General features: G+C 42.4%; 3 protein-coding genes and 1 non-coding gene across 4 annotated transcripts; 2 read left to right on the plus strand and 2 right to left on the minus strand.

Annotated features, from left to right (window-relative positions):
* Positions 1-5409: 5409 nt before the first annotated feature.
* Positions 5410-5771, plus strand: LOC130038057 (60S acidic ribosomal protein P2-like). The gene has a single exon (XM_056129987.1). It carries the CDS (start codon positions 5410-5412, stop codon positions 5749-5751), a length of 342 nt encoding a protein of 113 aa, XP_055985962.1. The 3' UTR covers positions 5752-5771.
* Positions 5772-11561: 5790 nt separating this feature from the next.
* GNL3L (G protein nucleolar 3 like) lies at positions 11562-51206 on the minus strand. Its single transcript, XM_056129981.1, has 16 exons — positions 51185-51206; positions 48851-48932; positions 31533-31573; positions 30233-30340; positions 29300-29416; positions 27548-27631; positions 26909-27044; positions 25663-25766; positions 22781-22925; positions 20596-20683; positions 19923-20097; positions 19107-19249; positions 18325-18461; positions 16561-16679; positions 14847-15063; positions 11562-11894 (listed from the first exon to the last, which is right to left on the minus strand). The coding sequence occupies exons 2-16, from the start codon at positions 48867-48869 to the stop codon at positions 11812-11814; spliced, it is 1716 nt and encodes a 571-aa protein (XP_055985956.1). The 5' UTR covers positions 48870-48932; positions 51185-51206; the 3' UTR covers positions 11562-11811.
* A 9723-nt stretch (positions 51207-60929) lies between these two features.
* LOC130038058 (60S acidic ribosomal protein P2-like) lies at positions 60930-61291 on the plus strand. Its single transcript, XM_056129988.1, has one exon. The coding sequence runs from the start codon at positions 60930-60932 to the stop codon at positions 61269-61271; it is 342 nt and encodes a 113-aa protein (XP_055985963.1). The 3' UTR covers positions 61272-61291.
* Positions 61292-68898: 7607 nt separating this feature from the next.
* Positions 68899-69005, minus strand: LOC130038254 (U6 spliceosomal RNA). Its single transcript, XR_008794633.1, has one exon. It is a non-coding gene; the product is annotated as a U6 spliceosomal RNA (small nuclear RNA).
* Between the last annotated feature and the right edge of the window lie 3084 nt (positions 69006-72089).

Here is a 72089-nt window from a genome sequence, read left to right on the forward strand (position 1 = left end):
ATACCCATAAGTAGACAAGGAGGGCAATTGTCTACCATAGAAGCAAGGGGAGGGTTGGAAGGTGGGGGAAAGATTCCGAGGACATCGGTGGTGGAAAATGTACACTGGTGTAGGGATGGTTGTTCAATCATTGTATGACTGAAACTCAAACATGAAATCTTTTATAACTGTAGCACATGGTGATTCAATTTAAAAAAAACATTTTCCAAAGGGGGTAGGAAGTATGTCTGTTTTCTGCATTTTATGAAATTATTGAATAAGAATAATATATATTCATATAATAATATGAATTATGAAATGAATAAGGAGAAAATGTTTTATGAGTGATTATATCTTTTCGATTTGTTGAATGTGAGTTGTCTTTGAGGACTGGTTGAAAAAGCAACTTTTCAGTATACTTGTTTATACATACCCATGCTTCATTTGAAGTACAAAGAAAACTTTTGAACTGGTGATACAAATAGGATGTACATTTGTGTCATAATATGATCATGGATATCTCATCACCAATGCCCCAGTTCCCTCCCACCCTGCAGCCTGCCTCTATGACAAGCACATTTAAAAGTTTGATTGTTACAGTTTGGAACGTATGCTTTCAGATTTGTTGATTTTGTGGTTAATAGTTATATAATACATCTATAACACCTATGTGCCCTTGGCCCCTGCCCTGTTATCTCCTGTCTGCCTCCTTTTAGGTTCTTCCTTTCTCTTCCTCAATTCTACAATACAGACACCAGGTTAGTTTAGGTATCCCCTCTCTGATACCTTGCATTCGCTTGCTGATAATGTGTTTTAGGACTTTTGATCGTTTTTTACTCTTGGAGGCTTGATAATTACTTATTAATTTTATATGCACTTTAAATGCTTTAATAGTTATATTTAGATCAAATTATTTTTTACTATTTTGCTATTTAACTTTAATTATATTTTAACATATGTACTTTGAAAGCACTTATTCAAAAGGATGTTTGTATCATATCAACATTATTCACTGTAGCCAGAACATGGAACTGACATAAATGTTGATCAACAAATGACTAAATAAAGAAATGGTAGTATACAATCTCAATGGAATATTACTCTGACATTATAAATACGGATTCAGGCAGGAGTGACAGTACAGAGGGTAGGGCATTTTGCCTTGATGCATCAAACTGGGTTTTAATTCCTGGCACCACATATGGCCTCCTGAGTCCCTCCAGAAGTGATCTCTGAACTCAGCCAGCAGAAGTCCTAAGGACCACCAGGCATAGCCCTCCCCCCCCAAAAAAAAAGGAGTCATGCCCTTCATGGCAAAAAGGATATATCCTGAGGTGGTAGTTACACTGAATGGTGGGTGCTTAGTCATATACAGAGAGGAATAATAGCCTTGAAATTCTATATTATTAACAACTGATAATTTAAAAAAGGAAACAAAAAACAAAAATCTACACATTAGAGATAACAATCAACAGAATGAAAAGGCAACCGCAGAGAGAAAAGAAGTGCACATCATTTATCTCATAAAAGTTTAATGCCCAGAATATATTAAAATAAACTTTTACAATTCAACAAAATAACTTTTGTGTTTTTGGGTAGGGATGGGAGTAGGAGTTAGGGCCATACCTGTGGTGTTCAGGGGCTATTCCTAGCTCTGTTCAGGAATGACCTCTGGTGGTGCTCAGTACTATATGTGGTGCTGGGTATCTTAAACCTTTGGCAGCATTGCAGGGCAAGCAACTTAATCTCTGTACTATCTTACTGGACTTAACAGAGAAATTTTTTGTTTTTAGGCCAAAGCCAGCAGTGTTTGGGGCTTACTCCTGGTTCTCAGCTCAGGGAACACTCCTGGTGGGGCTTGGGGGACTATGAGGCATGCTGAGGTACAAACCCAGGTTGTCCGTGTGCAAGACAGGCACCCTACCTACTGTACAAAATAACTGTAAATGGGCAAAGAAGACATTACTCAAGATATACAGATGGTCAATAATGGATGGCTATTATAAAATAAGAAAGAAGAAAAAGAACAAGTGTTGGCAAAGATATGGAGAAATAGGAAACAGAGTGCACCATTGGTGGAAACATAAAATGTTACATTTACTATGGTCAACAGTATTGTGATTCTGAAAAGTTAATAATGGGAGCTAAGGAGATAGATTTTGGGATAACATTGGTTTGCCCTTCCTCCCGGGCCACAGGGAGCTTGGGTTTGTTGACTAGCTCCCACATCCTGTCAATTACTTTTGTCTCCTGATCAGACTCTGCTGACTTGTAAATATTGTTTTTCTCTTCTCCTTAATGTCCTCGGCATTGTTAGTTACTTCAGAGCAATTACTTTTTGTATGGACATAGAAAGACAGTTAAAAAGACATGCTTTGGTAACTTGGGAGTTAACTGACTCCAGATAATATTGCCTCCCGGACATCTTCTCTCTTGACTTAAGCCTCAGTTGCCCTTACTTCCTAGATCCCCAAAAGCAGGGTCCCTACGAGGGACTGGATGGACCTAGGACAAGCTGTGAGCTACCCTGGCATCAAAATGGGCCAGGCCAAAGTGCCATAACACTGAAATATAAGTTAAGAGCATGGTCATGGACAAATTCTCTCATTATCCAAAAAGTAATAACTAGATTTGGACCCTGCTAGGGTTATAGGAATGAATAATCCGGCCTGAGCACTGTAGTCTGAATCTGTGGCAAGATGTCCCCAGGAGAGTCACCTTACAAGCCTAAAAGTGTCTATTACTGTATCCATACAGAATGACAAATATTAGGAAGTAGAATTAAGATGTTAATTGGCCTAAGGAGAGGAGAAGTACACCGTGAGTGCTGTTTTGACCTCATGGGCTGCAGGTGGTCAGGAAGGCTTGAAAAACATGTTGATTGCCCTTCTGGGAAGGGGGAGGCGTGGTCTGGGAGGCATGGTTAGAAAGTTGCTGCGAGGTGGTTGAGGTGGTTAAGGTGGTTAAGGTGGTTAAGGTAGTGGTTGCGGAGAGTTGAGGAGTAGAGGCAGAGAGAGACAGAGTTGGTGAGAAAGAGAGTTGAAGAGTGAGAGACAGTTGCTGCAGAGTTGGGGAGACCTGAGAGGGAGAGCGTTGTGGAGCGAGTTAGAGAGAGGGTTGGAGAGAGCTTGGAGAGAGTTGGGGAGAGTTTGGGAGAGACAAGGGATGGGATAAATGGTAACTGATCATCAACCAGCTTGGCCCTTGTTCCTCCTTTGTTGGCCCATGGCAACAGACGTCCTGGGTGGGGAGCGGTTCGAGAGCCATGCGGAGAGCCCACGAACATCCGAACATCCGTTACTGTGTGATCATAGTGTCACCCGAGCTAAAGGTGTTTACACAATAGATCAAAGGGCTGGACTGGGCTAGGCCTCAAGTTCAATCCCCTGTAACACATAACACTTCCAGGTATAGCTCTGGTGGACACCATCACTTATGCATCAGAAATGTAGTTTAGCAGCAGAAATGCATCAGAAATGTAGTTTAGCCTATTTTTTTGCATGTAGCCGTCCAGTGATGCCAACACAATTTATTAAAGAGGCTTTCCTTACTCCACTTCACATTACTTGCACCTTTATCAAAGATTAGATGAGCATATGATTGAGGAGAGATGTCAGTGTATTCAACCCTGTTCCATTGGTCTGCAGTTCTGCCTTTGTTCCAGTACCATGCTGTTTTAATTATTACTGCTTTGTAGTACAGTTTGAAGTTCGGGAGGTTGATTCCTCCCATTTTCTTTTTCCCAAGAATTGCTTTAGCTATTCGTGGGGGCTTATTGTTCCATATAAATTTCAAGAGTGTTTGCTCCATTTCTTTGAAGAATGTCATGGGTATCCTTATAGGGATTGCATTGAATTTATACAATGCTTTCGGTAGTATTGCCATTTTGACAATGTTAAGTCTCCCGACCCATGAGCAGGGGATATCTTTCCATTTCCTCATGTCCTCTTTTATTTCCTGAAGTAGCGTTTTGTAGTTTTTTTTGTACAGGTCCTTTACTTCCTTAGTTAAGCTGATTCCTAGGTACTTGATTTTCTGGGGCACAATTGTGAATGGGATTGTTTTTTTCATGTTGCTTTCTTCTCTCTCACTGTTTGCGTATAGGAAAGCCATGGACTTTTGGGTATTGATTTTATAACCTGCAACTTTACTATACGAGTCTATTGCTAAAATTAATAAGTTGAAATAAGCGATAGCACAGCAGTAGGGCGTTTGCCTTGCACACAGCCATCATGGCTGACCCGAGTTCAATTCCTCTGCCCCTCTCGGAGAGCCCAGCAAGCTACCAAGAGTATCTCTCCTGCACGGCAGAGCCCGGCAAGCTACCGAGAGTATTCGATATGCCAAACACAGTAACAACAAAATCTCCAATGGAGATGTTACTAGGCCCGCTCGAGCAAATCGATGAACAATGGGAGGACAGTGACAATAATGTCTAATGTGATGGTATTTTTAGGCAGAGCTTTGGGAGATGTTTTCGTCATAGGAATAGAGCCCCCAGAATGGAACTTCAGAGAACACCCTAGCTCATTCATGCACATGTGAAGTCATAGCTAAAAGGACATCTATGAACCAGCAAATGGGTGGTTGCTAAACACAAATCTGCCAGAGCTTTGATCTTGAATTTCCTCAGCTCTCAAACTGTGAAAAATAAGTATATGTTGCTTAAAAGCTAGCCAATCTATAAATATTCTGTCATAGCAGCCCCAGTGTACTCAGACAATATTGTATCATATTTACTGATCCCGACTCTGTGCTCAGGGATCACTCCTAGCAGAGCTCATGGTATCATATGTGTTGATGGGGATCGAACCCAGGTTTGTTGCATACAAGACAAGGACTCTAATCATTGTATTATAGCTCTGTCCCCAGAACCCTTCAGATATTTTCTAACTAAATGGTTTCATATCCAACTGCCTTACTGAGTTCATTTGTGTATAACAGTTTGTGTTGATTTCCTTAGGGTTATTTTTTTCTCAGTTACACATTGAGGAGGATAGCATGGGTCACATCCTTCAGTGCTCACATCTATTCTTTGCTCTGTGCTCAAAGGACCATATGTGGTGACTGGGATCCAGATGGCAGCACTGCAAGCAAAGTAAGTGCCTTACCTCCTGTATTCTATCTCTGGCCCTACTTATACATTCTTATCTATTAATAAGTATAGGCTTTTTGTTTTGTTTTGTTTTGTTTTGTTTGGGGGCCATGCCCGCCAATGTGCAAGGGTTACTCCTTGCTCTACACTCAGGAATTATACCTGGAAGTGCAGGGCACCATATGGGATGCCAGGGATGGACCTTGGGTTGGCCATGTGCAAGGCAAGCACCCTACCTCCTGTACTATCTCTCTAGACCAAATAATTACAGATTTAAGCTTCCTGTCACCGCCGCCACAGAGGTTGTAAGCACCAGGCTGCTTGGCTGTCTCAAGATGTGCTACATTGCCTCCTACCTGCTGGCCGCCCTGGGGTACAATGCATCCCCCAGCGCCAAGGACATCAAGAAGATCCTGGGACGATGGCGGACGAAGGTGGACGATGACTGGCTCAACAAGGTCATCAGTGAATTGAGCGGGAAAAACATTGAGGATGTGATCACTCAGGGCATCGGCAAGCTGGCCAGTGTTCCTGCCGGAGGGGCTGTGGACGTGTTGGCCGCCCCCGGAACCACAGCACCTGCAGCTGGCTCTGCCCCCTCATCAGAGGATAAAAAAGACGAGAAGGAGGAGTCTGAGGAGTCAGATAACGACATGGGATTTGGCTTGTTCGATTAGTCACTACCCCAATAAAACCCTTTTCTAGGCCTGAATAACAACAATAATAATAATAATATTTAAAGATTTTAGCTTCTCCATTCCAATTATGTTATTTATTTCTCTTTTCTAATTACAATGCTTGCTACTTCTAATAGAGTAATAAATTGTAATGGAGAGAGTAGACTCCCCTACCTGATTTTATCATATAAGTATCACTAATATCTCCTGATTAGAAGGGCTATTTGATCTGGATATATGTATATGCATAAATATATCAAGAAATAAAAGTTATAGTCTTCTTATATTGAACTTTTATAAATAATAGTTGTTGTAGTAGTCTGAAGAAATAGTACAGTGAGTAAGGTACTTGCCTTGCACGTACCTGATTCAGGTTCAATCCCCAGCATCCCATATGGACCCCAGAGTACCTACAGGAGTAATTCCTTAGTGTCTAACCAGGCATAGTCCTTGACAAATGCTAGATGTGACCAAACACTTAAAGAAAACTAAAACAGGCAGCATACAGCCGGAAGAGAAGGGCCACATGGAGGGCGGGACCCACAGCTCCCGGAGAAAAAGAAAAAAACAGGTTCCAAAAAGAGCCGAGATCATCGGGAAGTCCCAGATGGGGTAGATACCGCATCCCGCCTCCCCCAGATGGAACCCCGGTGACCAGAAGCCTCTACAAGCACAGCTCGAGTATGCGGGAACTAGGACTTTTTCTCAAATCTGCCGGGACTACAGCTCCCAGGTAACCTCTGATTCCGGAAGTCACGCCCACAGCCCGCCCCCCAGCGCCATCTTTACAGCATACAGTCGGAAGAGAAGGGCCACATGGAGGGCGGGACCCACAGCTCCCGGAGAAAAAGAAAAAGGTTCCAAAAAGAGCCTAGATCATCGGGAAGTCCCAGATGGGGTAGGTACCGCATCCCGGCTACCCCAGATGGAACCCCGGTGACCAGAAGCCTCTACAAGCACAGCTCGAGTATGCGGGAACTAGGACTTTTCCTTAAAACAGCACGGCTGCTTACACGGCCGCGCGACATCTCTCTATATACAAAGTGATCAATGGGAAGTAAACTACCTAACGTTTCTCCCTGAAAATCAGAGTTAAGTTTGGAGCACGGCCACAGCCCCAGAAACACAAGGACTTAATGCAGAACCCAGCAGCTTGGAGCAGAAAAGTGAAAGGACTATGCGTTAATCCAGGCCATCATGTCTGCCCGGAGGGAAAAGGGTGTTGCCCCATTCGCCCTCTCTTCTCTGGAAAGAAGGATGGCGGCCGCATGGGAGCCTTGTGGACAGCAGGTATGAGCCGGGGGTGTGGGGGCGACTAAAACCTCATGGGAAGGGGGGCGTTCCGGTCCGTCCTTCACGCCCTACCGAGGTCACCAGTTGCCCCCCACGAGCGGCTCTCCAGCACGGCCACAGCCCCAGAAGCACAAGGGCTTAATGCAGAACCCAGCAGCTTGGAGCAGAAAAGTGAACGGACTATGCATTGATCCAGGCCATCAAGTCTGCCGGAGGGGAAAGGGTGTTGCCCCATTCGCCCTCTCCTCTCTGGAAAGAAAGATGGCGGCCACATGGGAGCCTTGTGGACAGCAGGTATGAGCCGGGAGTGTGGGGGCGACTAAAACCTCATGGAAGGGGGGCGTTTCGGTCCGCCCTTCATGCCCTACCAAGGCCACCAGTTGCCCCCACGAGCGGCTCTCCAGCACGGCCACAGCCCCAGAAGCACAATGACCTAATGCAGAACCCAGCAGCTTGGAGCAGAAAAGTGAAAGGACTATGCGTTAATCCAGGCAATCATTTCTGCCCAGAGGGGAAAGGGTGTTGCTCCCTTCCGCCCTCCTCCCTCTGGAAAGAAAGATGGCGGCCACATGGGAGCCTTGTGGACAGCAGGTATGAGCCGGGGGTGTGGGGGCGACTAAAACCTCATGGGAAGGGGGGCGTTCTGGTCCGTCCTTCACGCCCTACCGAGGTCACCAGTTGCCCCCCGCGAGCGGCTCTCCAGCACGGCCACGGCCCCAGAAGCACAAGGACTTAATGCAGAACCCAGCAGCTTGGAGCAAAAAAGTGAACGGACTATGCATTGATCCAGGCCATCAAGTCTGCCGGAGGGGAAAGGGTGTTGCCCCATTCGCCCTCTCCTCTCTGGAAAGAAAGATGGCGGCCACATGGGAGCCTTGTGGACAGCAGGTATGAGCCGGGAGTGTGGGGGCGACTAAAGCCTCATGGGAAGGGGGGCGTTCCGGTCCGTCCTTCACGCCCTACCGAGGCCACCGGTTGCCCCCCGCGAGCGGCTCTCCAGCACGGCCAGGACTCCAGAACACAGAAACCAATTTCTTCTATCTGACTTTCAGTAGAAATACTTCCAGGGTCAATAGGTAAAAGAGCAGAAATCCAAAACCAACATTTAATTCTTGAACCCAGCCGTAGAAAGCAAATCACTTCACAATGCTTTTTCAACATGTCTGATTTGGGGGGGGGGGTAAACTCTAAATAATAGTGGTGAATCTTTTATTGAAACAATGAATCTAATCAAAGCAGATAGAGTGTTAACTAGAATTCATCTGCCTCACAGGGACGGGGAGGGGTGGGGGGTGGGGTTTTATTGGGGTTCTTCATGGTAAAAAATAAGTATTGGTAAAGGGAAATGTGTTTGATATTTGCATGACTGAGACATAAACCTGAAAGCTTTGTAACCTTTCCCACAGTGATTCAATAAATAAATTAAAAAAAAAAAAGAAAAGAAAAAAATTAATACCTTATCTGGGGGCTGGAGCAATAGCACAGCAGGTAGGGCGTTTGCCTTGCAAGTGGCCGACCCGGGTTCGATTCCCAGCATCCCATATGGTCCCCTGAGCACCGCCAGGAGTAATTCGTGAGTGCAGAGCTAGGAGCAACCCCTGTGCATGGCCGGGTGTGACCCCCCTAAAAAAATTACCAACTTATCATTGACTTAAAATTTTGTGAAATCTGCTTTCTTCCCTCTGGAAAGAAAGATGGCAGCCGCTTCGGAGCTTTATGGAAAGCCAGGCATGAGCCGGGCATGATGGGGTGACTGAAACCTCATGGGAAGAGGGGTGTTCCCGGCTCGTCCTTCATGCCCTACCGAGGTCAGGAGTTGCCCCCCACGAGCGGCTCTCCAGCACGGCCATGGCTCCAAAACACAGAAACAAATCTCATAATTATCTGACTCTCAGCAGAATTATTTCCAGGCTTAATAAGTAAAATGCCAGAAATCCAAAATCTACTACTGTGGCCGCGCGACATCATTTGATTCTTGTGACCAGCTGTAGAAAACAAATTATTTCACAATGCCTTTTCAGCATGTCTGATTTGGGGGTAAAGGGAAAGGTAAAGGTAAAGGCCCTTCCATTGTTCATCGATTTGCTTGAGTGGGCCCAGTAACGTCTCCATTGGAGATTTTGTTGTTACTGTGTTTGGCATATCGAATACATCACGGGTGGATACTTTCGGTAGCTTGCCGGGCTCTCCGAGAGGGGCGGAGAAATCGAACTTGGGTCAGCCATGTTGGCTGCGTGCAAGGCAAACGCCCTACCGCTGTGCTATCGCTCCAGATATCTGGATTTGGGGGTGTAAACTCTAAATAATAAGGGTGCATCTTTTGTCAAAACAATGAATCTAATCAAAGAAGATAGAGTGTTAACTAGAATTCATCTGCCTCACAGGCATTGGGAGGGTTGGGAGGGGGGGTTTATTGGGGTTCTTCGTGGTGAAAAATAAGTATTGGTAAAGGGAAATGTGTTTGATATTTGCATGACCGAGACTTAAACCTGAAAGCTTTGTAACTTTTCCCACAGTGATTCAATAAATAAATAAAAATAAAATGAAATAAAATTTTGTGAAATCTCAAGAGTTTAGCTTTATTCATCTATAATGTATAGGGTACACCACCTACACATGGAAAAAAAGTCCTAATATGTAGGGTATAAAGAAACATAAGGGGCTAACAAATGGCCAAAGGCATCAGGACTGCAAATTTTGTCCATACAGCTGACATTACCTAGAGGGAAGGAGTTTGGAGGGGCCCTTGAAATGCGGCTGGAGGAAAAAGGGCACTCTGATGATGGGTTTGTTGTTGAAACAATATACTTATGAAGACAAACATAATTGACAGTATTTTAAGTCTGGGTATCATAATAAAACTGGTAAAAAATAAAAAGGTAACATAGTTTTGTTTTGTTGTTTTGGGCCACACCCAGTGGTTCTCAGTCATTATTCCTAACTTTGTGCTCAGGGCTCCTCCTGGCATTGCTCAGAGACCACATGCTAATTCAGTCCTGTTTGGGTAAGAGTATACTCCAAGACTGCTTCTTATTCATTGAGATACTTATTTCTAGTACCTACTTAGTTAACAGTATCTCTTAAGAATCCTAGAAAAATAAATGTGAGATTATGAAATGCATGACTTTTAACTGGCTTACTTAGTTGCCTTGTTAAGTTTTTTTTTAAATTTTTATTAGTGAAACACCATGAGGTACAGTTGTAGACTTACAAATTTTTGTGCTTGGGTTTCAGTTATACAATGATCAAATATCCATCCCTCCACCAGTGCCCATTCTCTACCACCACTGATCCCAGTATCCCTCCCACCCCCCCATACCCCCCTACCTCTCTGGCAGGGCATTCCCTTTTGTTAGCCTTGATAAGTTTTTCATTGTAACAATTATTTTGATTTTGGAGCCACACCTGGTGGCACTCAGAGCTCACTCCTCAAGTTGTTCACGACACTATATGTGGTACCAGGATTCAAACCAAGATCAGCAGCATGTAAGGAAAACACTTTATCCTCTGAACTATCTCTGTGGTCTTCATTCTAACACTATTATATGTAGAGAAAGGAATAAGATAGTGTGAAGTAAATTGGGACCTAATCCAAGGGGGCATGGTGGAATTTTTGCAAGACCCTCTTCTAAACCAAAGAAAGAATATATTAAAAGGCTTGATAACACAGGCTAACATGGTGAGTGCTTAATCAAGTAATCTAATGTCTATTCCCTTCAAATGTATCCAGTCATGGGTAAATTGCCAGGAATGGAAGTCCTGTGTATAACAACAATCCATGGAAAAGTCAGAAGACTGTGCTTCTGCTCTCATCTACTTAAGCATTTTCCTAAGGATCCCAACACTGCTTGGGCCTACTGTCCTTTTCAGATATTAAAGGCTCTCCCAGATAAGATATCTAATTGCATTTTAATAGGGTATGTGGATTATTGATACTATAGAGGAATTGGCATGTATGCTTCTTAATAAAACAGTGATTCATTTAAAAAATTTAAAAAATTACCACAGAAAAAATTTTTTTAAAAATTCAAGGATATTTCTAAAAGAAAAAAAAATCAGTTCTTGAGACACAGTTTGTAAATGTATAAAGCCTTTCTGAATTGTGAAATTCAAATTCTGATACTGAAAGTTACACAAAAGTGGAGCCCATACAGAGCTGTTCAGTTAAAGAATTACCCCAAGTCACGGTTTGGCCCTAATACATCTAACTTCCCACTCCACTTACAGGTGCCTTGTTTACTTAAGTGCAAAATGCCTACACAATGCAGCACCAACCAGGCTTGAGTTCTCTTCTCTGTAAGACCTTTCCAGGACAGAAGAATGATCACATTCCTGACTTATAGCCCTCTACTGGAATGTCTTGCCTCTGGGCTATAATCCATCACCCTCCCATGAATCTCAAGGTCCACCAAGGGCCATGGTACTACATGCATGTTTAGCATTCCAGGAGAGCTTTGTGAGTTATGAAGCATTTCAATCAGCCTAATCCACAGAGTGGAGATAAATCACAAGCAACAGGGATTTACTGATCATTTATTTCTCTGTTAGAGTAGAGCAAGGGTTAAATAAAGGGTTGCCAGTTACTGCAAGTGGAACTTTCTTCTTAGACAATGGAGAGAAGCAGAAGGATAGTTTTCTTTTAATATTTCGCAGGGAAAACAATAAGCAAATAAGTTCCCTCAGGGTGATGCAAACCATTTAATTTCATCTGTATTTCCCCATCCTCTCTGGAACTGGTGCTGAGAGCGGAGACAGTCAATCAGTTGATCAGTCATCAGCACTGTCATCTGCATTGCCAGAGAGGTCGAGAGCAGACATCATGGAATCAGACAGCTTGCTGGCGAGTTTATCTACAGATGGAGAAACAGGTAGTCATCTAGTGGCTGGCTTGTCAACAGAAAGCCTGCAGGAGCTGGCTGACATCACTGGTTCACTCCATACTGACTCATACAAACCCCAACACTAAAAACAACTGATGGGTTATTGGCAGACATTCTCTGTGAAATGATGACTTCAACAGAGTTGATCTCAGTATCAAACTTACTGGGCTCCAAGTATTTTTGTCACTTCCTAGTATTAAAAAATACAATTTTCTTTTACTATATGCAACTTGATAACATTACCCTCAAAGTTTTCATAGCAAAAAGACAGCATAGCCCTAAAGGCTTTGGATCTGGAGGCAGCCACATCCTACCAATTTCAGGACTTCCTTGATACATCGCCTCTTCCAAAAGACTTTCTCTGATCACCCTAACCTCCCTACCATATCCAGGCTTCTCGAGGATTAATGATTGTGCTTTCCATGTCTTCACAGTAATCAGTCTGTATTGCCAATAGCTATTTCTCATTTTTTCCCCACAGGAGTGCAAGGGAAATTCAACCTTGGATTATCAGGACTCAGTATAGGGTCAGAATAAGATAAGTGGCTTTATACACCACCTAATTCAAAGAACAAGTCTTCATGTCAAGTTTTTCATTTGATCTGCATAAAATACTAGTTGTTAGTGTGTTGCAGCATTTCTCAGACTCAGCTGCTTCACTCAACAAATGAAAAAGACTTTTGCAATGAATTAATGAAGACCAGTATACCATGAACACCTAAATAAGCAAAAAATTGTGAGCCAGACAACCATTAACATGAGGAAGTTTTGGGTGCTAGTCTCCTATTTTGTTATTTTATGTTACCCAGATGAATGCAATCTTTCTATAACTGTCCCTCTCTTTCTGACTCATTTCGCTTAGCATGATACTTTCCATGTAGTACCACTTGTATGTAAATTTCATGACTTCATCCTTTCTAACAGTTACATGGTACTCCATTGTGCAGATGTACCAAAGTTTCTTTTTAATTTTTATTAGTGAAACACCATGAGGTACAGTTGTAGACTTACAAATTTTTGTGCTTGGGTTTCAATTATACAATGATCAAGTACCCATTCCTCCACCAGTGCCCATTTTCCACCACCACAGATCCCAGTATCCCTCCCAACCCCCATCCCCCCACCCCACCCTACCTCTGTGGCAGGGCATTCTCTTTTGTTCTCTCTCTCCTTTTGGATGTTGTGGTTTGCAAAAGAGGCATTGAGTGGCAATCATGTTTGGTCTATAGTCTATTTCAGCATGCTTCTCCCATACTGGGAGGATCCTCTCAATGCCCTTTATTTGGTGATCCCTTCTCTATCTGAGCTCCCTTTTCCCCTAGCACGTGTGGCTGGCCTCCAAGCCATGGAGCAAACCTCCTGGTACTAATCTCGGCCACTTTTGGGTATTAGTCTCCCATTTTGTTACTTTATGTTCCCCAGATGAATGCAATCTTTCTATGTCTATCCCTCTCTTTCTGACTCATTTCGCTTAACATGATACTTTCCATGTAGTATCACTTGTATGTAAATTTCATGACTTCATCTTTTCTAACAGCTACATAGTACTCCATTGTGTAGATGTACCAAAGATTCTTTAACCAGTCATCTAATCTCAGGCACTCAGGTTTTTTCCAGATTCTAGCAATTGTAAAGAGTGCTACAATGAACAAATAAGTGCAGATGTCACTTCAACTATACTTTTTTGCCTCTCTGGAATATGTTCCCAGGAGTGGTATTGCTGGTCAAATGGGAGCTCAATTTCTAATTTTTTGAGAATCATCCATATTGTTTTCCAAAAGGGCTGAACCATTCGGCATATAGGAGACTAACACCCAAGAATAGCCGAGATAGGTACCAGGAGGTTTACTCCATGGCTTGGAGGCCAGCCACACACGCTAGGGGAAAAAGTAGCTCAGATAGAGAAGGGAGCACCAAATAAAGGGTGTTGGGAGGATCCGCCCAAGATGGGAGAAGCATGCTGAAAGTAGACTATAGACGGAATATGACTGCCACTCAATGCCTCTTTTGCAAACCACAGCACCCAAAGGAGAAAGAGAACAAAAGGGAATGCCCTGCCACAGAGGCAGGGTGGGATGTGGGGGGATGGGGGTGGGAGGGATACTGGGATCAGTGGTGGTGGAAAATGGGCACTGGTGGAGGTATGGGTACTCGATCACTGTATAACTGAAACCCAAGCACAAAAATTTGTAAGTCTACAACTGTACCTCGTGGTGTTTCACTAATAAAAAATTTTTTAAAACAAGGAAGTTTTACATATATAAGGTCCAGGATTTAATCTTGGCACCATCAAAAAATTTTAAGCTAAAAAAAATTAATGATGTGATTTTATAAACTGATATGAAAATGTTCCTAGTGTATATTAAATAAAAAAATAATGTGGACAAGACAAGCATTTGTATTTAAAAACTGACAAAATGTATAGATATTTGCCGGTGTACTTCTCAGGTATGAGAAGAAATTAATCATTTGCCTGAAAGCAGGCCTGGATGACTACAGAATTGGAAGGAAAGAAACATTTTATGTTGTATCAATCTGTACCTTTTGGAATACTGATAAAGTAAAGATTGCATACAACCTGTAAATTTCCTAATACTAAATGAACAGCTATTTGATATACAAGAACATGGTAGCTCACCAAGTTTGTTCCCCAGAGGATCAGCATCAGATGAGAACCGGTTAAAAAGAAAAAAATTCTTACAGCTCACAAGTAGCCCACAGTCACTGAGAAATTCTGAGGTTAGGTTCAAAAGTCTGTGTTTTAACAAGTCCTCTGAGATATTCTAAAATACTATTCTAACCCATCCCTAATCGCTAACCTTGGTCTGGAGGATACATGGAGATACTCATTTAGGAAGCACTAAACAAGATCCAACGTAGGCCCAAGATACCATTTTGAAGCATAGGGTTGTAGGTCCCCACCTGAACGCTTCTGCATCTTCTTCTTATTCTTCAAAGCAGATGCCAGGGCCTGGCCCTGCTGCAGGGGATCTGTATCCATGATCCTCTGCAGCACTGGGCGGCGATCCACTGTGCAGATATCCACTGTGTCATTATTCCCAGGGTAGTAGTCCACATTGCGCTTAGGCCACCCCTTCTGATGATTTGAACTGGTACAATATCCAGTGAGCTCTCCAATCTGGATAGAAAGGAAACTGAGCTACCTCCAAAGGAGGCATCATAGGAGGAAAGAGCAGGCTTAGGTAAGAACAGAGTCTGAAGACAGGCAGAATGAAATTTCAAATCTGGCTCTTCCATAGACTAGCAAATAATTAACTTCTTAGCTTCAGTTTATTTACCTCTCAAATGGGATGAATAGGTAGACTTGCATAGGTTTTATAATAAAATAAAAGCGTAGGGCAGGGGTACACATGGCAAACCTGAATTCGATCTCTGGTAATACAAATGGTTCCCTGAGCCTGCCAGAAATAATCCCTGAGCACCACTGAGAATGAACAGAAAACAAAAAATTAAGATGAAAACACAGATACTACAGTCCTCACTCAAGTGATCTTTCAGTTCTTACTGAATTTATCATATACATTTAGACACCTACTCTATGCCCAGGTTTTATGTAAAAAATACTGGGAAAATAAATCAGATGCAGTCTTATTTCATGAAGGATTCAAGCAAGAAGATACAATCCAACCATCAAGAAGTCAGAATGTGGGAAGTACCTGCCAAAGAGATGCAATGTAGGTGACAGCAGTTTAGAGTATGTTGGTTAACATACATTTATTGACAGAGGGTTTATTCTGACTTAACAGCAAAAAAAGTACAGAGACTACCTCAATAGTAAAAGGGTATCTATCTGGCTGGGACAGAAAATGTGTAGGGAATAAAAGTTTATACTGGCAGAAAGCTCACTGTGTGCCAGGTACCATTCTGAGCACACACACACATATTCACAATATACATACCTAAATTTTATTGTCTAGGAGTTACTACTAGAGTTAAAAAAATGGAGTAACCCTGCACACGGTCCCTAACTTAAAGTCTAAAACTTGTGATACGGAGTAGAAAACCAGAATATGGTCTAGAGAGACAGTGCATAGGTTAAAGCACATGCCTTGCATGCAGCCAACAGTCCCGGTTCTCTACCAAGCACCACCAGGAGTGTTGCTGAGCAGAGACAGGTATAGCTCCAAGCACCGCTGGGTATGACCCAAAACAATCTTCACCTGCCCAAAAAATAGGACAAATGTCAGGAGAAAGAGAACTCAAAGCTTACACTAAGGTTATAGGAAAAACAGCATAGAGAGACTCCATAATCTTCTAGAGAGGTATGGGAGAAAAAAGGTCAGAGAATTTGGTAGCTGACTTTTGAGAGTCCAGACAATATTTAAGGGGAAGAGTCAGATATCTAAATTGATTGTTTAAACAACAGGGTGGTTAGACAAGAACACGAGTTCTCTAAGTCAGAGTCAAGGCTGAGAAAGCTGCTTCGAAGAAAACACCTCTTCCTTGGACCTGCCACAGTTTTGTCAAGGAACAAAGGAACCCACAGTGAAACAACCAACATTTATCCTCCTTGACAATTACAGGAAGCCCTCACAGGAGTCAGGCAGAAGGATCCGACCAAATCACAGAATTCTAGATAAAGGAAGTGGTTGCCATCAAAAATGGGAACAAGTACCTTATACATGTTGGTTTTATTTTCTGCACCACCTGCCAGAGGCGAATGGAGCCACTTGATATCCATTTCGAGTGGGTCAATGTCATCCAACAGTTCATCAGACTCTCCAGTGGCTAAGCCTTTAATACAACCAATACCAAGGTTAGAGTACAGACTCCTCCGTGCTGCCAATCCCCTTGGTCAAGAACCAGTAGAGGGAATGGAGCAATAGCACAGCGGGTAGGGCATTTGCCTTGCACGTGGCCGACCCGGGTTCGATTTCCAGCATTTTATATGGTCCCCCAAGCACCGCCAGGAGTAATTCCTGAGTGCATAGCCAGGAGTAACCCCTGAGCATCGCTGGGTGTGACCCAAAAAGAAAAAAAAAAGAAGCAGTGGAAAGGATAAGTAAATACTACTCAGGAAAGACCCTAAAGAGTCAGAAGGAAGGGCTCTTTGATTACTGCTGAGACAGTCACAGAAAGGATAAACAGCATGGGTTTTATATACAGAAAGGCACTCTGGAAAAGGGCCTCTTGGAGTACTCCTCATCTGCAAAATGAGAATGCCACAGACCTATGACTGTGTTTCTATGAGTCACACAGATGTCGATACTGCACTGGCTTGGGATACTAACCTAAAATGGCAAGACTCTGGGAGTCTCCACTCCAACTCTCAAGTCTCAAACTCAAGTCTCTTGTCTGGAGATGGGCTCCGCTGCAAACCACAAATGAGCCCTTTGCCAATTGTATGCCCATAATACTTTCTTCTCTGCTTTTAAACTTTGCCCTGATCCCCTTCCCTAAACCTCTAATTCCATTTACTCCTCAAAATTTAGGGCCAACTCCCCTAAAAAAACATTTACCGGTGGTATCTCCCTCACCCTACTCTCAAGTTCCCAGAACTTTTTTTTTCTGCCAGAGGCATTCTCAAATATGGAGTCCCCTATTGTCCTCACAAAAACCAGAATCAAACATCATCATAAAAATATGGGCTTGAATTCCTTCCCAACTACCCACTTCATAAAATTCAGAATAGGGCTGTCTTTCCCCAAGACACGTGCGGAATACACCTGAAAGCAGGCAGGTATTGTCCTCATCTGTAATCCTATGATAGTAAAAGGACTCAGAGAAGGAAAGCTATAGGCCCTCAAGAGAAATAAAGGAATTAGAAGTCAGTAACAAGTTTTCTTCACTATCCCATACAGTTTACAAACTAGCTCAGAGAGTACCAAGACAATACAGGCCTTTCTTGAATAGCATAAAGGAAAAAGAAGCAATAAGCCACAGATAGAAACAGAAATGTCCTACTAAAGTTTTTGAAAGTCACATCTCAGTATCCCAAAAAACAATCATCTTAATACTCGCTAATATTTATCAAGCATGTACTATATATGCTAAATACTATTTTAAGTATTTTTACTTATTAAATAATAAAAGTTAATGTCTAGACATGCAAAAGCCTAGAGGCAATATGAAGGAGTTTTTGTTAGGAATGTCTCAGTCCACTCCAAATCCCAAAAAGTGGAAACCTTGCATTTCCTGAGCTACTCACCATGCAACCAATATTTTGCCATTGCTTTCTATATACAAAGAGCCCACAACTATACACCATGACTCAGGTTAGGGTTTTCCATCTTGAGGGAAAGATAATAAGCTTAGGGCTTGTTAAATAATTTTCCCAGAGCAATAATAGTGCCAAACATGGGAAGTCAAACATGGAAGCTGTTTTTGATCTGTGTGGTTCTACAAGGACTAAGCAAACTGGTCCTCTTGTACCACTTACATTCCATGGTGTCTTCATTGGCCTGTTCCGTATCCTCAATGTCGAAGACCTCAGTCATCTCCTTAACAATCTCAGCACTGAGATGGGAGGGCAGAGTGTGGGTGGCAGGTGGAGGTGTGTAGAAGCTGATCTTCCCACTGGGAGATGGGGGAAATTGGTGGTGATGTTATTAAGAGATCAAATGACCAAAGAGAGGATCAGTTCCTGAGTCATAAACAGCCAGACCAAGGAGATGGCTCAAAGGGCTGGAATGCATATGAGGAACCAGGTTCAATCTGTTGCACTGTATAGTTCCCCCCAGCACTACCAGGAGCGACCCCCAAGCATCAAACAATCAATAGCCCCTAAATATTTCCTGCTATTGCCGCATCCTCCAACCCCACATAAAAAAGCAGAAGGAAGGGAGGGAGGGAGAGGGGGAGGGAGGGAGGGAGGGAGGGAGGGAGGGAGGGAGGGAAGGAGGGAGGGAAGGAGGGAAGAAAGGAGCAGGGGAAGAGGAGGGGAGAAGAGGGGAGAGGAGGGGAGGGAAAGAGAGGAGAAGAAGGGAGGGGAGAGGAGAGAAGAGGAGAGGTACAGAGTAAGGACAAGAAAACCCAGACAGTGGCTTGTAAATAAGTTGTTAAGTTGCTAGATAATCACAGCATAGATTTTCAAGCAGAATATGACCTCTTGCCTTCACCTTTTTCTACCCTGGGACCCAAGAAATCAGGCTGTTCTGCCACGCAAACATAGATTGTGGAACCTGACTCTCTTTGTGGAGCCTGACTCCCAGCAGGCCTCACCTCACCCAGTCAGCCAAGACAGCTTTGGCTGCCTGCTCCAAACTGTATATGCCTCCCTTCTTCTTCTTCCCCAAGCGGTGGGCCACTGCAGTCAGAAAGTGCTGTGTGGTCTGGAACCCAGAGATGCCATAGTAGTTGGAAATCTAGTGACAGGAGGAAGAAAAACATAATTAGGAATGATGAAGTACCCATGAGACAGGGTAGGTAGCAAGAGTCTGTGTACCTCCAATGGAGTACTATGTAGCTCTTAGAAAAGATGAAGTCATGAACTTTACATACAAGTGGTACAATATGGAAAGTATCATGCTAAGTGAAATGAGTCAGAAAGAGAGGGATAGACATAGAAAGATTGCATTCATCTGGGGGATATAAAGTAACAAAATATGAGATTAATACCCAAGAATAGCTGAGATCAGCACCAGGAGAATTACTCCATAACTTAGAGGCCAGCCGGGTATTCTAGGGGAAAGGACAATTCAGATAGAAAGGGCAACACCAAGTGGAGGGTGTTTGGAGGATCCTCCCAGGAGGGGAGATGCAGGTTGAAAGTAGACTGGACTGAACATGTTCACCACTCAATGCCTCTTTTGCTGATCACAACACCCAAAAGGAGAGAGAGAACAAGGGGGAATGCCCTGCCACAGTGGCAGGGGGGGATGGAGGGGGAGGGATATTATCCTGGTGGTGGAAAATGGACACTGTTGGAGGGATGGGTATTTGATCGTGGTATGACCGAGATCCAAGCACAAAAATTTGTAAATCTACAACTGTACCTCATGGTGTTTCACTAATAAAAAAAAAAAAGAGTCTGTGTACCTCATCCAGGTTGCAGCGCTGCAAGATGGTCTCTACTGGGGTCACAGGGTCTGCAAGCTTCTGCACTTGGATGCAATTGCGCAGGATGGTGCCCACCTCTGAACTCGGTCCTGGAACAATGCCTGGGGCATCTAGTAGCCTGATGAACTTGTCCAGGTATACTTCCTGCATAAACCTGAGGTGGGAGGGAAGAGAAAGTACAGAGGGAGCCCATAGGCCCAAATGTGTCTAGCATCCTTTTGGCCTAGCACACAACTGAGAGTAGAAGTCAGGAATATATAGTGTACAGACAAAGGTGGAGATGTGGGGCTAGGGTCTCTAGGTCTATAGACCTGAGAGGCTACAGTCTAGCCTCTGTGATTACAGTCTGAGATGCAGCACTCTGGGCCAGTTTCTTATTCTGAGTCTCAACTGCTTTGTCAGCTTATTTGTAGCCCAGCCCTACATGGGAGTTAGGAAGCTTTAAGGAGTGAACAGGGGAAGGAAGCATCCAGCCTGGGACCTGGCCCACTTCTAGGGGAGGCCAGGTAAACATGGGCTGTAACTGAGACCTCTGTGCCCAGAGAAGAATCAAAGAATGGTTGAAAGGAACCAAAGGAACGGAGCCTAGAGGTGCGGATTTATGGGTATAGTAGGGTCAAGCTGTGGAGTTAGGGAACAGGCAGGTACTTACTTGGTAACCCCAGGAACAGCTCCCACGCTGCATGCACGACTGCGTTTCAAACTATTGATCAGGCTGCTCTTCCCAACATTGGGAAGGCCTACAAGGAAGCAAAAGGCATTTCAGGGCAGCAGAGGTCCTCAAGAACATTTGTCAATGTATAGGAATGGTTCTGGGATCCATATGGGAAGGGAGGTCAAGGCAGTGGTAGTGACCAGGCCAGAAACCCAAAACAGAGTCTGTCTCCTGGTCTTGGCCTCCCACACCAGGCACTGACTGAGCCCTTACATGTACTTTCTACCCCACTCTCCTTTTTCACTTGTAAGCAATCAGGGTAGATGTGTTCCTCTTTTTAGATGTAACATTCACCTCCCATCTACAAGTAGTTTAGGAAAGGTTCTCAGTGTAAGAACTCTGTGACAAAATCCAATAGCAGGTAGACATAAGGAAGTGCCCATTACACAAAAACCTGTTTTTCTCAGAGTATAATTCCCTTAGCAGAGAAGGGACTCATCTCTGAGCAGCTGTTGGCCTGGTGTGTTTTTTTTTTTGTTTGGGCAATTGCCAAGAATCTCTTGGCCTATGGCTGTATTTGTGGACTTCTCAAACCTCACGAAGCCTCTTATTCTCATTCTCACCATTATTCTTTCAACCGCTAAAATTTACCCATGAACTGCTATCACAAATGTTTGTGCTATGTGTATAACTTGTGAGTGGAAACTATACATCTTTCTATGTGTATCTCTGATCTTTTGGTTCTCCTTCTGCTAAAAGTCACGCTATTCATTCCATTTGATTCTCTCACACTCAGTCCTTTGCTCCTCATACTATTCTTGGTGCCTCCCTACACTTAATCACTCTTGCCCTCTAAATTTGTCTAAAGGTCTCTCATTCTGCACTGTCCTTTCTCCCTAATTCTGTCCACCTCAACTGTTCTGCTTCTCTAGATTATCCTCTCTATGCCTGTACCTCCTCTTTCTCTCTCCTCTCTCCCTCCAATCTCTTTCCTTCTTTCTGTCTCTATCTCTCCCCTTCTTCCTCCCCTTACCCTGTCCCTCTTTATATAATTCAGAGTCTCATTTTTTTCTTTCCATCTGTGTCCCCCTAACCCTCTTTCTTTGTATCTCCATTTCTCCTTCTACATGTGTGTCTCAACACAGCCACATATGTGTATTTGGTTCTTTCTGTGGTTCTGTATGAGGATGAAGTGAATCTGAGCACATTTTTATCTCACTGTGGCTAGATTTACTTAGGAGAAGCAAAGATGGGGTGTGTGGGAATGGTTTGGTCTGCATGTGTTTTGCCTTGGAGACTCCTGTATATGCATTCCCTGGATCTAGACAGGACTTTACATGTGCACATAAATACATGTCTATAGATCTGTAAGTTTCTGTATCTCTATATCTCATTCCTGCCTGTTTCTATAACCCTGTCTCTCTGGAATGTATGTTTGTTTATATTTTTCCTTTGTTCTTTGGGTATGTACACCTATCTGCATACATATCTAGAGGCATCTCTAGCCCTGTAATGAATCTCTCTGAAAATTTCTGTGAACTATGTCTATCTCTAGGTCTCTTTTGATGATATCTCCCTCACTCCACATACCTCTATTACCTTCCCTTTCTACTCCTCACCATACCATTTGGCATTCCAGTTCCTTTTCTATACATATACAGTATGTACATCTGTCCTTTCTCTTAGTATTGCACCTTCTCTTCAACATCTTCCTCCTATGACTTCACTTTTTTTCTCTCATGTTCTAATTCTGCCATTCCCAAATCCTCTATTCCTTCTGTGCTGGTCTTCTCACAGTGCTCTGGGATGTAGATAGGCCCAGCTTTGAGCCTCTTTTCTGTCTTGTCTTCCCCAGGAAAACTCCCTATATCCTTTTCCCCTTCTCTGGATTTCAGTGTTCTTAACTCTGAAAGAAAGTTACTCCTCCCTCCTATAACAAAATGAGATGGCTTCGACTTCAAGGCCAGTCCCAAGCATTTGATCCATAGTTCTAATACTCAAAACACAGGGCAATTCTGGTACTCAACATGCCCACCTAGTCAGATAACAAGTCACAAACCTTTCCTGAAGGACTCCTCTCTGCCCCTCAAAGGAAACATAAGGTTCAAAGGATCCTTTCCCTTAATGAAGCTGCTGCTCGATGAAGGAACCTGGGTCCCATGACCTCCCTCACAGGTCTTACCAACAACACCCACACGGATATGGGTGCGCACTTCCCCAAGACGGCAATAGTTCCCCAGGACTCTCATGAGATTTTCAGCTCCAAAGCAAGCTTTGCTTTTCAGCAGTGACTCAGAGGCCTGCTCCACAGGTACACTGCAACGATTCTGAAAAATAAAGGGCATCACACAAAAGGCATCAAGTAGGAGAGGTGGTCTGAGTCCAGCTTTCAAACTTTCAAGAAAACTTTCAGGGCTTTCCTGTGATCATCAATACCTCAACCTAAACTTCTATTCCCTGATCCCCTCAAAAACCCACACTGCCTTTGCATCTCCAGTCCTCTTTGTCACTCCTACTAGCAACACATCCCCTACCTTCACTGGAAGGAAGAGGATGCCATTCTAGCCTCCACAGAGATTGTTGAGTATTGTCTCTGCCTTTCATGGTATGTACCAGTCAATTCTTATTTCCCTTTGCTCGACTTTGGTGTCCACATATGCACACTGGAGACATAGAACATTTCTACCAGTGGAAGGACTAGATGTGTCTGGCCCTGAGCCTTCGTTCTCTTGATTCCTCATGCCCATCCTACTATTCCTCTTACCTTACCCACCAACACAATGCAAATAGTATAGGACTTAAATATTTAACAATAAGAATCAGAGTAGAGAGAGACAGCCTTAAAGTGGAATACAAATGAGACATAGCTACTCAGAAAGAACGCTTACCACATTTTTGTCACCAAAAGGATAATACACTATAAATGAGATATCATATGTCTCCCAGATTAGCAAAGATGAAAACATCTGATAGTACCAAAAGATATAGGGGAAAAGGCCTCCCCATACATTCACCTACTCCACCAATGGGAATATAAAACAGATACATCGATTGACTGGGAAGGAGGTAGTAATTTGTCAATGTATACAAAACATGTAGAATCTATAACCTATAACTACCACTGACTTCTTGGTACCCAACTTACACAAACACTTATCAACTAGCCAAGAAGACATATGCAAGGGTATGTGGTGAAGTACTGGTTATGTTTTGGGTTTTTTTGTTTGTTTGTTTTGTTTTTTTGCTTTTTGAGTCACATCTGGCGATGCACTCCTGGTTCTACACTCAGGAATCACCCCTGGCAGTGCTCAGGGGACCATATGGGATGCTGAGAATCGAACCTGGGTTAGCCACGTGCAAGGCAAACGCCCTACCCGCTGTGCTATTGCTCCAGCCGCTAGTTATGTTTTTTTTAATGGAAACTAATTTTTAGCACTAAAAGGGTATATTTACATAGAAAGATCTCCAAGAAAATTAACAAGATATAAGATGACACATAATACCCCTTAGCAGCATCTTTTCTTTATATTCACCCATAAATTTATAAAGCACAGAAAAATACTGACAATGGTGTCTACCTCTAAGTATAGATAAAGGAGACTAGAGTTAAAGGTACTGATATAGAGGAATTTAAGCCTTATCTATTATAGCTTTTGCTTTTCCTACTTTATTGTTTAATAAGTACTAAATTTTATACATAATATAATTTTTAAATGGCCCTCAGGGAAAGTTTTTCTTCCCTTAAATAACCAATGTCTCTGTGTGCTTTAATATTTTACAATGAAGGCTGGAGAGACAGTACAGGGGTTAAGGCACTTGCCTTGCATGCAGCCAATCTTGGTAAGATCCCCAGAATTAAATGGTCCCCTGTATACTTCTGAGTAAGATCCCTCACCAGCACAAGCCTGGTCTTGCCCCCAAGCACCAACAAGTATGACCCAAAAACTCCTCCCTAAACTCCTCTGCACTCAGGAATCATTCCTGGCAGATCTCAGGGGACAATCTGGGATGTCATGGATAGAACCTGGGTCTGCCATACACAGGCAAATGACCTACCCATTGTACTATCATTCGGGACCCCAAAGCAAGTATTTTTTTTAATAATTCATTTATTTATTGAATCACTGTGGGAAAAGTTACAAAGCTTTCAGGTTTAGGTCTCAGTCATGCAAATATCAAACACCTTTCCCTTTACCAATACTTATTTTTCACCACGAAGAACCCCAATAAACCCCCCCTCCCAACCCTCCCAATGCCTGTGAGGCAGATGAATTCTAGTTAACACTCTATCTTCTTTGATTAGATTCATTGTTTCAATAAAAGATGCACCACTATTATTTAGAGATTTAGAGTTTACCCCCCACCCCCAAATCAGACATGCTGAAAAAGCATTGTGAAGTGATTCGCTTTCTACAGCTGGGTTCAAGAATTAAATGTTGGTTTTGGATTTCCGCTATTTTACTAATTAACCCTGGAAGTATTTCTACTGAGAGTCAGATAATTAAGAGATTGGTTTCTGTGTTCTGGAGTCGTGGCCGTGCTAGAGAGCCGCTTGTGGGGGGCAACTGGTGGCCTCGGTAGGGCATGAAGGACGGACCGGAACGCCCCCCTTCCCATGAGGTTTTAGTCGCCCCCACACCCCCGGCTCATACCCGCTCTCCACAAGGCTCCCATGCGGCCGCCATCTTTCTTTCCAGAGGGAGGAGGGCGGAAGGGAGCAACACCCTTTCCCCTCTGGGCAGACATGATGGCCTGGATTAACGCATAGTCCGTTCACTTTTCTCAAAGCAAGTATTTTTAAATTAACAAAAGGTAATTATATTTTTCAACTTGTCTGTAGACAGTATTTATTTCTCCTACATCTGAAAACTGCTCCCTGAAAGCAATAATGCAGGAACAAATGAAGTGAAATACCAAGAAGTCATCCAGTGAAGCAAAAAGCTCAAAATTGAAGCTCAAAAACCTCAATTACCACAGGGCTGGAGGCCTGATCCAAATCATAAATCCTCAATCCTTGCTCAAGGCTATCTTCAAAGAAACTAATGCCCCCTACCAGCAACTTACCAGGTTTTTGACCTGATGCTGGGTACTGGCCTTGAAGGCCACCGTTGGTAGCTCATTTTGAAGGTATTCTAGCCACTTCTCCACAACTTCCTTGGGGACCAGATCTGATAAAAATAGGAATAGATAGGGCTGGTAAGCAGAACATCACCTGAGGGTTTATTCCAAAGACAAACCCAACCCTATTCAACTCTACCACTGACAATAAATATCTCCCTGGCCATGCCAGTTCCTAACAGTAACCAAGTTCCACCGTCCACTGTCCACTTTCCTCCCGTTGTTCATCGATTTGCTCGAGCAGGTCCAGTAATGTCTCCATTGGAGACTGCTGTTACTGTGTTTTGGCATATCGAATACATCATGAGTAGCTTGCCAGGTTCTGCTGTGCGGGCAAGATACTCTCGGTAGCTTGTTGGGCTCTCCAAGAGGGGCGGAGGAATTGAACTCCAGTCGGCCATGTTGGCTGCGTGCAAGGCAAACGCCCTACCACTGTGCTATCGCTCCAGAGTTTAAAATACCAGCCTAGTCTAGGAACCAGTAGGCCCCTTGGAGAGAAACGGCAAACTGACTATTGGGTCCCAGATGACTTCCTTCCAAGTTACAATGGCCAGAAGCCTCCCTCGGTCCATGTTTCCCATCTCCTCTCTGGACAATTCTAGGGTAGGTCAAATATCAAGAATTACCCTGAGAAGAATGGTCACCATTTATAAAGTATTGATCATGTGCTAAGCATTTAACCATTATTTCTCACAACTTGTGAGGCTAGGATAATCAGATCATTTTACAACTAGAGTAGAGGTGGCATAAGAAAATAGTACAAGGTTCCAGAGAAAAGACAGTACCAGAAAGAGGCATAGAACAGAGTTACTCCTAAATCTTTGGGCTTTTTCACCTTCATCATTGGAGTCTAGCTTGGGGGAAACAGGAACTCCATAATATTTATCAGTTATAGATATAGGTAAAAATGGAAGAACAGGGTACTAAAAAGCAAACAGGTTAAATTCTATTTCCAATTTTGGCAACACTATGTTGGGTGTATGGGTGCCCCCACCTGAGCTCATATGCACATGTATGTTTAGACAAGTGACTTCACCTCTTGGATTCTTGATTTTGGAATCTAAATCAAGAATTCCTATCTTTCACAACTTTTACATATACTATTGAATTGCTAAGTCTCAGTGCTTGATCCAAGATAGCATTTCAAGGCATAAACCCTTCTCTGCCTTATTCAATACTGCCCAATACCTACCAATCTTGTTCAAGACTAGGACCAGTTTTTTGTTGCCTTCTGCCTGCAAGACAGCTTCCTCCATTTGAAAACACCGGCAACCCAAGGGGTCTCTGGCATCCAGGACTTCCAGAATCACATCAGAGTATGTCACCACCTACAGAGGTAGGGCCGGAGGTGAAGACAGGAAAAGAATTAGATAGCAACACAGTGGCCAATTTTCCAAACTCAATTAAGGAAAATTGAAAATAAATAAAACATGAGACTAGATTGGTGCCTTCCCAAAGGATCTTAAGAAGTGGATTCCCCCTTATACATAACCTTTCAGAATCTATATTGCAAACCATAATGTCCAAAATAAGAGGAGGGGGGTGTGAGAGAGACAGAGAGACACAGAGAGAAGAAAAGTACCTGCCATACAGGCAGGCAGGGAGGCAGGGTGCAGGAAAGTAACTGGTACATTGGTGGTGGGAAATGTACACTGGTGAAGGGATGGGTGTTGGAACACTGTATGACTGAAACCCAATCATGAGCAACGCTGTATCTGTGTATCTCACAGTGATTCAATTAAAAACAATAAAGATATTTAAAACAATGCATTCCCCCAAAAGAAAGTTACAAAGAGGCTGGAAAGGGAGAGAGAGAAATGGATTTCCATACTTTACGGAACTCTTTGTAATATGCCTTCCTTGTGGCCTCATCATCCAGCTGAGGAAACATATTTAATTCCTGCATAACTTCCTCCTAAAAGAAAAAATGGTATAGGAGAGGTGAGACAGGGCTGTGGAAACAAGTGGTCAGTGGGGTCATATGAGTCCCAGTTCACTGAAAAGTAATTCTAACCTGTCAACAAAGCTGGGAATTGAAATATATATTGACCCATATGGAGCGTGCGTATAAGTGTGGGTTCAAGTAGCAGCTGGAAGACTGTAGTATACACATGTGTAAAAGAAGAATGTGAGAGAGAGGTATAAGTGAGAAAAAAAGTTTATGTAGGAATAAAAAATGAGGGAAACAAAATATTTATACTACATTAGAAAAGGGACTCTTCTTAGAGCTACATGGTATTCCATTGTGTATATATACCACAACTTCTTGATCCATGAATGACCTCTCCCATATGTGGGACTTAAAGATATATAGCAAGGTAGCAACAAAGGCCCAAAGGCAAGATAATGGGAAAAGTGATCTACACAACTGAGTTGGAGGGAAGCATATTAAGAGTAGAGTTATTGAGGTCCCTGGGGGAGGCATGTGGGTGCACTGATAATAGGTATGGTATTGGAATTATGCGCTTATGAAATCATTATTAAATAGTCTTATAAACCACAGAATCTCAACTAATAAAGACAATTTTAAAGAAAAAGATGAATAAATTTGGAAGTACATGTTTTTTATAATTAGACTATATGCCAGAAAAACAGAAGCCCTAAAAGGAAGATGATATCAACCATCCTCATATATACTGTGCTCTCAATTCTCTCCTAATAATCACTCTCTCCCTGTCTTCTAGTTCTATATCTCCAATTCCCACACCCAATCCCTAGTCACTGTGATGCCATATAAGAGACAGTACCTTCAATATGGAAAGTATCATGCTAAGCGAAATGAGTCAGAAAGAGAGGGATAGACATAGAAAGATTGCATTCATCTGGGGGATATAAAGTAACAAAGTATGAGATTAATACCCAAGAATAGCTGAGATCAGCACCAGGAGGATTACTCCATAACTTAGAGGCCAGCCGGGTATCCTAGAGGAAAGGGCAGTTCAGATAGAGAAGGGAGCACCAAATAAAGGATGTTTGGAGGATCCTCCCATGAGGGGAGATGCATGTCGAAAGTAGACTATAGACTGAACATGTTTGCCACTCAATGCCTCTTTTGCAGACCACAACACCCAAAAGGAGAGAGAGAACACAGGGGATTGTCCTGCCACAGAGACAGGGGGGATGGGGGGATGGGGGTGGGAGGGATATTATCCATGGTGGTGGAAAATGGGCACTGGTGGAGGGATGGGTATCTGATCATTGTATAATTGAAACCAAAGCACAAAAAATTGTAAATCTACAACTGTAAAAAAAAATAAAATAAAATAAAGGAAAAAAAAATAAAAGCAGAGATCTCAAAAAAAAAAGAGACAGTACCTTTACAGGATTGTATAAATAGTACATTGTATATTGTATTATCAATATTATCAATATTGTATATTGATCGGTAGTCACCTATCTGTGACTACAGATAGGTCTCAGAATAGTGCTACACCTCCCTGTCATCCTCCCTCTGTCTACAGTGCTTCCCACCTTCTCTTTACTGGTTTCCCACTTCCCCTCAAACAATCTAGCATCCTTCTTATTTCCTTCTCATAGAACAATGGTAAAATATGTATTTGGCCAAATACACTATTTTACTTACCTTGCGCTCAAACTCCTCCTGGCGTCTCATGACATCCTGGCAGTAACTCTCAATGGTCCTGCGTCGGTATTTCTCTTGTTCCCGGGCGGCCCGCTGCTTTACCCTCATCTCTTCAACCTGACAGGGGAACAGAGACTCTAATACAGGTAATTATGTCTACAGCCTGAGGGATGTATCTCTTCAACCTGACAAGTGAACAGAGACTGTGATATAGGTATCTAAGCCTGCATCCTGAGGGATGCATCGGAGATCAACTGTAACAGAGAGCAGGGAGGAGACAAGAAAAAGAAAAAAGCGTAAAACAAGGATACAGAGAGTGAATATGATAGCAGCAGATTAAGGATACAGAGAATGAACAGAGATTAAGAATACAAAGAGTGAATATAACAAACAACAGAAGGGCAAGGATACAGAGGGTGAATATGACAGCAGCAGATTAAGGAGTCTGAGAGGAAAAATGGAGAGATATGAATAGCAGACAACAATAAAATGTGGAGCTGAGAGAGATGTTTTAAGCAGAGGAAACCACGGTTTTAGTACGAGCCATCAATTAAAAGGGAAAAAACAGCCGAAGACTGTAAGAGAGCCAGGAGAGATAAAAGAAAGACAGAGCCTTAATGAAAGCGTAGTCTCAAATGTTGAGAATTTGAATAAGATGAGGGAAGTACTATTCATGTATGTGATATCCAAGAATATGCTAATGAGGCAGGAAGAGGTTGCTGGAGGAGCAGTGGGAACATAAGTTAAACATCAATGAACTGGAAGGTGAGAGAGAAGGTGAGCAAAGAAAAACACAAACAAACTATCCAAAGTAAGTACCCTCTCCCCGTTCCACAAACAGTCTCAGCAAACCTCAATGCTATCTCTTCAATACTTCTGCAGAATTGGCAGTCCAGCAAGGCATGCTCCCCTCTCCCAGGGCAATAGGCTTACCCTCTTCTTCTTAAGTTCAGCCTCCCGACTGGCATGATCATTGGAATGAACAAACTGGGGAGCAGAGGTCACTTTGGAGGCAGCTTTCTTCCCATTCTGCACTGAAGGCTAGTCAGCATAAGGGTGAAAAATCAGACAGCTAATGAACCTATGGAAATCAGCTTTCCCAAAGAGTTAAAGCTGCACAACATATTTGTAGACAGAAAGAGAAAGAGAAATGACAAAGAGAAGGGCTCTCTATCCCTCCAGAAAGCAATTCTCCTTCTCCAAATCAGGTTGGACTAAAGAACCCCAGGAAAAGAGAAGGGGGAGGATAGAGAATGTTTCTCAAGTAAAGGCCAAGGGAAAAACTTTCTACACAAGCAGCTCTCCATGTCTGGTCCCTGAATCATCAGCAGCAGCAGCATCACCTGAAAACTTGTTACAAATATAAACTACCCAATGTCATAACAGACCTCTTAATTCAGAAACTCGGAGGTGAGGTTCACAATGTTATTTTTAACCAGTCCTCCAGGTAATTCTAAAGCTTGTGAACTGAGGCCAGATAGGTACAATAGTAGGTAAAACACTGGTCTTGAACAATAGCTGACCTGGATTTTATCCCTGGCATCCCAAATAGTCCCTGGAACCCTGCAAGAAGTGATCCCTGAGCTCAGAGCCAGGAGAAAATCCAAAGTATAGCTGGAAGTGGCAAAAAAAAAAAAAACTAAAATAAAATGTGTTCTAGTCCAAGTCTTACTTGCCCATACTTCACCTAGCAGGAAATCCAAAATGTTTCAGTCACTACCAAACAGATCTAGTCCCAGCTGGGCTACTTTAAATCTATGAATTTTTTTTATAAAAGTTCAGTTTCATCATCTAAAATATGGAGATGATGACTACCCCTGTCAAAGAAAATCAAGATCAGGACTAGAGCAATACATAATACAGCAATCAGAGCACATGTCTTGCATGTGGCCGATTGGGTACAATCCCTTGCATTATTTTTGGGCCCCTGAGCCCACCAGGAGCAACCCCTGACTGCAGAGCCAGGAGTAAGCCCTGAGCACCAAAGGGTGTGGCCAAAAAAAAGAACAAATAAAAATAAGAAAATCAAGCCCAAAGATGTTGTAAGTTTGCTGATTTTCTGCTGTAGGAACTCAGAAAGGGAGGAAATCCGCATCTGCTGATTTCAATGTGGTGCTCTATCTAGTCACTCAATACCTAGTGAATTTGCAGGCCTCTTATTAGGATAGGCCATCTGTTTCTGATCTTACTCCCAATAATCAGTACACCTTACCTGAAAATGGAGCCAACTTACCTTCTTGCAACCTTTGGAAACTTTAACTGGATTTTTATTTTCTACAAGAGAAAAAAAATGGCTTTATCCACCTACCCACCACTTTACTCACACCTTAATCAAGGTTAGGCCACACTGGGAGCCTAAGGAAAACCACAGTTCACCACATCTATATAGGCCCAGCAGACAGCAACAACAGTGTTAAAGGACAGATTGTATATAATTTGGGGCATTATTTCAACAATGAATCCCAAACAGTTCTTTTTTTTTTTTTGAATGAAGGCCTATTTATTTCTCCAAGCAAAGGAGAATACAAACACTTGAGTGTGAAAAATCAGGAGCATCTATGAAGACAATAAGGCAGGCTTCCAAACAGTTCTTATAGGAATCTTGTTGAAGCGAGTCACTTGACTGTGTGCTAGTGACTCGTTTCTTTGCCCCAGAATCTTGCTGACGGAAACTCAAGAATTCCGGTCTCAAGTCAAAGTAGGGAAGTTAGTAGCATGGGAAGGTGATCTGAGGTTTCCTAAACAACCAAGCCATAGTAGATACCCTCAACCTGTGTAAGGAAGATTAGCCCTTCCTGCAGACCTTGCCCAGGAATGAGATACAAAGGAACTTGACCTCTTCAGCTAAACTGCAGTCTCCCCTACATTTAACAAGAGAGATAACATTTTCCAACCAAGATTTCACAAAGTCAAGGGACTTAAAAGGCTTTTTACCCACTAAAAGTCCCAGCTGTCATGCCCTTTACAGCTGGCTTCTCAGAAATTAGATTGGCTTCCCTTAAATCTCACTTCCTGCAAGGGGACTGAAGGAATTCCTAGAGGGGGAGGGTCTGCAAAGTTAGGATATATACAAACAAATATAGAAGAGACCAAAATTACCAAGCAGAAAATAGTCTACACACTCACATTAAGTGAGTCACACCAAAGCAGAATTCATGTAGGTAACAGAGAATTTTTATTTTTTACTGATTCTGTGGTTTACAGTACTATTAATATTGATTTCTCATGCACAAAATTCCAATACAATATCCTTCGCCAGTGTACCCACTTCCCTCCCCTAGGGCCCCAATACTCTTCCTTCTCAACACCCCTCCTCCAACTCAGTTGTGTAGATCAGTTCTCCCGTTATGTTGTATTTGGACCTTTATTTGCTACCTTGCTGCATATCTTTAAGTACCGTATGTATCTCTGTACTTATCCCTTCCTATGACTGACTTCACTTAATGTGATATCCTTTAATTCCATCCATGTTGCTGCAAATTGCATAATTTTTTTCTTTCTTAGAGCTAAATTGTAACTTCTTAATCAGTTTTCATATCTTGGTTATTGCACTAAGCTGTGTAAAGAACACAGGTGTGCATATATCCCTTCAAATGAATGTTTTTGTGTTTTGGGGATAGATGCCAAGAAGTGGTGTTGCTGGGTTGTATGGTAGTTCTATTCTTTTTCTGATAGATCTATATCCATATAACTTTCCATAAAGCTGAACCAGACAACATTTCTGCCAACAGTGTATGAGGCTCGGTAACAAAGAACTTAAATATTAAAATATTACATATAAGTCTTAAGGAGATCAATAAGATTCAAGGAATTGTGAGGAAAACCCCCAAAAATTGATAATTAAATAAAAATTCAATAGGCGGGGGCTGGAGAGATAGTACAGTAGGTAGGGCACTTGCCTTGCATGTGGCTGACCTGGGTTCAATCCCTGGCATCCCATGTGGTTCCCTGAACACAAGAAGTAATACCAGAGTACAGAGCCATGAGTAACCCCTAAGCATCACAAGGTGTGGCCCCAAAACCAGAAAAAATTCAATAGGCATAGTGAGAAATGGAACAGGCATCATTAACCATCAAACGACCAAGGAATACCCTGCTTAAAACAATAAAAATGTAAAGAACTGGAAATAATGAATAGAAAAAGAAAGTGGACCCAGAAGACCCTTCCCCTCCTCTTTCTCTCTTCCTCCCTCCTCCCTTCCTCTCTCCCTTCCTTTCTTCATTATTTCTCTTTCTTTCGTCCGTCCTTAATCAATGTTTGGTGCCAGGGATTGAATTTAGGCCTCATACAAGAGTTGATACCCAAACAGAGTTACTGAAGAAAAAACAGTACAAGAAGACAATTATATTTTTATTCTTTGGGGAGGCTCCCAAGTAACAGTGTGGGGAGAAGGGGCTCCAAAGCAATAATCAAGGGGTCTGGAACCCATTCCCATAATACTCAGTGAACCGTGCCTAAAGTTCAGATGATAATCAGCATAATTTAGCAATACAGTTATTACTAATATTAAGTATGTACACTGCTTTTAAAGACAATGCTGTCTCGTATTTAACAGTGTCTTGTATTTAACTGTGTATTTGATGCTGCTCAAGCCCAGTGGTGCTAGAGGCCACCAGGGCTACAGCAGTCACGCTCAGGGGCCATGCAGTGCCAGGGACTGAACTCAGGGCCTCAGGCAAGCAAGGCATGTGTTCCAGTCCTATGAGCTATGTTCCCAGCTGATCCAGCAACTGTATTTTTGTATTTATTTTAATTTATTGTAGTTGAGGTAACATGGTTATAATAGTGTTAAAATTTATGCCTTTGGTACACAAATTTACTGCACCTCCCACACCAAAGCAGAGCAATTAATTTTTTAAAGCAAGTTTAAATTGAAAGCAAGCTTGGGTTTTCAAATTAGTAAAGCATTTCTAGCAAAGGTATTTCCAGCAAAGGCGAGAGAAGCAGTCAGATCTACAACTCTGGATTATCAAATCTACAACTCTGGACTCTCTTTTAAGAGAGAATAGCATAGCAGAGAGGGCATTTGCCTTGCACCCGGCCGACACAGCTAACCCGAGTTTGATTCTTCCGCCCTTCTTGGAGAGCCCGGCAAGCTACCGAGAGTATCTCCCCCACATGGCAAAGCCTGGAAAGCTACCTGTGGCATATTCGATATGCCACACGGTAACAAGTCTCACAATGTTACTGGGCCTGCTCAAGCAAATTGATGAACGGCAGGAGGACAGTTATAGTGACAGTATAAAACTCTGAGCCAAAAGATTTTGGTTTAACCCATCAAAATAAAGGGAGAAATGAACAGAAACTTCTGCAAAAAAGAAATAAAAATGGCCAAAATGCACATTAAAAACCAGCTCTACATCACTTGCATCAGGGAGATGCAATTCAAAACAGTAATGAGAAGAGAAACACGCTGCAGAGATGCCTCCAGACCCTGTTCCAGGCTTTGTCATCAGGGGCAACCCAGAGGGGGATTGGTGAATCTCTTCACCAGACCCAAAAGAGCCCCAGCAGCTGAAAACCTCCAGAACTAATCGTCACCATGCTCACAGCCAATCTATGCAGGCTTAGATGAGCCTCATCCATGAATCTGTTGAAAAACCCAGATATACGGGATTTGTGACGAAAATCTTCGATCACACGGAGTCAGGAATGGGCAAACTCCCCCCATTTCCTTGTTTTTCTGGTAGCCTGGCAGTCACACCCACAAACTTCCTCTGGCACCATATAAGCTCATTAATGGCCACCATCCAGAGACACAAAATTAAATGTCTTGGAAGAGAGCAACATGAGAACAACACACCACAGAGATGCTACCATACCCCAAAGTCAACACCCAGTTAAAAAAATTAACGTCAGTGTGTATCACCATATTTAAAATTTTATAATTCCGGGAGCATGCGGCCATGAACTCTACAACACTGATGTGCCAAGAGTAGCACACTACATTTGATGGGGTGTAAAGTAGAAGGCAACCAATCTCAGAAAAAAAATATATAAGCACTCAGGCTCAACCTTTAACATGTTACTAATCTCTTATACAGGGGCTTAATGGCTTCAGGGTGAAAAACAACAATCTTCACACACTTTCCTCACAGGAAACTTTTTTGGATCATTTTAGCAGATTATTCATAACAAACTATAAAATAAATTATTTTGGTCCTGCTTTGGGGGCAGGGTTTGGGGATTGTGATGAAACATCTGAAATATAGTGGTGGGAAAGTATAATGGTGGTGGGATTGGTGTTAGAATATTAAAAGTAATACATTATTGTGAAAAACTTTATAAAAATAAAATTTAAAAAAATGAGATATTATCGGATCCCACAGGGACTGACACTTATCAAAAAGAATAAGAACTGTCAGTGCTGGTGCAGGTGCACAGAGAAGGGGACGCTCATTCATTGTTGATGGAAATGTAGATTGGTCTAGCCTTTTTGGAAAACAATATGGGCATTCCTCAAAACTAGAAACTGAACTTCCATACAACCCAGTAATACCACTCCCAGGAATGTACCCTAGGGGCCCAAAAACACAACACAGAAAAGCCATCTGTACTTCTATGTTCATTGCAGCACTACTCACAATAGCCAGAATCTTGAAACAACCCAAATGCCTGAGAAGAGATGACTGGTTAAAGACACTATGGTACATACACACAATGGAATACTACCCAGCCACCAGGGGAAAAAAATGAAGTCAGGAAATGCAGTTATAAATGGATAGACATGGAGAGTATCATGCTGAGTGAAATCAGTAAGAAGGAGAGGTAAAGACATAGACTGATGGCACTCATTTGTGGGATATAAAAATACATTGTATGATGGGTAAAGGGACTTGTGAAAGAACATTGTATGACTGAAACCCAATCATGAACAACATTGTAACTGTGTATTTCATGGTGATTCAATACTTTTTGTAAAAACACTGTATTCCATGCATAAAATGATAACTGAACTATAGGTCACTCTCACATAAATTTAAAACAAGCATTTTCTTTTTAATGTTTTTTAAAGAACCATGATTTACAAAGTTACTGATAGTTGAATTTTAGGCATATGATGTTCCAGTACCAATCCCTTCACATGTTAACCAGTGTTCTCATCTTCCTTCCTGCACCCTCCCCCACAGACTGCCACCTTGATAGGCACATTATAAAGTTTGGTGGTTGTAGTTTGGATTTCATATTTTCAGTGTTGTTGATTCTGTGGTTTGGATATACTGCTCCGTCACTCCACCACATTATCAACATACTTTAACAGGTTCAGCCCTATTAAGTCGGCAGACACCAACACTGAGAGAAGAACATCCATTTGCAAAAACATTACAACTCACTGAAAGTTCAGATGATAATCAGCATACTTTAGCAATACAGTATCACTAATATTAAGTATGCACACTGTTTTTAAAGACAATGCTGTCTCGTATTTAACAAACTACAGTATAGTATAAACATAACTTGATTTTTTGCAGTGTCAGGGACTGAATCTAGGTCTCACGTATGTCAGGTATGTACATTACTGCTGAGCCATACCCTGGTCACTGTTTTTCTTAATATGTGCTGAGAAACCCAAAGATTTGAGTAACGTACTGTATTGAGATAGTCACTTTATGGGGGCAGTGGTCTGTAACTAAACCAGTAATATCTCTAAGGTATCCCAAGAAAGATCAAGATGAAGAAAACAAATAATGACAGAAAGGAAATCTGCAAGATTTAACATTAAGTGTTAAAAATGCTAGAAAAACATTAAATAAATGTGTCTAAGAATCTTATTAAATATTAAGAAAGAACCTTTAAATAAAATATTGTAAGGAAATAAGACATAAATATGTCCCCTTTCTCTTTTATTCCATTTGGCCTCAGAAGTCATTGCCACAAGAATTAGGCAGAAAAAGAATCCCAAGAGATCTATATTGGAAAAGAAGTTAAGCTAATACTGCTTACAAATGACATGCTTATACACACAGATTTACTAGACACTCCAAGAAACAGTAAAACAATACACAAAATAGCAGGTTAAAAATCAATACACATAAATCTATCACATTTCTACATGTGAATAAGGAACTAAGATCAAAAACCTACTCCATTTAAAAGTATCAGAAAACATCAAATGCCTAGAAATCAACTTAACAAAAGAAGTGTTAAACAGAATGAAAACTATCAATCACTCTTGAAAGAAACATAAGTAGACACCATGAAATGGAAAAATATTCCATACTCATGGTTTGGAAATAGTAACGGTGTCCTGATAATACTATATTTAGAAAACCCTAAAGACTACAGAAAAGCTCCTAAGAAACAATATATTTGTATATCAAAGTGGCAGGCTACAAAAATAATATGCAAAGTTAATCACTTTCCTATGTGCAAATAATGAGATTTTTTAAAAATCCCATCACATTTGTGCCTCAGAAAATCAAGTACCTTGGAATCAGCTTAATCAAAGAAATGAAAGACCTATACAAAGAAAATTGCAAAACACTACTAAAAGAAATAAAAGAAGATATGAAGAGATGAAAACACATCCCTTACTTATGGATTGGGAGGATTAATATCAGCAAAATGGCAATACTCTCCAAAGTATTTTACAGATTCAGTGTAATTCCTATAAAGATACCCATCACGTTTTTCAGAGAAATAGATCAAACACTCCTGAAATTCATATGGAACAATACCTCCACCCCCATCCCCACTCTTACCCCCCACCCCCGAATAGCTAAAGCATATTTGGGAAAAAGAAGATGGGAAGCATCATTTTCCCCAACTTCATACTGTACTTCTAACTGGTAGTAATTTAAACATCATGACCTTCATGGTACCAGAACAAAAACACCCTCAGATCAATGAAAAACTGGAAAATTGAAAACCCAGAGACAGACCTACAGGTAATCTTTGATAAAGGAACAAATTACATGAAGCAGACTGAGGAAAGCCTTTTCAACAAATGGTGCTAGAAAAACTTGTGGCCACACGCAAAAGCAAAAAACAGAAACAAAACCCTCAGACTTCTTCCTAACGTGATACACAAAAGCCAATCAAAATGGATTAAAGACCACAACATCAGACTTAAATCCATAAGGAACATAGAAGAAAATGTAGGCAGAACTCTCCATAACATTGAAGGAAGAGGCATCTTAAAGTATGAAACACCACTGACCAAGCACGTGGAAGCAAAAATAAGAAATGGGACTACATTAAATTAAGAAGCTTCTGCAACTCAAAGGAAATGACGATCAGACTACAAAGACAGTCCACAGAATGGGAGAAATTATTTGCCTACCACTCATCTTATAGAGGGTTAATACCCAGGATATATAAAGCACTGGTAGAACTTTGCGAGACAAAAAATACCATATAACCTTATCAAAAATGGGAAAAAGAGATGATAAGAAAGGCTGTCAAAGAAGAAATACAAATGACCAAAAGGCACATGGAAAAAGCTCTATATAACTAATCAGGAAAATCCAAATGAAAACAATGAGATAACACCTCATAGCAAAGACACTGCACTCATCACAAAGAACAAATAATCATTGTTGGCATGAATGTGGAGGGAAAGGGATCCTCATTCACTGCTGATGGGTGTGTTGACTGGTCCAGCCTTTTTTGAAAATAATATGGACATTCCTCAAAAAATAGGAAATGAACTTCCATATGACCCAGTAACTCTATTCCTGGGAATATACCCTAAGGGCCCAAGAACAATTCAGAAAGGGGATCTGCACTTCTATGTTCACTGCAATACTATTCACAATAGTCAAGTATGGAAACAACCCAAGTGCCCTAGAACAAACAACTGGATTAAGAAGCTATGGTATTAATGCTATGAAGGGAAGAGAGAGAGACAGGGAGAGACAGAAAGAAGGAAAGTGCCTGCCATAGAGTCAGGCTGGGAAGAAGGTGTCAGAAGGGAAACTGGGGACATTGGTGGTAAGAAATGTACACTAGTGGGGGGATGGGTGTTGGAATACTTTATGACTGAAACCTGACCATGATCAGCTTTGTAACTATATATCTCATGGTGATGCAATTTAAAAAAAGAAGCTATAGTGTGTATACACATTAGGATACTACACAGCCATTAGAAAAGATGACATCACGAAATTGACTGATACATGGATCGATCTTGAGAATATGATGGTGAGTGACATGAGTCAGAGGGAGAGAGACAGACACAGAATAATCATACTCATTTTGGAGATATAAAAGAAACATTGTAGGAAAATAATGCCCAAAGACAATAGAAACAAAGGGCAGGAGAACTGGTCCTTTACTGAACGCTTGACAGTGGTGGGGGAGAGGGGTTAGATAAAGGATCACTATAAGGATAGGTAGAAGTAGTCAATTTGTATGAGAACTGGGTGCTTAAAGGAGGTAAAATGATATGCATGATATACTTTCATTAACAAAGTGCCTCCTGCCTCAGAGGCAGGCTAGGGTGGGGGAACTAGGGACACTGGTTGAGGTACGGGGACACTGGTGAAGGAATTGGTGTTTAATCGATTTTACAACAAAAACTCAATTATTAATAATTTTGTTACTTGATAAAACAAAGGGATTCAATACATGTTAAAAAATAAAGAATTAACCCTGTCAAGCTACCATCCTACCTAAAAGCAGTGTACAGGGTCAATTTAATATCCATCAAAAGTCTGATGACATTCTTCTAGGACTTAGAATAAACTCCACTAAAATTTGTAATATCATAAATCTTTTCAAATAACCAAAGTCATTCTGAACAAAAAGTCAGGAAGTATTGCTAATATAATATACAGCTTTATATATAATTGCCACATAATAATGGTGTAGTTCTTTAATAAAGAACTCTCTCTGAATAAAGATTCTCTGACCAATTAATATAGTTGAGAGTCCATAGGGATAGGAGGGTAAGAGAGAATTGGAACATTGTTTGAAAGTATTGCAAATCACGGTTCCTAAATAAAGAATTGGAAAGAAAAAATATACAAGTGGGATTTCCGGGTAGGGCGTTTGCCTTGCATGCGGCCGACCTGGCCGACCCGAGTTTGATTTCTCCACCCCTCTCGGAGAACCCAGCAAGCTACTGAGAGTATCTCGCCCACAAGGCAAAGCCTGGCAAGCTCCCCATGATGTATTCAATATGCCAAACACAGTAACAACAAAGTCTCACAATGGAGACGTTACTGGGCCCGCTCGAGCAAACTGATGAACAACAGGAGGACAGTGCTACAGTGCTACAGTGCCTTCCTTACAGTGTAAGGAAATTGCTCAGAACTAAGAGTGCAAATTATTTTAACAAAGTTCAGGAATCAAGCAGGCTCTAGTTTGAAAAAGTCAAATCATGAATATATGCTACAGATATCCCTTTTGAAAACAAGATTAAAAATTTATTTAATTTTGATAAAGTGATAAAGAAATCAGAACTTAATTCTCTTTGTTATTCATACAAATCAATTACCAATATAATAAATTACTAGTTGCTGACTTTTTTTAATTTTACTTTTTTAATGAGAGTAGGAACATGTTATCATATTGTAATATGTAAATGTTATGTTAAATTTTCCTCTATATATATATATATGTTAAATTTTCCTCTATAAGAAAGCACTCAATGGGGCTGGAACAATAGTACAGCGTGTAGGATGTTTGCCTTGCACGTGGCTGACCCGGGTTCGATTCCCAGCATCACATATGGTCCCCCAAGCACCGACAGGAGTAATTCCTGAGTGCAGAGCCAGAAGTAACCCCTAAGCATCACCGGGTATGACCCCCCCATAAAAAGAAAGCACTCAAGTCTTCTTTCCTTCAAAGTACACAAGTTGCGCCCGTATTCCCCTGTCTCCGGCAACTCAGCAGTCACACCCACAAGCCACCACAGACTGGCGCCAGATAATCTTGTCATAGGCCACTATCCAGATGGCATGTCCTCTCCGGGAAGGGAGCATAACATCACACTAGCTATAACCATGCCACCGGACCGCACCAGGCTGTTTCACTTGGGATGCCCCAGAAGGGGGCAAGTGAGACACCTCCCCACCACAAGGGACCCAGCCCAGGCAGTCCAAAACCTCCAGAACTCAACCACCGCCATGCTCATGGCCGCTCTCCACACACTCAGGCGGAGCCTCACCCGTGAGTGAACCTATTTCTGGACAGCAAGGCTGCAGATGTGAGTGAACCTATTCCTGGACCTTGTGGCCACAGACACTTTATAGGACACACCCTACCCAAAGTCTAAGAGTACCACACCACATTTGATGGAGCTCAAAATAGAAGGAAACCGGAAACCAATCTTAGAGGTAAATATTTTTACATATATATATATATATATATATATATATGGCCCTCCCGTTGATCATCGATTTGCTCGAGCGGGCCCAGTAACGTCTCCATTGGAGACTTTGTTGTTACTGTGTCTGGCATATCGAATACTCTCGGTAGCTTGCCGGGCTCTCCAACGGCAGAGCCTGGCAAGCTCCCCATACAACTATCTTCACACTCTTCCCTCTAAGGATACTTTTTTGGAGCATTTTCAGCGGTTTTTCATAACAAACAATACAAAATATATTATTTTGGTTTTGCTTTGGGGCAGGGATTGGGGTTCAGGATGGAAACATCCGAAATACGGTGGTGGGAAGATGTAACAGTGGTGGGATTGGTGATTGAATAATAACTGTAATTAAATATTGTGGGCTGGAGCAATAGCACAGCAGGTAGGGCGTTTGCCTTGCATGCAGCCAACCTGAGTTTGACTCCTCCGCCCCTCTTGGAGAGCCCAGCAAGCTACTGAGAGTATCTCGCCCACAATGCAAAGCCTGGCAAGTCACCTGTGATGTATTTGATATGCCAAAAACAGTAACAAGTCTCACAATTTGTTGTGAGATGTTACTGGTGCCCTCTCGAGGAAATCAATGAGCAATGGGAGGACAGTGCTACAGTGAACTACTTTATAAAATAAAAAAAAAAACTAAAAAAGTACACATGTTGCAATTAAAAGAATGGGAGTGTGTGTGTGTGTGTGTGAGAGAGAGAGAGAGAGAGAGAGAGAGAGAGAGAGAGAGAGAGAGGAAACTTTTTTGCCTAGAGGCAGACTGGGGATGGAGGGGTGGAAGGAGGGAAACTGGGAATATTGGTAGTGGGAAATGTACACTGGTGAAGGGACCAGTGTTGGAATGTTGTATGATCAAAATGAAATCATAAACAACTTTGTACCTGTGTATCTCACGGTGATTTAATTTTTAAAAAAATAAAGGGATGTTTGGAATGAAGCAGGTCTGGACATTTTACTGCACAATTCAACCTGCCTAACTATACTGGAAACTGAGACCTAAAGTAGATGAAAGAAAATTCATCATCCTGGGGGAAAGTCATCTTATGGGGAAAAACGTGCTTAAGAGAGAAAGAACAGGAAGAAGGGCAGGATCCAGTCATCAGTCAACAATGCAGCACCAAAAGGCATTAGCTAATCATTCAATAGCTTTCAAGAAAAAACAGCAATACAGAACCATACTGGGTACCAGGGATTATACCCAAGACAGCCATGTGCAAGAAAGCAGCAGTGCCAAGATACAGCTCTTTTAGCCAGCCAGACCTAAATTCTTATTCTGGCTCACTAACTACCCATGATTTTAATCTATGACCTTAGAAATACGGAATGATGCAATTCAGAGTTACCATCTTACTAACATGCTATGAACATGAGACATTGTATTCAACCACTAGCACATAAAAAGAAAACAACAAAACAAAGCAACACAACACAAACCAACAAAATAAAATTTAATTTAAAAAATAATTCTAAAAAATCATCTTAAATCTCTTATGTCTCAATAACATGTAGGCCAACCTTACTCATTCTGATGTCAGTATTCAAAAGCATATCTTTCCATACATCAATCATATCCCACACTCTGGTCTTCCCTCATCCCTATACATCCAGTTTGACTCCCCCTTAAACTCTGTGTCTGTCCAACATTGAAATTCCAATCATGCTGTCTGAAATCCCCATTTTGCCCATCAGAAATTCTCTATAATTTTTCCTTCTCATGTTGGGAATGATTCTCTAAACTCCTGCATTATAGAAGACACCTCTTCCAAGGACACTGCCTCACCTACGGCCTTTGGAAAAAGTGGTTGCTGTCTTCTCTAACACAATAGTGCCTTGAGATTTTGTCCTAAAAATGAACAAGAGATGCTCTCTGTCTCACCAGTGCCACACCAAAACTATATTCCCTTTTGTTAAAAAAGAAGATAATTAGGGGGCTGGAGAATTAGTACGGTGGGTAGGATGCTGGCCTTGCACAGGATCAATCTAGGCTCGATTTCCAATACCCATATGGTATCCTGAGCACTACCAGTATTGATCTCTGAAAGCAGAACCAGAAGTAAGCCCTGAGCACAGCTGAGTGTAATCCAAAATCCACCCAAAAAAAGAGGATTACAGGGCGCCAGGGGGCCAGCTGGTGGGTGTGACCTCCACCAGATCCTCCGAATTCCAGTAGGCGGGGGGGGGGGGGGGGGGGGGGGGGTGTCACACCCACCAACTGGCCCCCTGGCGCCGTGTAATCCCATCAACGGCCAAGACTCAGAGACTATAAAAACCAGCTCCTGGAAGAGAACAGTGAAGTCTCCTGCCCCCGCGCCTGCCTGTCCTCGCCGGGGCCCCTTGGAGGGGAGCGGGTTGAGCTTTCCTCCCCGCCCCGACCAGGGCTCTGGCAGCCGAAGACCTCCAGGACCAGCCACCACCATGCTGAGACCACTCTCCGCACACATGAAGGTACCGGCAGAGGAACAAAAGCAAGCGGGACCCGGGGCTGAGATCTCCAAGTCTACTCGGATCGGAGCTGAGCATCCTCCACCCAGATCCTCCGAAATCCAGTAGGCGAGGGTCACACCCACCAACTGGCCCCCTGGCGCCGTGTAATCCCATCAGTGGCCAAGACTCAGAGACTATAAAACCCAGTCGCGGCCGCGCGACATCTTATTATGAAATCTTATTATCTCATTCCTACTTTGGACAAATTGGCAGGCTACCAAATGTAGCCTGCCCACATGGCAGAGTCTGGCAAACTCCCCGTGGCGTACCCAATATGCCAAATACCAGTAACAATGATGGCTTTCATTCTCCTAAAGAGCCTTGAATATAATCTCAGGGCTAGGATGAAGGAGACGTTACTGGGGCCTGCTCGAGGCAATTGACGAATAATAGGATGGTCGTGATTTGTCGTGATTCGTTGTAAATCACATTGTATCAATTAAAATAACTGGGAAGGGGGCCAGATAAATAGTATAGGGGTTAAGGCACTTGACTTACATGCAGTCCTCCTGGATTTAATTCTCAGCACTACATTATTATCCACTGAGCACTGCCAGGAGTGATCCCTGACCAAAGAGCCAGGAGTAAGCCCTGAGGTACAGCTGTGTAAGGTCCCTCAAATACATGTATCAATGTGTGTATATATTTGTATATAGATAGATGGATGTAGATCTATCTATCTATCTATCTAGATTTATTAACTGTATTATACTAGCCAAAAAACAAATGGGGAAATTAAAATTTTTTCTTCTGTTTTTGAGAAAGTTTATGTCTATGTCAGTCACCAATGAGTCTCTTTTCCCCCACTTATTAAAGTACTTGGCTTATAATCAAACCCAAGCACAAAAAATTGTAAATCTACAACTGTGCCTTATGGTGTTTCACTAATAAAAAAAATTTTAAAAAAAAGTTACACAAAATTACACAACATTAAAAAAAAAAGTACTTGGCTTAAAACATTAATTTTGTGGTATCAGGAAGACAGATCCAGCAGTAGATGGAGACCCACGGTACAGTTCCAGCAATATTAGGTCCAGCTATGCAGGAATTCAGTGTTTAGATACAGTGATGAGGTGTTTCTCAGACCTGAAGATACTTGGGAACCCAGTGGTTGGGTGAGGGGCACACAGTTCCAAGGATAGAACTCAGGCCCTTGCACATCCAAGGCATGTGCTCCAATCATTTGAGCTACTCTTTGGCTCCTTATAGCTTTACTTAACTACAACTCCACTCATCATTAACATGAATAACAGTTTCCAACTGTTTTTCATTTCTACATTCACCTCCACAAAACTCCACTCCACTGCTTTGGTTAGACCTATAATTATCATCTCTGCTTGAATTTCAGTAATCAGTCTCTGACATCCCCTTTCAAGTATGTTCAAGTACATTTGTTCAACATTCTAAACACTTCCACAACACTGAAACCTCCACTCTGATACCCCCCACTCCATTCCCTTCCCCTTCCTCATTCAGCTTGCACTAGTCTGTCATTTCCAACTGACTACATGCCTATGCTACCAATCACTGACACAAATCTTTTAAGTGATAAAACATCCTTCTTTTTAATAACCGTTCAAAAATGTACAACTGTATTTTATCACTCTCTAGAAGACTCCTCAATAACTTCCCAGATTTAGTCCTCCTTAGAATTCAAGTCTAAGACATCTTTAGGTGAGTGTGCCGGTAACTGCACCACACAACAAAGCACATGCCCCATCTACAAATGAAATCATCATCCAAAGTAGTCTGATCATCAATTTTCCTGCAATTTCCCAAAGAATCTGTTTTGTGTGCACATATAAATCTTTGTTTGAGGGTTGTTTTTCCTTTAATTGGGGTCCACAGTTAGCAGTGCTAAGGGGTTACTCCTGGCTCTGCACTCAGAAATCATTCCTGGTGGACTCACAGGACCATATACAATGATAGGGATCAAACCAAGGTCAGCCACATGCAAGGTAAGCAAAAATACTTGCTGTGCCCCTAAAGGGTTTTTTTTTTTTTTGCTTTTTGAATCACACTCAGTGATTCTCAGGGGTTACTCCTGATTCTGCACTCAGTACTTATGCCTGGCGGTGCTCAGGGGGACCATACAGGATGCTGGGGATTGAAACCAGGTCAGTCATGTGCAAGGCAAACACCCTACCCGTTGTACTGTCACTCCAGCCCTTGCCCTTTAAAATTTTCAATCTCTAACCCCTAAGGTTTTTATTTCATTCAATGTTCACCATTTTTCTTACTAACATCAATGCACAAGAGTCTTTTATAATTGATAATAAAGACAGTTTCAAAATTTAAAAAGGTGCATTTTGAAAGGTCTCCTTCCCACACCTGTCCCTATCCACTGTAGCACTCACTGTCACAAGAATCCACTTTAACGTTTACTGTACATCATTCAGTTTCTTTATGTCAATACAACCATGGCATAAATGTTTGTATTGGCATAAAGTGTTACTCCAGTAAGCAACTTGCTTTTTTCACTTAACATATCCTGGATTTAATTAAATGATAAATTCTAAATTCCATCTAGCAGTTTCTCCATCTATAGTCTTTCCATAAAATATATCTTCACTTTTTTTATACCTTCACTTTTTAATTGCCAGGATTCTTTAGTATGCATATATTCTACTTTATTTAAACAGATAACTGTCTTTCTCATCACTATCAATAATTTTAGATTCGACTAGTATGGACACTTCTCACACATAGTGTAAGTAATTCTGTTCATTTTTTGAGTTACTTGAGAAAAATGACTATTGTTTTTAGTATTAACATAATCAAAGATTGATTCTTGATGAACTGGAGGATTATGAAGCCACAACAGATATGGTGCTAAGGGACCACATAAAGTGCTCAGTGATTGAACCAGGCCCAGCTATGTGCAAAGGCAAGCACCTTAACCCCTGTACTAATTCTCTGGCCCCTTTTTATTTTTTGGCTTTTTGGGTCACAAAACCCGGTGATTCTCAGGGGACCATATTGGGATGCCGCAGATCAAAGCTGGGTCAGTAGCATGCAAGGCTCCTAAGTTTTAACTACCAGTTCAGAGAGGTCCTTTATTTTTTAAATTGTTTTATGAGATTCTGTAGTTTATAATGCTATTAACAATGGTTTCTCATGCAATAGTCTCAACAGCACACCCATAAACCACTGTACTCTGTGCACTGTACTCTGGACCATTATAGCCCTCACTACCGAAACCCCCCAACTCATTGTGTGGGTCAATTCTCCCATTATGTTGCCTTTGGACCTTTGTTACTACCTTGCCATGTATCTTTATGATGCAGATATGATAGAGATCATTCTGTATTTATCCCTTTCCTTCTGACTGATTATACTCACTTGATATTGCTAGTCCCATCCATGTTGATGCAAACTGCATGATTTTGTTCTTATTCAGAGCTGTGCAGTATTATATTTGGGTATACATACCACATCATCTCGATTCATTCATCCAAAGATGGACATTTGGGTTGTTTCCATATATCGGCTATTATACAACATGTGGCAGTGAATATAGGTATGAATATATCCTTCCAAATGAATGTTTTTGTGTTTGGGGGATAGATGCCAAGAAGTAGATAGCTGGGTCATATGATAGTTCTACTATTATTTTCTTGTATAGGTCTCCATACAGATTTTCAAAAAGCTGAAATAAACAATATTCTCACCAACAATTCCTACACTGGCTGTTTCCAGACTTTTGGATGCATGAGATGATAACTCACTGTTGTTTTGATTTATATTTTCCTAACCAATGAGTGATAATGAGCACATTTTTTTAAAAAAATGAGTCACACCCAGTTGTGCTCATGGATTACTTCTGGTGGGCTCAGGGGGCTTATGGGGTGACAAGGATCAAATCTAGGTCAGCTACATGCAAATCAAGCACCCTCTCCACTGAATTCAGACTCCTCAATCAGCAGTTTTTCATGTTAGGCAACCAATTTAAAGGTACAAGTTTCCCAAAAGAAGAGAGAGAGAGAACAAGGGGAAATACCCTGCCACAGAGGCAGGGTGGGACGGGGGGGGGGGGGGGGTTGGGGGGGATGCTGGGACCCGTGGTGGTGGAGGATGGGCACTGGTGGAGGGATGGGTACTTGATCATTGTATAACTGAAACCCAAGCACAAAAATTTGTAAGTCTATAACTGTACCTCATGGTGTTTCACTAATAAAAAAATTAAAAAAAAATAAAGGTACAAGTTTTAAAAGAATATTAGGGCTTGGGCCCGGCACAATAGTACAGTGGGCCTCGAGTACAGTGGGTAGGGTGCTATAATATTATTTTATATTATATATTAGGGCTTGCCAATATTTTAGGGCTTGCAATCTAACATGGGATTAATACCTCAGATCAGAGCACTTTTCATCAGTTTCCTCATCTGTTAAATGGAAATGCTAATTAAAGGGAAGATTCTTCACATGGAAGTGGGGAAGATGAGAATGATCTCATGCATGTAAGGGGTCTGTACCTGTACATGGCTGATCCAGATTGGGTTCAAACCCTGATATCCCAAACGATCCCTTAGGCACTGCCAGGAATGATTCCTGAGTGCAGGGCGAGGTGTAACCCCTGAGTATTGCCAAGTATGGCCCAAGAATAAAAATTTAAAAACCCACAGTGATATCATGTATAGGCGAAATCTCGTGCATACTCAACTATGCGACTCAGCGTTAGAGTACCTGCCTTGCATGTGCAAGTGCCAAGGCCTTGGGTTCAATCACCTGCACCACACAAATAATAAACTCACTGTGTTTAAGTTTCCTCATAACTGTTTTACAGCACGTAGGTTCAAATCTTCAGGCTTTCTTCTTGTCAGAATAGGGAAAGAACTAATTTAAACAAAGAAGGGAGAAAATTATGTAAATTCCTTAAAGACAGTATAAATTATTAAACAGTATGGTAAAAAAAGCCATTAACAATTGAAAGAACTAGGAGAAGGGACTATACTGGAACTCAGTCTGGTATGGCTGAGTGTACTACCCAAAGAAGACAGCATCACACTATCCAAAAGAAAATTAGGTCTAAACTTCTTGTTCTTGATAGAGTCTGTGTGCCTCAATGTAGAATATGGGGTCTCTGGTACTCTATACCCCACCCTAAAGGGTTAATATACTTAGCTAAGGGATTAGCACTAAACCCTATATTTTGAGGGGAGGAGGAAAAATGAGTAAGGAAGCAAGGACAATAGTTCTAGACAAAATGTTAACAGTATCTCTTCTAAGTAGGCAATTCCATATACCTTGAAAAGGGCAGGGGATACAGATTCTAGAAGTCTACATGAGGAAAAGAGAGCCTGAGAACAGGGATTTTTACCTGTCTGTGGACTAAGGTCACTGCAAAAATCTTGGAGAGAAGGGAAAAAAATCTTTGTTTCCATGTGTAGTTGCATGAAGAAGAGAATGGATCTATACATTTCAAAATTGTACAGAGGGTGATCCTGGGTTGCTTATCCTGGAGAAGGCTATAGAGTGAAACTGATATATATGCTTGTGTCCACTAAAGGGTGACATTAAACCCACACTAACAAAGGGGGAATTATGCATCTGTGCTTGAGTGAGATTTGCACTTTTCTTGAAATAGGCCATTCCCCTTCTACAGGAGGTGGGATTTAAAAAATCTGTTTATTTTTATATGGGTTAAATTCATCAGTGAGCTAATAGAGAACAGGACCACTGGTTCCCTTCAAGGATGTCAGGCAATACAGTGATAAATTAAATTGATTAATTCCACAGAGAAAAGACTATACTGTACCTCAACCTGGTATGGCTGAATCTACATAGGGAAGATAGCATCACATTACCCAAAGAGGGAAAGAGTAGTTACTCAGTGTGGAAAGAGATCTGAGTTCCTCTATCTTGGTTAAGGGGGAAGCCAATATGCATATGCCACGATAAGATTAGTGATGTCACAGCATCTCTATACTAAAGGAGGAGGAAAAGATGATCTGTATCTATCACAAAAGAACAAACCTAGAGAGACCAACAGGGAATGCCCTGCCACAGAGGTGGGGTGAGGTGATGGGGATGGGGTGGGGGTGCAGGGAGGGGTGCTGGGACCATTGGTGGTGGAAAATGGGCACTGCTGGAGGGATGGGTACTTGACCATTGTATGACTGAAATGCAAGCAAATGAAAGTTTGTAAGTCTGTAACTGTATCCCACGGTGATTGACTAATAAAAAAAATTTTTAAAAAAAGAATTTTTCACCAAAAAAAAAAGAACAAGTCTGTGTCCCTCTACCTTGCGGATGCCTTGAGGGGCAGATGCAAGTCTCTTAGGTATCGCCCCTTTTTGGCTGCTAGCCATTCGGCCAGGGCTTGACAAATTCAGTAAACCCATCCTTCTACAGAAATGGAATCATGGCTGTACTTTCACAATAAGGATTCATTCTAGCGGAAGAGGGGCAAAATATCTGTCTGGTTCTCCATGGGTTGATATTCGTGTCTCCAACCACTTTGGGGAAGGGTACTGGACTGTCTCTGCAGGGTGGGGCTTATGTCAGTTAATGGGGACAAAGCAAAGATTTGTCTAAAATATTTTTAAGATTAACCCCTTAACCAATACTTTTTAGTGTCTGAAGTCCTCTATATTTGGAGAAAGGAGAGGAAAAGGTTGACAGGTGTCAGGGAATACATCAAAGCCTCTGTCTGAAGGGAAATGGCCCTTCAGTGTTCTGAAGGGAACTCAGTGTTCTTCACCGCGAATAAAGATCTGGCACTGCTCAGTCCATGTGGGAAGGGAAATGACTATATGCATGAGATGCAAGTCATCACAGGTTTGGTGAGAGCACCAAATGGAATCCCTGATGGAAGGAAGACGACTGACACTTTTCCCACAGCTAGTCTATATCTCTACAGTGTGTGTCCGGGGGTCTACATCAGTCTGAATGTGATGGGGTCATGTCCCTTCACCTCGCAAGAGGACATCTGGGCGCATCTCCACGTGCAGAGCTATCCCGGGCTCTTCTGCCCTGAAATGGAGCTGGCTCTTTTCCTCTCCGTTCCAGGGTTTCACCTCACTATCCTATAGCACTGCCAGCTAGCTGAGCGCTCACCACGAAAAAAGAGAAGAGCTGTTTCTTACCTCCACTTCCGGCGAGGATCTGAGAGGTGAGGAGGACAGCTAGACAACACACTCAGGGGCTGCGCCGGCGCTGTTAAGTTTCAATTTCCGGATTCTAGCCTCTTGGCAAACGGCTCCGCCGTCAGCGCCTCCCCCGAGGAGGCGGGGCTTCTGATTGACGGTTTTGACCCGCCGGTCTCTTCGTGACTGCTGCTCTAGCCCCGCCTTCAGGCTGCCGAGTGAGGTAATATCCGAGGGAGGTGCTAGTGCCGGAGCCAAGATCAGTCTTGTAACCGTTAAGCCTATTTGTAAACCAGTATCATGTCTGCAGGTTTCAACCTGGTACTAAATATGTGCGTTTTCGAATCTTAGCGGTCACCAGGACCGCACCAGACAAATGTGTTCGTGGGCGGGGGTCGGTGCCTTTGTCTGCAGGGAAGATGGCGACGGGCACGGTATGAGAAAATGGCCGCCGGGGTCACATGTTTTTCCCAGTACTCCCCACCTGAACTGACTTTGTTAGCTGTGTCTAACAGACTTCCTGGCTTGTAAAGCTAGAGCTTAGAAGCAAACTCTAAGGCAGCCAAATTCCAGCTCTTTCTGCAGAAGCTCAGACTCACAACTAGGCCCAGGAGTCTAAATGTTGTAAGCCTCTCCCATTTGCTCTCTTCCCCTCCTCCACCCTACTACCCACAATCCCCTGAGTTATATCTGCATAACGGAGGGAAAGTTACCGCATTTAGTCGCAGCGAGCTAGTTAAGGGTTTCTTTAGAAACCATCTCAAAAGAGCTAGGATCCCCATGGGAGGAAGGTGGGTACACTGATAGTGGGTGTGGTGTTAGAATTATGTGCTTGGGAAACCACCATATCAGTATTGTAAATCACTTAAATCAATTGAAATAGTTTTAATGATTGGACCCTTTAGATAGCATAAAGAGCTGGATCCAGCTCGTGGTTTGAATGCAGGACCTAGACTTGGTTTCCCCAACACCACAGGGTGTAGCAAAAAAAAAAAATACCACGCACACACAAATTGGGGCAAGAGAGATAATACAGTTGATAAGCACCTTTATTTATTTATTTATTTATTTATTTAGTATTTGGGCCACACTCAGTTATGCTTAGGGCTTACGGTCTACAGTCCCTCAGGAGTCATTCCTGGCCAGCTCAGGGGACCATAATGGGTGTCTGAGATAGGAACCAAATGGGGGGGGGGGGCAGAGATATTACAGTGAGTAAGGTGTTTGCCTTTTGCATGCAGCCAACAGGAAAAGAAAATAATAAACTTGTATATATTTGTGACCTATGACTATGGAAGGACATTTTCTGTAGGATATCTGCTGCATATGCACAGAAAGAACTTTTTTGTAACAAAGTCAGTCCCAAGTGCACAAATATGGGGGTAATAATTTAATGAAAACTTTGATTGGAATGAAAGTTAGTATCACTACTTTGGAAAGAAATTGAAAAATACTCAGAATAGTCTATAGCCCTGGGACACAGCAATTTCACCTAGAGATAGATAGGAAAGGAGAAAGATAAATCTCTCTTAAGTCATAAAGGCATACACATGCACAAGGAAGGAGGCACATGCAATAATGTTGCAACAAGAAAATCAATAAATACTGGTGCAGTCATTCAACAGAACACTACATGACAGGGAAAAATTTATCAGACTTGATCACAGCTGAGATAAATTTCAAAATTATATTACTGAGATAAAATTTAAGTTGTAGATGAAGTATGAAAACATCTAGACTTTTTAATCTTCAAATTAATGCACTATATGTTGTATATACATTATCTGGTGTATAATTTTTTGGTAAAGAAAGATAGGTTTATTGAGACTTACTTAGAAAGATGTAAGGGGGGAGAGATGGAGAAGTGCATAATTGAGAGAATACAGACCTCTCTAGAGTGGAAATAAGCAAGGAAAGAAACATCAAGACAAACAAGTGAGATATGTGTCCAAGGGAGAACTCTAGGGAAAACAGAGAAACAGGCAGATGTATGTGGAACTTCAACTGTTTGTTATTTTTATCTGGGTGCTAGATATGTGGGTGTGTTATTTTAGTACTTGTAACATATTCGTATGCCTGAAATATTTTTTTAGGAAAGGCTACAGAGCTACCAAAAAATTAAAGGTGGTCCAATCTATATCAGTGGCCCTAAAACTTTGAAGAGCATCAGAGTCACTGGAAGAGTTTCTTAAAGTACTGTTGTTGGGGATGGAGAGATAGTATAGCAGGTTAGATACTTCCTCACAAATGGCTCAACCCATGTTTGAACCCTGGTACAACATGTACACCACCACCACCACCACCACCAACCACTGGAACACTGTCACAGGGAGCCAGGAGTAAGCCCTGAGAAAAACAAACAACAAAAATATTGATTGTTAGACTCCACACCTGAAGCTGTTTTACTAAGTTTGATGTAAAGTCAGGAATTAGAATTTTTAACAAGTTCCCAATTGATGACGAAGTCCAGGTACCACATTTTGAGAACTACTGTCAATAAATAGGGTGATCTGTGATTTTATTTTTCTTCACTGTTTTTTTCCTGTCTTCCCCGTATTCAGTCTTTGTGTATTACTTTAGGGAAACATTTTTTTGTTGTTGTTTTAAGTTTGCTTTTGGCCAGCAACATACTGAGTGCATATTGTGCTTGTAAGAGGCCCAGATTAAATCCTTGGTACTGTATGGTCTCCTGAGCATCACTGACTGTGGAACCAAAACCAAAAATAATAAATAAATCTGCTTTTATTTCTACATTCCACTCTCACTTTCCTTCAGTAAGCAACTATTCCAAGGTGTTTTGTGCATCTTTTTCATGTTTTGGCAAAATATATATATGTATATATAGATGTATATATATATATATATTGTTTTGTATCCTCTGTGCTCAGGAATCTTTCCTGCTGGGGCTCGGGGATCTAACCTTGCACACAGCCTACCTGCTATGTTATCTCTTCAGTCCAGTATATAATTGATTTCTTGATGAAATATTTGAAAGTTGCAAGCAGCAGCTGAAGAGATTCTACAGCAGGTGCATGCAGGAACTGGAGACATGTACAGTGGATGCATGCAGACAACCTGGGTTTGATCCCCAGCACCCTATATGGTCCCCCGAGCTCACCAGGAGTGATCTCTGAGCACAGAGCCAGGAATAAACCCTGGGAATAGCCAGGTATGACCCACAGACCAAAAAAAAAAAACTGTCAAGCAGGATACCACTTCACCTCCGAATACTTCACAACATCTATTAAGGATATTCTTCAAAATTTTTATTACGTCTAAGAAAATCTATTGATTTATAGTAATAGCACCAAACATCCTTTATATTCAAAGTTTCCAACTGTGCACAAAATATTTTTAGATACACTCATTTTTGATTGCAATACATTTGTTTGGTAAGTCATTTTAACCTAGAACAGTTGTCCTATACGGTTTAGGCACTTTAAATTACATTTACAGTGGCTGGAGTGATAGCACAGAGGGGAGGGCATTTGCCTTGCATGCGGCCGACCCGGGTTCAATCCATAGGGTTGAACATCTCATAGAGTCCCACCAAGAACCACCAGGAGTAATTCCTGAGTGCAGAGCCAGGAGTAACCCCTGAGCATCACCGGGTGTGACCCAAAAAAGAAAAAATAAATAAATTACACTTACATTTTTTTTAAAAGCCTGGGCTACTTGCTTATAGGATATCCCAGATTCTGTATTCATCTGCTCTTTCCACATGATTAGATTCAGGTTATTTTCAGTAAAATCAGTACATAAGGTTATAATTTATCACCTCAATATGAGAAGTCATATAATAATCAGATTGTCCCATTATGAAGTATACAGTGATAACTCATTTTGTTTCTTTTTTCTTTTAGCCTTGTGTTAAGTTCTATCATTGTGTTATACATCTAATTCATTGCTTCTATTATAGTGGTCACAGTGTGTCTTCACATTTTCCCTTAATACTCTCCTACAGCAGAATTGTCTCTAGCTCCCAGATAACACAAATAATACTGCAACATTCTTTTGTTTGTACTAGTATGGGCCTGTATGGTGATTTCTTTTGGAATATACACCCAGGAACAAATGCTTAGTTTGACTAAAACATATGTGTATACTTAGTTTGACTAAAAACACTGATACCAGAGCTGTAGCAATAGTACAGTATAGCAGGTAAGCATTTCCTTTGCATACAGTTGACCCAGGTTCTATCTCCAGAAATATATGCATCACCAGGAGTGATTCCTGAGTGGAGAGTTAGGAGTAAGCCCTGAGCACCACTGGGTATGGCCCCCAAAACAAAAATAAATAAAATGAAATCTCTGATACCCCTAGGTGCTTCTTTGGGATAGCGATAACACTTTTGTTGTTTTGCTTTTGGGGTCACACCCTGCATTGCACAGGGGTTACTCCTGGCTCTGCACTCAGGAATTACTCCTGGTGGTGCTTGGGGGACCATATGGGATGCTGGAAATCGAACCCGAGTCGGCCGCGTGCAAGGCAAACACCCTACCCGCTGTGCTATCGCTCCAGCCCCACTATAACACTTTTATACACTTTTAGCATCAGCTTTTGAGGATTCCTGTATCCCTACATAGTAACACTTGTCATTTTCCAGCCTTCTGATTTTTGCCAATCTAACAGTTATCAAGATAATATTTTGTTTTAGTTTTCATTTCTGTTTGCTAATATATATATAAAATCATCTCTTCAAATGTGTATTAAGTGCTTCTTCTGTAATTTTGCTTGTATAGTTGGTTGTTTTATTTCTGTAAAGATTCTTCGTAACTTTCCTTGGTGATTTGATAGAATTTATTATAGATTCTAGCTATCAGTCCTTTCTCAGATCCAGACCTTGGGAATATTCTCTGTCTACATTGCCTACAATAGCATTATTTGCACAGAAATTACAAATCTTGATGTAATCAAATTGATAAAATTTTTTGCTTTATTTTTTTTATTTTGGAGTTCTATTTTAAAAGTAATTTCCCTGTACACTGGTGAAAGGATGGGTATTGGAGGAGCCTATGACTGAAACCCAATCATGACCAACTTTGTAACTGTATCTCACGGTGATTCAATTAAAATTTTTTTGATTAAATTAAATTTTTTAAAATTAATTTACCATAGTTCCAAGCAGCAATATGTGTTATTTGGTCACAGTATCTAAGTTCCACCATGAATCCCCTGTACCACCTCCATCATCACAACAACAACAAATAAATAATTTTTGTTTGGCGTGGAGGCCACACCCAGCAGTTCTCAAGGGCTGTTCCTGTCTCTGTGCTTAGGAGTGACACCTGGTGGTGCTCGGGGGACCATATGTAGTGTCTAAGAGTTTTTGGTTTTATTTTGTTTGGGGGTCACACCCAGTGGTACTCAGGGTTTACTCCTGGCTCTGCACTCAGGGATCACTCCTAGTGGGCAAGGGGAACATATATGGTGCTGAGGATTGAACCCACATCAGCTGCATGCAAAGCAAGCACTCTGTGTGCTGTATTATCACTATAGCCCCTCTACATAATTTTTTGTGGAAGTTTATTAAGTTCTTCAAACTGCTGGGGATAGAATCCAGGTTTACCATGTGCAAGGCAAGCACTCTCCCGGCTATGCTATCTCTCAAGCCCCAAACATTTTTATATGTCAGAGGTTATATTTGTATCTTTTTCTGTGAATTATCTGTTTATATCCTCTGTCCATTTTTCCCTTGGGTTGTTGGACTTTCCTTGATTTCTAGAATATGGTTAGATAAATAAGATCTCTGTGAATAATAGCAGCTGTCAATACTTTTTCTCATTTTAACTATTCTTTTACCTTTGCTGATGAATTTTTCCAAGCACATTTAATCTTTTGTAAAAAAATTATTTTTTATTGATTCTACATTTTGAATTGTACTTTCTTGATAAAATTGTGTTAACAGTGTTTCATCTGCCTCTGTTTCCAATCCTCCTAGTAGTATCCTCACACACTATATAACTTACTTTAACCAATAGAAAAGTAGCAAATCTGATATAAGCAAACTTGATATAAGCAGTGACTTTAAAAAGCTTTATTATTTTTAAGTTCTTTTTTTGGACCCTAGGCACCACTTCAAGACATACCCATGGTGGTAGTGGGATTGGTGATGAAGTAGTATAAGCCAAAGCCCAACTATCAATAACTTTATAAGTAATAGTTATTTAATATAATATTTAAATTTTATTAAAATTTAAACAGGCCTGGAGCGATAGCACAGTGGGTAGGGTGTTTGCTTTGCACACGGCCGACCCGGGTTTGATTCCTCCGCCTCTCTCGGAGAGCCGGGCAAGCTACCAAGAGTATCCCCCCCTGCACGGCAGAGCCTGACAAGCTCCCCGTGGCCTACTTGATATGCCAAAAACAGTAACAGCAAGTCTCACAATGGAGCCCGCTCAAGCAAATCAACGAACAACAGTGGACAGTGCTTTAAGGAACAGACAACATACCCAGGGTAACTTGCTATAGGAATGTGAAAGACAGGTAGAAATGAACCTGGTTGTTCCAGGTAAGCCATTTTGTAGCAACCAACCTCCAACCTAAATATTCATTTTGTTTTGTGGAGTAGAGGATTTGAGCCACACCCAGTGATGCTCAGGGCTTACTCTTGACTGTCTCGGGATCACTTCTGGTGGTAGGACAATATGTGGTGCCAGAGATGAAACCAGGATTGGCTTCATTCAAGCTAGTGCCTTGCATTCCCTCTGATCCCATTAATTTTTCCTCCATAATCGTCACAATCTCCCATCATTTTTTGGGAAAGAACTTTGGGCCACACCCAGAGCATACAGTCGTGGTTCTGTGTTCAGGAGTGACAACTGGCGGTGCTGAAGATCTCCCTGTAATCCCAAGGATTCAAACGGAGTTTGGCCACATGAAAGTCAGGTATCTTAACCCTATTTCTGTGGCCCATCCCCTATCATTTTCTTCCTTTTCAGATATATCATAGCTTTGATTGCATGCTTTTTTACCCACTTGAGTTTAGAAATGAAAAAAAAATTCTAAATTAGTTTATATATATGATTTTGAGTCTCTGTTTAAGAGTATTAGTTGTCTTTCCATTTCCTCATTCGGAGTGTTGTTTTCTCATAAAGCTTTTTTTTCTATCATATTCCTCTCTATTGATGTTTTGTCTTGAACACCTGTTGATCAATTCTCTGTTGATGTGATGTCTTGAACTGAATCTCAGTGCTTAGAAGAGGTCACATTCCTTTGTTCGCTGTGCTTGATACATGCTCACTGGTGAGTTGAATTTTTAGTTGCGGTGCTTGTGCACATTTACTGTGGGGGGTGTCACACAGTGCTCACATATCTTTGCAAAGCTCACTGGAGGTTATACCCTTAAGTTACAGTGTTCAAACACTCCTGGATGTAAAGTGACAGGAAATTACATTTTAGTGCTGGGATCACAGATAACAGAGTTAGGCACAGACAACAGAGCTACTAGGATCACAAAGCATGCTGGGAGGCACTGGGGATTGAATGTATGGCCTCATACTTGTGAAGCAGGCTATTTAGCTACAAAGCCATCTCCCATATCATCATAAAGGTAAAGGTAAAGGCCCTCCCGTTGATCGTCGATTTGCTCGAGCGGGCCCAGAAACGTCTCCATTGGAGACCTTGTTGTTACTGTGTCTGGCATATCGAATACTCTCAGTAGCTTGCCGGGCTCTCCGAGAGGGGCGGAGGAATCGAACTCGCGTCGGCCATGTTGGCCGCTTGTAAGGCTAACGCCCTACCCGCTGTGCTATCGCTCCAGCCCCATAAAAGTTTTTTTATAAATTTATTTATTGAATCATCGTGAGGGCAGTTACAAAGCTTTGGGGTTTAAGTCTCGATCATACAATGCTGAAACACTCATCCTTTCACCAGTGTACATTTTCCACCACCAAAGCCCCCAGTATACCCCCCATCCCACACCCTCCCCCTACATGTGTGGCAGATGATGTCAACATTACTCTCTCTACTTTGATTACATTCAGTATTTTGACATCAGACCTAACATTATTATTTGGGATTTTACCCCAACATTCACATCTGCTGAAAAGGCAACATTAGACAATTTGTTTTCTATTGCTGATAATGAATAGCATATGATGTTGCGTTGTCACTACCACAGCCATGTGATTTTGGAATTCTGAAATCTTAATAATTAAGATAATCTGGAGGGATTTCTGCCAAAAACCACTGGATTTCAATATTTGTTTCTGAGTCTCTGGGATCATGGAGGCTCGGGGTCTGCCATCTTCCAGAGGCAATGGACAGACAGGTAGGGGCCTCATGGGATGGGGGTGAAGCCGGCCCTTTCCTCCCTCACCCCAAGTCACAGCCCATGAACAGGCCCTCTGGCTATGCAACAACCTTAATAAAAGGTTTAAACATTTCTTGTTAATTGTTTCTAGAAACAAACTTAACATTTCTTAACATTTCTTGTTAAGTTTGTTTCTAGTGATTTTCTATAGATTGAATGTATAGCCCCAAAATTAATAAGTTGAAATAAGCGATAGCACAGCAGTAGGGCGTTTGCCTTGCACACAGCCATCATGGCTGACCCGAGTTCAATTCCTCTGCCCCTCATCGGAGAGCCCAGCAAGCTACCAAGAGTATCTCTCCTGCACGGCAGAGCCCGGCAAGCTACCGAGAGTATTCGATATGCCAAACACAGTAACAACAAAATCTCCAATGGAGTTGTTACTAGGCCCGCTCGAGCAAATCGATGAACAATGGGAGGACAGTGACAATAATGTCTAATGTGATGGTATTTTTAGGCAGAGCTTTGGGAGATGTTTTCGTCATAGGAATAGAGCCCCCAGAATGGAACTTCAGAGAACACCCTAGCTCATTCATGCACATGTGAAGTCATAGCTAAAAGGACATCTATGAACCAGCAAATGGGTGGTTGCTAAACACAAATCTGCCAGAGCTTTGATCTTGAATTTCCTCAGCTCTCAAACTGTGAAAAATAAGTATATGTTGCTTAAAAGCTAGCCAATCTATAAATATTCTGTCATAGCAGCCCCAGTGTACTCAGACAATATTGTATCATATTTACTGATCCCGACTCTGTGCTCAGGGATCACTCCTAGCAGAGCTCATGGTATCATATGTGTTGATGGGGATCGAACCCAGGTTTGTTGCATACAAGACAAGGACTCTAATCATTGTATTATAGCTCTGTCCCCAGAACCCTTCAGATATTTTCTAACTAAATGGTTTCATATCCAACTGCCTTACTGAGTTCATTTGTGTATAACAGTTTGTGTTGATTTCCTTAGGGTTATTTTTTTCTCAGTTACACATTGAGGAGGATAGCATGGGTCACATCCTTCAGTGCTCACATCTATTCTTTGCTCTGTGCTCAAAGGACCATATGTGGTGACTGGGATCCAGATGGCAGCACTGCAAGCAAAGTAAGTGCCTTACCTCCTGTATTCTATCTCTGGCCCTACTTATACATTCTTATCTATTAATAAGTATAGGCTTTTTGTTTTGTTTTGTTTTGTTTTGTTTGGGGGCCATGCCCGCCAATGTGCAAGGGTTACTCCTTGCTCTACACTCAGGAATTATACCTGGAAGTGCAGGGCACCATATGGGATGCCAGGGATGGACCTTGGGTTGGCCATGTGCAAGGCAAGCACCCTACCTCCTGTACTATCTCTCTAGACCAAATAATTACAGATTTAAGCTTCCTGTCACCGCCGCCACAGAGGTTGTAAGCACCAGGCTGCTTGGCTGTCTCAAGATGTGCTACATTGCCTCCTACCTGCTGGCCGCCCTGGGGTACAATGCATCCCCCAGCGCCAAGGACATCAAGAAGATCCTGGGACGATGGCGGACGAAGGTGGACGATGACTGGCTCAACAAGGTCATCAGTGAATTGAGCGGGAAAAACATTGAGGATGTGATCACTCAGGGCATCGGCAAGCTGGCCAGTGTTCCTGCCGGAGGGGCTGTGGACGTGTTGGCCGCCCCCGGAACCACAGCACCTGCAGCTGGCTCTGCCCCCTCATCAGAGGATAAAAAAGACGAGAAGGAGGAGTCTGAGGAGTCAGATAACGACATGGGATTTGGCTTGTTCGATTAGTCACTACCCCAATAAAACCCTTTTCTAGGCCTGAATAACAACAATAATAATAATAATATTTAAAGATTTTAGCTTCTCCATTCCAATTATGTTATTTATTTCTCTTTTCTAATTACAATGCTTGCTACTTCTAATAGAGTAATAAATTGTAATGGAGAGAGTAGACTCCCCTACCTGATTTTATCATATAAGTATCACTAATATCTCCTGATTAGAAGGGCTATTTGATCTGGATATATGTATATGCATAAATATATCAAGAAATAAAAGTTATAGTCTTCTTATATTGAACTTTTATAAATAATAGTTGTTGTAGTAGTCTGAAGAAATAGTACAGTGAGTAAGGTACTTGCCTTGCACGTACCTGATTCAGGTTCAATCCCCAGCATCCCATATGGACCCCAGAGTACCTACAGGAGTAATTCCTTAGTGTCTAACCAGGCATAGTCCTTGACAAATGCTAGATGTGACCAAACACTTAAAGAAAACTAAAACAGGCAGCATACAGCCGGAAGAGAAGGGCCACATGGAGGGCGGGACCCACAGCTCCCGGAGAAAAAGAAAAAAACAGGTTCCAAAAAGAGCCGAGATCATCGGGAAGTCCCAGATGGGGTAGATACCGCATCCCGCCTCCCCCAGATGGAACCCCGGTGACCAGAAGCCTCTACAAGCACAGCTCGAGTATGCGGGAACTAGGACTTTTTCTCAAATCTGCCGGGACTACAGCTCCCAGGTAACCTCTGATTCCGGAAGTCACGCCCACAGCCCGCCCCCCAGCGCCATCTTTACAGCATACAGTCGGAAGAGAAGGGCCACATGGAGGGCGGGACCCACAGCTCCCGGAGAAAAAGAAAAAGGTTCCAAAAAGAGCCTCATCGGGAAGTCCCAGATGGGGTAGGTACCGCATCCCGGCTCCCCCAGATGGAACCCCGGTGACCAGAAGCCTCTACAAGCACAGCTCGAGTATGCGGGAACTAGGACTTTTCCTTAAAACAGCACGGCTGCTTACACGGCCGCGCGACATCTCTCTATATACAAAGTGATCAATGGGAAGTAAACCACCTAACGTTTCTCCCTGAAAATCAGAGTTAAGTTTGGAGCACGGCCACAGCCCCAGAAACACAAGGACTTAATGCAGAACCCAGCAGCTTGGAGCAGAAAAGTGAAAGGACTATGCGTTAATCCAGGCCATCATGTCTGCCCGGAGGGAAAAGGGTGTTGCCCCATTCGCCCTCTCTTCTCTGGAAAGAAGGATGGCGGCCGCATGGGAGCCTTGTGGACAGCAGGTATGAGCCGGGGGTGTGGGGGCGACTAAAACCTCATGGGAAGGGGGGCGTTCCGGTCCGTCCTTCATGCCCTACCGAGGTCACCAGTTGCCCCCCGCGAGTGGCTCTCCAGCACAGCCATGGCCCCAGAAGCACAAGGACTTAATGCAGAACCCAGCAGCTTGGAGCAGAAAAGTGAAAGGACTATGCGTTAATCCAGGCCATCATGTGTGCCCGGAGGGGAAAGGGTGTTGCTCCCTTCCGCCCTCCTCCCTCTGGAAAGAAAGATGGCGGCCACACGGGAGCCTTGTGGACAACAGGTATGAGCCGGGGGTGTGGGGGTGACTAAAACCTCATGGGAAGGGGGGCGTTCCGGTCCGTCCTTCATGCCCTACCGAGGTCACCAGGTGCCCCCCACGAGCGGCTCTCCAGCACGGCCACAGCCCCAGAAGCACAAGGACTTAATGCAGAACCCGGCAGCTTGGAGCAGAAAAGTGAACTGACTATGCATTAATCCAGGCCATCATGTCTGCCCGGAGGGGAAAGGGTGTTGCTCCCTTCTGCCCTCCTCCCTCTGGAAAGAAAGATGGCGGCCGCAAGTGGAGCCTCGTGGACAGCAGGTATGAGCCAGGGGTGTGGGGGCGACTAAAACCTCATGGGAAGGGGGGTGTTCCGGTCCGTCCTTCACGCCCTACCGAGGTCACCAGTTGCCCCCCACGAGCGGCTCTCCAGCATGGCCACAGCCCCAGAAGTACAAGGACTTAATGCAGAACCCAGCAGCTTGGAGCAGAAAAGTGAAAGGACTATGCGTTAATCCAGGCCATCATGTCTGCCCGGAGGGGAAAGGGTTTTGCCCCATTCGCTCTCTCTTCTCTGGAAAGAAGGATGGCGGCCCCATGGGAGCCTTGTGGACAGCAGGTATGAGCCGGGGGTGTGGGGGTGACTAAAACCTCATGGGAAGGGGGGCGTTCCGGTCCGTCCTTCACGCCCTACAGAGGTCACCATTTGCCCCCCGTGAGTGGCTCTCCAGCACAGCCATGGCCCCAGAAGCACAAGGACTTAATGCAGAACCCAGCAGCTTGGAGCAGAAAAGTGAAAGGACTATGCGTTAATCCAGGCCATCATGTGTGCCCGGAGGGGAAAGGGTGTTGCTCCCTTCTGCCCTCCTCCCTCTGGAAAGAAAGATGGGGGGCCACATGGGAGCCTTGTGGACAGCAGGTATGAGCCGGGGGTGTGGAGGCGACTAAAACCTCATGGGAAGGGGGGTGTTCCGGTCCGTCCTTCATGCCCTACCGAGGTCACCAGTTGCCCCCCCACGAGCGGCTCTCCAGCACAGCCACGGCCCCAGAAGCACAAGGACTTAATGCAGAACCCGGCAGCTTGGAGCAGAAAAGTGAACGGACTATGCGTTAATCCAGGCCATCATGTCTGCCCGGAGGGGAAAGGGTGTTGCTCCCTTCTGCCCTCCTCCCTCTGGAAAGAAAGATGGCGGCCGCAAGTGGAGCCTTGTGGACAGCAGGTATGAGCCAGGGGTGTGGGGGCGACTAAAACCTCATGGGAAGGGGGGCGTTCCGATCCGTCCTTCACGCCCTACCGAGGTCACCAGTTGCCCCCCACAAGCGGCTCTCCAGCATGGCCACAGCCCCAGAAGCACAAGGACTTAATGCAGAACCCAGCAGCTTGGAGCAGAAAAGTGAAAGGACTATGCGTTAATCCAGGCCATCATGTCTGCCCGGAGGGGAAAGGGTTTTGCCCCATTCGCTCTCTCTTCTCTGGAAAGAAGGATGGCGGCCCCATGGGAGCCTTGTGGACAGCAGGTATGAGCCGGGGGTGTGGGGGTGACTAAAACCTCATGGGAAGGGGGGCGTTCCGGTCCGTCCTTCACGCCCTACAGAGGTCACCATTTGCCCCCCGTGAGTGGCTCTCCAGCACAGCCATGGCCCCAGAAGCACAAGGACTTAATGCAGAACCCGGCAGCTTGGAGCAGAAAAGTGAAAGGACTATGCGTTAATCCAGGCCATCATGTCTGCCCGGAGGGGAAAGGGTGTTGCTCCCTTCTGCCCTCCTCCCTCTGGAAAGAAAGATGGCGGCCACACGGGAGCCTTGTGGACAGCAGGTATGAGCCGGGGGTGTGGGGGCGACTAAAACCTCATGGGAAGGGGGGCGTTCCGGTCCATCCTTCATGCCCTACCGAGGTCACCAGTTGCCCCCACGAGCGGCTCTCCAGCACAGCCATGGCCCCAGAAGCACAAGGACTTAATGCAGAACCCGGCAGCTTGGAGCAGAAAAGTGAAAGGACTATGCGTTAATCCAGGCCATCATGTCTGCCCGGAGGGGAAAGGGTGTTGCTCCCTTCTGCCCTCCTCCCTCTGGAAAGAAAGATGGCGGCCGCAAGTGGAGCCTTGTGGACAGCAGGTATGAGCCGGGGGTGTGGGGGCGACTAAAACCTCATGGGAAGGGGGGCGTTTCGGTCCGCCCTTCACGCCCTACCGAGGCCACCAGTTGCCCCCCACGAGCGGCTCTCCAGCACGGCCATGACTCCAGAGCACAGAAACCAATTTCTTAACTATCTGACTTTCAGTAGAAATACTTCCAGAGTCAATAAGTAAAATAGCAGAAATCCAAAACCAACATTTAATTCTTGAACCCAGCTGTAGAAAGCAAATCACTTCACAATGCTTTTTCAGCATGTCTGATTTGGGGGGGGGGGGGTAAACTCTAAATAATAGTGGTGAATCTTTTAATGAAACAATGAATCTAATCAAAGCAGATAGAGTGTTAACTAGAATTCATCTGCCTCACAGGGACTGGGAGGGGTGGGGGTGGAGTCTTATTGGGGTTTTTCATGGTAAAAAATAAGTATTGGTAAAGGGAAATGTGTTTGATATTTGCATGACTGAGACCTAAACCTGAAAGCTTTGTAACCGTTCCCACAGTGATTCAATAAATAAATAAATTAAAAAAAAAACTAAAACAAAAAAAATCTCCTGAGTTCATGAATAGATATTATAAGTATTGAGGGGTTGGGTGTGTAGCTCAACAATAGAACACTTACATGTGTGAGACCCTGAATTTGATCCCTAACTTTACAAAATAGATGAAATGGATCTTGATATTCTTCCTTTATCATTTTTTGTTGTTGTATTGTTCTGGGCCATATCCAGTGATGCTCAGAGGCTTTTCCTGGCTCTGCACTCTGGAATCACTCCTTGCAGTGCTTTGGGGACCATATGGGATGCTGGGGATCAAAACAAAGTTAACTACTTGTGTGGCACACGCTTTACCCACTACCCACTGTACTATCACTCCAGCCCCTATGTTATTGACTTTTCTAATACTAAATAATTTTCTATTATTGAAGTCTTGAATTCTGCATTTATTATTTTATATTGATATTCATGAGTGAAGATATTATATAACTTTCATCTTACTAATTTTTGTCAGATATCGGTATCAGTATTATATTTATTCCATAAAAACAATCTGAAGATTTTCTTCTTCATCTTGTCTCCACTACCCGTGGTGTATTCTATATGCCAAAAACAGTAACAATAACGAGTCTCATTCCTCTGACCCTGAAAGAGCCTCCAGTATGGCAGCGTTGGGAAAGATGAATAAGGAGAAACTGCTAAAATCTCAGGACTGGGACAAATGAAGACATTACTGGCACCCACTCCAGTAAATCAATGAACAACAGGATAACAGTGATACAGTGATACAGTGATCTAGTCTCCAAAACATCATTCAAAATATCTGCTTTAGTTGACTTTCCTGGTGAAAGCATACTAGTTTGGTGCTCTTTATAACTTTGTAGTTTCATACAAATTGGTATTTTTTATAATTTTCTAAATAATTTGTATAGAGCTTGTGAGGAAATCTTTTCTGATGTTGAAAATACCTTCTTTGGGGTCAGAGAGATACTTCGTTGGATAGGGTACTTGCCTTGCACAAGGCAACCCAAGTTTTATCCCTGGTACTACGTATGCTTCTCTGAGCCCTCCAGGAATGATCCCTGAATGCAGAGTCAGGAGTAAGCCCTGTGCACCCCTAGGTGTGGTCCCCAACACAAAATAAAATAAAAAGAAATGAAATATCCTTTTTTGTTAAGTGCAACTCTTAATTTCCTGTTTTCTGTGTTTCATCCTTTTCTTGATTGTGTAAATTCCGGACCGGGGCTGGCTGTTGGTAACGGGAGGGCGAAGGAAGAATGAGAACCAAGCTGGTTGCTGATGAGTTTTCGTTTATTCTATCTCTCGTCTCTCCCAGCTCTCTCCAACCCTCTGTGTGTATGTGTCTCTGTCTAACCGCACCATTCTTTCTTCCCGCTGTATCTGTCTTCTCTATCTCTGTGCTGTCTCCGTAACCATCTCTCCTTCTGACTCTGACTCTCCTCTGCTTCTCACTCTCTGGATCTCCTCTGACTCTGTCTCTCTGGATCCCCTCGCTTCTCACTGACTCTCTGGATTCTCGCTCTCCTGGATCCCCGCCTGCTTCTCACTCTTGATTCTCTGGATTCTATCACTTCTGGCTCTCTCTTCCCCCTGCTTCTGGCTCCAACTGCTTCCTGGCTCTCTTTCTCCGCTTCCCCTGACTGGATCCGTATTTTTCTTCCAATCTTACAGTTTTAGTTTATATAGCAGTCACATAGGGTGGTGATACAAAGGTGGGGTTGAACATTAACAAATCAACAAAGAGAGGTAAGGCCACTCCTCCAGGAGATTAACTCAGGGACAAAATCTCATCTAAGGAGATTACTCCAGATTCTAGGAGTTCTGCTCGAGGATTCCATGCAAGGTGTGTTGCTTTCTTCTTTCCTCAGCTAGTAATACACTTAAGTAGTTGTAATAAATTTACTTCTAATATTTATAGCAATGTCATTCTGTATGAGCACAGTAAAAGATATATCAAGCTTTAAGTTTTGTTCTTCCTGAGAACATCTCATTATATATTCCAGACCACAGTCCTCAGGCCAGTTTAGTCTTCCTAACCCCAGCAGGGTCCTTATCTCTTTTGGATCATGACAGAGTTTGTCCATGAACGTGCTCTTAACTTACAGTTAAGTATTATGGCGCTTGGCCTGGCCCATTTCGATGCCATGGTAGCTCACAGCTTGCTGTGAGTCCATTCAGTCCCTGCTTTTGGGGTGCTAGGAACTAAGGACAACTGAGTTGAGAAAGCAGATATCCAGAAGCGAATATTATTTGGAGTCAATTCCCAAGTTACAAAAGCATAATATTAACTGTCTTCCTGTGTCCATACAAAAAAGGACATTGGTTTAAGGTAAACTATGCAAAAGACATAACTTACAATACAAGTTCAGTGTCCTTAGAAGGATCTGATCTTACAAGTTAATAGAATCTGATTAGAGAAAAAGGTGATTAACTGGTTGGGAATGAGAGCACAGAGAAGAGTTTACAGATAAACAAAGGAATGGGAGTGACTGGGGGGCACTGTGATGGGTGTAACCCCATAAACCTAAGTTCCCTGCGGCAAGGTTGAAAGGACAAACCAATGTTATCCTATACTTGATTATTTTATTTAATGACTTATGTATCCATCTGTTACTATTATTATTATTATTGATATTAGTTTGGGGGGGCTACACCGAGCTGCACTCAGAGCTACTCCTGGCTCTATGCTCAGAGGTCACTCCTGGCAGAATTTAAGGGTTTTTGGGGTTTGTATGTGGTGCCAGGAATTGAGTCCCGGGTCAACTTCATGCAAGGTAAACATGTTATATGCTGTACTATCTCTCCAGACCCTGTATCTATTATAGAGAATAGGCTCATTTCTTTATTAGTTCTAATGCTTCTTTTTTTGACTTTTAAAAAACTTTATTTATGTGGTAGGGCATTTGCCTTGCACGCAGCCAACATAGCCAACCCAAGTTCGATTCCTCCACCCCTCTCGGAGAGCCCGGCAAGCTACTGAGAGTATCTCGCCCGCACGGCAGAGCCTGGCAAGCTACCCTTGATGTATCCGATATGCCAAACACAGTAACAACAAAGTCTCCAATGGAGACGTTACTGGGCCCGCTCGAGCAAATCGATGAACAATGGGAGGACAGTGACAGTGACAGTGACGTTCTTTAAAGAACTGTGATTTACAAAGTTATTTATAGTTGGGTTGTAGGAATATAATATTTTGACAACAATCCCACCATCAGTGTCAACTTCTCTCCACCACTGTTTCTATACTCCATCCCCACCCCACCATTCTTGCCTGCCACACTGATAGACAGACACATCACAAAGTTCAGTGGTTGCAGCTTAGATCTCTTGTTTTCAGTGTTGTTTAATCTGTGATTTGGATAAATAATTATACCACTCTCCCACATCATCAGTATAACCAATGTCCCTGACAGAAATATGGAATGCTTCACAAATTTGTATGCCATCCTTGCACAGGGGCCATGCTAATCTTCTCTGTATAGTTTCAATTTTAGTATATGTGCTGTTAAAGCAAGCACTCTAATGCTTCTTCTAATGCCTGTGTTTGAACTTTTGTCTTTTGTCTTCTGTTTCCTTTAAATTTGCTTTGAACTTTTAGAGTTAGATGCTCATTAATGTAATTTTCCTTTCTTTTTAAATAAAAGTATTTAAGGCTATAAACTTTTCTCTGACCATTAATTTTACTGTATCCATACATTTAAATATGTATTATCTTCATGACTACCCTTACCGTCTAGAAATTCAGCAGATTCCGTTTTACATTTTACTTTAATTCAAGAGTTGTTTGATAGAAAGTATTACAGATTCATATGTAAGATCTATTTTAAATCAGGTTATATTTTTATCCAGTTGTGATCAAAGTGATTGTATTAGTCCTACGTTTTTAATCTATTGGAAATTTTCCTTTTGGTGTTAATGTTGTTTGTCTGAGAGTCTATCCTTATTCCAATACCATAATGCCATAATGATCAAAACAGCATGGAATAAACTTTTAGACCAATGGGCCAGAAAAGAATATACAAGTATAAACTCCCACATATATGGTCAGCTAATTTTTGACAAAGGTGCTGAGAGCATGAAATGGAGTAAAGACAGTCTCTTCAACAAATGATGTTGGCAAAACTGGATAACCGCATGTAAAAAAATTAAAACTGGATCCATATCTGACACTTTCCACCAAAGTAAGTTAAAAGTTTAATCAAGGACCTTAAGATCCAAATATATAAAATACATTGAAGACAATATAGGCAGAACACTCCAAGATCTGGACTTCAAAGGTATCTTCAGTGATACAATGCTGCTGGCAAAGGTGACAGAACCAAAAAACAAATGAGACTACATCAAATTATGTAGTTTTTGCATGGCAAAAGAAGAACAGACTAAAAAAGCAGCAAACTGAATGAGAGAAAACATTTGCAGCCAACACATCAGGTAAAGGGTTGATATCTAGGATATATAAATTACTAACAAAGATCAGCACTGTCGCACTGTCGCACTGTAGCACTGTAGCACTGTCCTCCCATTGTTCCTCAATTTGCTCGAGCAGGCACCAGTAACACCTCCATTGTCAGGCTTGTTGTTACTGTTTTTGGCATATCGAATATGCCACAGGGAGCTTCCCAGGCTCTGCCATGCAGGGGGGATACTCTTGGTAGCGTGCCGGGCTCTCTGAGAGGGATGCAGGAATCGAACCGGGGTTGGCCACGTGCAAGGCAAATGCCTTACCCGCTGTGCTATCGCAAAGATCAGCAACAGAAAAAATAAAACTTCTTCAAAAATGGGGAAAGGAAATGAGTAGGAAATACTCTGAGGAAGACCAACAGATGGACAACAGGCACATAAAAAATGATCATCATGACTTATTGTTAGGGAAATTCAAATCAAATCAAGTTCTTAAAAATGAGTTCTTAAAAGGCCCTCCCGTTGATCGTCGATTTGCTCGAGCGGGCCCAGTAACGTCTCCATTGGAGACTTTGTTGTTACTGTGTCTGGCATATCGAATACTCTCGGTAGCTTGCCGGGCTCTCCGAGAGGGGCGGAGGAATCGAACTCGGGTCGGCCATGTTGGCCGCGTGTAAGGCGAACGCCCTACCCGCTGTGCTATTGCTCCAGCCCCAAATCAAATTAAAATCCAAAATAATAAGGTACCACCTTATGCCAGTGAGAGTGACACATATCAAAAATAATTGGAATAATCTATGTTGATGGGGTTTGTGGAGAAAAAAAGAACACTCATCCACTACTGTTGGCAATATTATCTGTTTCAACCCCTATGGAAAACGGTATTGAGGGTTCTCAGTAAACTTGAAATTGAGCTGCCCTATGACCCAACAATTCCACTTTTGGCATCTACGTCCAGGACAGAAAAATATTCATTCAAAAGTTTATGTGCACACCATTATTCATTGCAGCCCTCAGTATAATAGCTAAGGTTTGAAATCAACCTAGATGTCCAACAACAGATTAGTGGATCATAAAGGTGTGGACTATAATGCATCTGTAAGGAATTATGAGATCATGCAATTTGCTACAATGTGTATGGAACTGGGAGATTTCATGTTAAATGAACTAAGCCAGTAGAAGAATAAACAAAGGATGATATCACTTATATGTGTGTTTAGATTAACTTGATGAGGGAATTCAGTGGTTTAAAAGGGGATGCTGAAATCACCCTTGGTCCCAAAGCATAGGGAGGAGAAGAAAAAAGAGCTATTGAGGGGTGGGGGTGGAGTGGGGGGAGAAGAGACAGAGAAGCAACAGGCACAAGCATCAAGGTACGTCCATGTTGTTAAGGAATGATAGCACTAAATATCCACAGTGTCAACAACACTGAAATAATGATACCCAAAGTTTAATAACCAAACTTTAAAAGATACTTGTGGAGATGGCAAGCAGGGATGGTGGTGGAGGGGGCAGGGGTAGAGCAAGTAATCTGGGAATACTGGTGGAAGGAAGTTGACACTGGTAGCAGTATTGGTGATGGAACATTGTATGCCTAAATCCCAGCTACAAATATTGTAAATCAAGGTGCTTTAATAAAATAATATTTGGGAACAAAACAAGTAAGATTCAACAACACTGAAAATATGAGATCTAAGCTGCAACCACCAAACTTTATAATGTGCCTATCAAGGTGGTATTTGGTGGGAGGCAGGGATTGAGATGGCAGGTTGGGAGGAACAGGATAGAGCATGGGAACACTGGTGGAGGGAAGTTGACACTAGTAGTGGAATACATATGACTAAAACTAAATTATCAGTAACTTTGTAAATCATGATTAAAAAGAATTAAAAAATAAAATTTCTGTATTCATACTGGTTTTATTGGTGCTGTTTAATCTCTCCTAAAATGCATTAAATATCTCATTTTAGTGTATTTTATTTATCTAGTTTTCCATGCTTTATGTAAATTGCTATCTTATTCCTATCATAAAAATAGTCAATCTTTTTTTCTGTTTTTTTGGGGGGAGGGGGGTGTCACACCTGGCAGTCCTCAGAGCTTACTCCTGGCTATGCGATCAAGGGTCACTTTTAGTGGGCTCAGGGGACCATATGGATTGCTGAGGATTGAACCCAAGCCAGCTGTGTGCAAGACAAGCGCCC

This window comes from Sorex fumeus, unplaced genomic scaffold (genome assembly GCF_029834395.1).
Source record: "Sorex fumeus unplaced genomic scaffold, SorFum_2.1 ptg000073l, whole genome shotgun sequence".
NCBI classification, from domain to species: Eukaryota; Metazoa; Chordata; class Mammalia; order Eulipotyphla; family Soricidae; genus Sorex; species Sorex fumeus.

Excerpts from the sequence above, each read along its gene's own strand:
- LOC130038057 (XM_056129987.1), top strand. The coding sequence starts at position 5,410 with ATGTGCTACATTGCCTCCTACCTGCTGGCCGCCCTGGGGTACAATGCA.
- GNL3L (XM_056129981.1), bottom strand. Across the intron at positions 22,926-25,662 it reads AGCATCAGGTCAAAAACCTG|AATCGTTGCAGTGTACCTGT; the intron begins GTAAGTTGCTGG and ends TTTATTTTTCAG. Across the intron at positions 20,098-20,595 it reads GCTGTTCCTGGGGTTACCAA|GTTTATGCAGGAAGTATACC; the intron begins GTAAGTACCTGC and ends CTCCCACCTCAG.
- LOC130038058 (XM_056129988.1), top strand. The coding sequence starts at position 60,930 with ATGTGCTACATTGCCTCCTACCTGCTGGCCGCCCTGGGGTACAATGCA.